General features: G+C 35.1%; 2 protein-coding genes across 2 annotated transcripts; one reads left to right on the top strand and one right to left on the bottom strand.

The window, feature by feature from the left end:
* Positions 1-33112: 33112 nt before the first annotated feature.
* Positions 33113-34217, bottom strand: LOC113782816 (acidic endochitinase-like). The gene has a single exon (XM_027328741.1). The coding sequence runs from the start codon at positions 34178-34180 to the stop codon at positions 33257-33259; it is 924 nt and encodes a 307-aa protein (XP_027184542.1). The 5' UTR covers positions 34181-34217; the 3' UTR covers positions 33113-33256.
* A 25623-nt stretch (positions 34218-59840) lies between these two features.
* Positions 59841-60959, top strand: LOC113783280 (putative late blight resistance protein homolog R1B-17). The gene has a single exon (XM_027329369.1). It carries the CDS (start codon positions 59841-59843, stop codon positions 60957-60959), a length of 1119 nt encoding a protein of 372 aa, XP_027185170.1.
* Positions 60960-72089: the final 11130 nt, after the last annotated feature.

Below are 72089 nucleotides of genomic sequence, written 5' to 3'. Positions count from 1 at the left end.
ACACACCATTGCATACATCAAGCTACCAACTACATTAGCATACGGGACTTTCGCCATGTATGCTCGTTCTTCATCCGTCTTTGGAGATAATAGGCTGCTAAATTTCAAATGAGGAGCAAGCGGAGTACTTACAGATTTTGAATTTTCATTCATGCCAAAACGTTGTAGTACCTTGTTCAAATACTGCTTCTGTGTCAGACAGAGCTTGCCTCTCGTTCTATCCCTGCTTATTTCCATGCCTAGAATCTTCTTGACTTCTCCCAAATCTTTCATCTCGAACTCTTTACTCAACTGAACCTTCATTTTGTCAATTCAACTTGGCTCTTTGATGCTATCAGCATATCATCAACGTACAAGAGTAAGTCGATGTAGGAATCATCTCATAACTTGCGCAAATACACACAGTGATCGTATTTGCTTCTTGTGTACTTCTGACCCATCATGAACTGGTCAAATCGTTTGTACCATTGCCTCGGTGATTGTTTCAATCCGTACAACGATTTGCTCAGTTTACAAATCCAATTCTCTTTACCAGCAACTTTAAATCCATCTGGTTGAGCCATATAGATTTCCTCTTTTAAGTCACCGTGAAGGAACGCGGTCTTCACATCAAGTTGAGTTAACTCCAAATTCAACTGCGCTACCAAGGCCAATAAAATTCTAATAGAGGAATATTTAACAACTGGAGAAAATACCTCATTATAATCAACTCCCTTCTTCTGAGCGTAGCCTTTAGCCACCAATCTTGCTTTATAACGAACATCATTCTTGTCAGAAAATCCTTCTTTCTTTGCAAATATCCATTTGCATCTAATTGCCTTCTTGCCCTTCGGTAGTTGTGTCAACTTTCACGTCTTATTCTTCTGAAGAGATTGTATTTCTTCTTCCATAGCATCTTTCCATCTATCATTTTCTGTACTTCGAATTGTTTCAGAAAATGTGGATGGAACATCATCAACAACTGGAAGTGCATACACTACAAGAAATTTGGTCATTAGTGACGACATTTCTCAGTGATGAAAAAAAGTCGTCACAGAATGGGGTCCTTTAACCACAATACGGCAAGTTGTCACAATTGAGTCAAGGAATCCAACACATCAGTGACGACCTTGCATTGTTGTCACAATTCGATTCCCGCCAAGAGTCACGGAGAGAGCGGGAACTGCAATAGTGACAACTTTCTAAAAGTCGTCAGTATTAATAGCACTTTCTTTGACAACTTTGCTCTTGTTATCACTGATAACATTATATAGCCGTTAGTGACAACCTAGTCTTATCACTGTTTGATTTAAAATATTTATTGCTTTTTGCAACTATTATTCCTAATTTTTTGTAATCATTATGTGTTCTCTAATGATTTTTAACTGTTGTATACTTATGAGCCTCCTTATTAGTTTAATTTTCTTGTATATGTAATAACTTCATTAGAATAAAAAATAATTAAAAAATAAAAAATTCATTAGTGTAAATAAACTTGTGACTACTTAACTTAGAATGATTATTAGTTAATTTGATATGAATATAAATAAGAGTTTTCAAATTGAACCGGTTATCGAAGTGGATAAATCCTAAACTCCTTAGTTAATTAACTAATACACTTTATGTATTAGTTGAATTGTGCATTTTTTTTTCTTATTTGAAGATAATGGATTAATAGTGAAGTTTTATAAATAGTAGTTATAATTGATATAAAGTTTTAGCACCTATAAGAACTAGTTAAATTTTATTAAAATGCTTTTCCATTTATATGAATTTAAAAAATTTTGCCTCTCATACTAGAATTTTTAATCATACTAAAATTTTAAAAATTGTGACACAAAAATAATGAATAAAAATGAAATCTATATTTCAAATACAATTATAAAAGACAAAATTGCACCAATTTTTCTTGTGTAAAAAGGGGGGAATTATGATGTCCAAATCTAGTTAAAATTCAAGACAAAAACAAAGTGGCACAATTTTAAAATTCAAGGCAAAAAAAGAGGCGCAAATTTGTCCAAGTCTCTTGTACTATGTAGATGCAAAACAATAACTTTTCTAAGTGTTGAACTCTCTCTCAGACTCTCACAAATCACCTCACTTTTACTCAGCCCGTCAGCCCACACTCACCTCTACATCCACGGCTCCACCTCCACTTCCACTTCCATTTTCACCTCCACCTCCACCTCTACCACACTCTCGATCTCTTCGACAATTGAAGACCAGTGAAGTACCGTGGCTCTTGGGCATTGAAGACCAAGTATTCTCCAAGTCTCTGCGGGCCGATGTTGAGTCAGATCTTAGTGGCTTAGTGAAAAAACGAGACCTGTAGCACCCGGCATCTTCCTCCGATAGGAGAATGAGTCTAAAGGATTACTCTTCCCAAGTCATCGCGGGCAGGAGACTTTGTTGAGCCCTGATCAGTACACGCTTTTATTTAAGTCAATGTCCTGGGAACAGAAGACCTGTGAATGTCACTGAACGGAAAGTCTTGGGGCAGTAATCAGGGACTCAACAAACCCAAGAACCAAATCAGCTAAGCTAAGGCCTAAGGCCAGTTGCCTTCCCTGGACTGATTGGCTCCGGTCAAAAGACGATTTTGTTGAATGAGATTCGGACTCTTTATCCAAAGGTTAGTTCTTTCCCTCTCTCCTTTGTCTCTAAGATAGTTTGCAAATATTTTGGCCCTACGCTTGTTTTTTTTTATTTTCTGAAAATTTCTACCTGCATTCTTGTTGAACCTGCATTGAGGGTGTAATTTTATGGTTATTTATATGATTAAACTTTTCATCCCCTGAAATTTTATTGCCCTAAATCTTAACTTAGGGAAAAAATTAGGGAAAATTTTTTGCCTAGTTATCGTGAATTCCCTAGATTAATTGTATCCTCTACTTTTTGGCCCACTTGGGAAGGACTTGCTGCTTCTCAACGATTTTTTGTACAAAATCAGCTACGGCTGGACTTGGTAGGGGGAGAATGAGTGAAACTGATTCAGAAGCCTTCCAAGCAGCAGTCTTTTCAAGGATTGGTGATCTGGTCAAATTAGACAGGTAATTTTGTGCAAACTCTGATGGTAATTTCTCAGTTACACTCTCACCCAGAGAGCCTTTTTCTTTATTTGAATACACTTGTTGAAGTTCACACAACTGGAAATCTCAAATTTTCTTGCTTAAGAAAATATGGTAGTTTACATTTTTTGAGTGGAAGGATGGAAAAGCATTAGTCAGATAGAATTAAGACGTTCCTTGAAGAATTGAATGATTTCCCAAAATTGCTCCGCAGTAAGCCAATTCAACTGATAGATGAAGTGACAGAACACTATCTTGAGGTGAGTATATCTTCAACTGTGGATGAAGTTCTTGAAAGGAGGGATGTATTATTAATCATGCGCGTGGCAAGCTGCTGTGATATATGCTCAATGGACTTGTATGTTTATTGTTGTGCCGGTGAACAAGCAAGCTCTGGTTTATCATGTTAACAACTTCTAATTTATTTTTCTCCCTTTAAAAGTTTATGGCTTAGTTAATCTTGTATATCTATGGTTTAGTTAGAGTTGTCACTATGTCATTTTGTCAAGCTGTAGAGTAGAGAACTGTTTACGCCTCTGTCAGGAATATGGAATTGTAGATGCAGCTTCCTTCTTGCTGGAAAGGGTTGGTGATGTTGGAAGTGCTCTTATGCTTATTCTTTCTGGCCTCAATGAAAAATTTATTGTGCTTGAAGCTTCTATTATCAGTTTAGTTTTTTAGTTATTATTCTAAAAACTAGAACAATTAAAAGGGTTGAGTTAAGCAGTTGGTATGGTTTTTAGTTAGGTTGTGGGCTGAAATGAAACCAGACCATGACTCCGTTTGTTGAATGGTCTGGGGTAATATTGGTACAGGTCATAAGTAACACAACCATACATAGAGGCATGCACCTGTTTCTATATCAACTCCTTAACTCTCTCTCTCTCTCTCACACACACACACACACACAGAGACACACACAGACACTAGAGTATATTGTCCATCACAGTCTTTTCGGAGTTTCTGTAGCATATTTTGTATTTACTGGGAAGGGGCAGCTTTATATATTCATGGTCCTCATATCAGAAATGACTACCCCAGAAATCAACATGAGATGGCATCTTGATATTTCTGGATTGAAGAGGTCCAATGCCTACCTAATTAACGGTCTCTTTATTTTTTTTGGTTGGCTGATGGCAAGGATTTTGTTGTTTGTTTACATGTTTCACCATGTTTACATTCATTATAGTCAGGTCATCCAGATGCATTCAGTTGGTTATTTTCTAGTATTTGTTGTGCCTTGCGCTCTTTCTATCATGAATTTGATGTGGTTTGGTAAAATTATTAAGGGGCTCATAAAAATGTTAGCAAAGAAGCAGTGAGGAACAGTAATGCTCTGATTTCTTCTATTACCACAGTCAAATTTTTCCCTTGCGTTCCTACTTGTACAAACCTATAGGAGAATGCCCACAGAAAATAGGGAAAGATTAGTTCAACTTTTGTATGTGATCTGTGCAATTCAACTTTGGTTACTTAAGTACGGTGAAGTAGTTTATACATATGTTATGCCATTGTGGATGGGTAATTCCTGTGCTTTTTGGTTCAAATTATCATCTATGTTCTTACCTTAATTATCTTTTATTTCTCCATGCAATTCAGTTTTGGTTACTTAAGTATGGCAAAGTAGTTTATACTTAGGAGTAGTTTGTGATTTGAAGTGTAATTTGAAATGGTTTTCAGAGTATTCTACCTTAGGGCATAAAATAAGATATGGTGAAGAGGACAGGGTGCTTGTTTTTCTTTCTTGAAAAATAAATGTACCTGATAAATCAATAGCCTATCTGATGCCACTGGCTATGAGGTAATTTTTTTTCTCAACAAACATATTATTTTTCATAGTTATGTTCAGCTTATTATTTACTTGAATTGATGACGAATATTTACTTTGTTAGATCTGAAGCAATACTGAATTCTTGAAGCTAGGAGGGAGTGTTAAAGATAGAGTGGCAATGAAGATTATCGAATAGGTGACTTAATTGTTTTCTTTAATTTGCTGCTTTTAAAGTTCTCTTATTTGACTTTGAAAGTTTTGAACTTTGGATCTTTCATTATAGAAATTTGTGCTCTCTAAGCTTAGCATATGTTGTTCTGAAATATTTAAGTGATTTGAGTTTTTGTACGATATGATGGTGTTATTGAGGTAATGTGTTTGAGCACAAGCTAGGATAGTGATGAGTTCTGACCTTGGATGGTAGCTATTAAGTCTTGCAATTTACAATATTTACTGCTTTAACAAGCATTTACATGGCAATGCCAATGCTTTTCAGTAGCTTTTAGTTGTTTTTGTGATTGGAGTAATTTGGGTATATGGATTTTGATAATGTTAATATTGTTTATGCAGTACCACTCCATGTATTCATCCTCTAGTGGTTTGGAGAAATGGGTTGTAAAGATTGAGCAACCCATAGACATCTTTCTCACGATACCCATTGCATCAGTTTCTCTTATATAAATGAGGTACACATTGCCTCAGTTTCTCCTATATGAATGGATAGCTCGACACCTTGTATCGTGATTGATATTACTTTGGTTATCATACTTGACACGTTGTATCCTCTGCTATTCATTACTTTGGATTGTTTTGGTTTAGTTCAGTTTAGTTTATTTGAATGTTTAGCTAAGCAAGCGAATCAAAGTTGCTTTTCCTTTAGTGTTGTGCTTGTAGTCTTATCAATTGGTTATATTGTTCATAGCAGTACTTATAGCAGTGCTTGTTGCATTATCAACTTGTTATATTATTCCTTTGAAGCTGAAGTTTAATAGCAGTACTTATTTCTTGAGCTGATTTTGAATGTACAGCTTTAATTATTGAGGTTCTTATTGGATTGCATATTTTAGCTAAACAACCTAAGTATTGTTACTTCTCCTTCAGTGTTTTAATCCTCCCCTTATCTACTTGTTTTACTACTTTGTTACAGATAAATGCTATTTAAACAAAATTTTGGGAGCTATCTATGGCAATGACTGAAGGATGTTGAAGACAAAGTCAATTTCTCATGCAAGGGTCCGCTTGGATGTTCTTTGGTTTCTTAAAATTAATTCCTTTTGTAAACGTACCTTATGAATATGTGATATTTGGGCACAATGTTACTTTTATAGACCTTTGTTGGGTAATGTGCACCTCAATATGACATTTGAGTACTTAATATGCTATATTGGCATGTAGCCTAATGCAACAACTACTTTTGATTATCGATTGTTTAGATTACTTCTTTCAATTTATTTTAGATAAATAATTTACCATGCTAAATTGTGAGTTTATTGAAATGGAGCTGACAGTGTTAAAGATCACTAATGACAAAAAAGAGCTGTTGCATAACAAGAATCAAAACTCTTTGTGACAACAAAGCTTGTCACTAACTCCAAACTTCAATTGTGACAACAAATATTGTCAATAAGTAGATCATATAAGTGACAACTTCTGACACTTTTCAGTGACAACCTTGATCAATACATCTCTGACAACATGCTAAGTCGTCAATAAAACTCTTTCATATTGTTGTCACTAATGACAACCATTCACTGACGACTTTTTGTGTTGTCACTATATACTTTTACCCACGGAGATATAGTGACGACTCTGTGACAACTCAAAAGTCGTCAATAAAAGTCATTAGTGACAACATTTCTATGTCTTGTGATGACATATTGTTGTCACTGATGACCAAATTTCTTGTAGTGATAGGCCAACATGTCAACAAAACGAGCAGGTTTATGAATTTCTCGTCTTGCCCTATTGACGGCAATTGACTCTTGCTGCTGTTGAGACCCTTGGGTTGAAACCTCTTCCTCATTTGACTCCTCTTCTGCCATGGGAGAGTCACTGATGGTGCTATTTGTTGGGCTCACCATTATTTGCTCAAACTCCACCTGTTTCGGCGTACACTTCACCTGTTGCGGAGTACCACTAATCCCATCTTGTGCTACCTCTAATGGAGTCTTGCCACCGATTGCAGATGATGGCAAGCGATTAACGAGATATTGAGCGTATGTCACAGTCTCAACCCAAAACTTTCTGCCTAACCCAGCATTAGACAGCATGCAACGTACTTTCTTCACTAGTATCTTATTCATACTTTCTGACACCCCATTCTGCTGCGGTGCTTTTCTAAATGTGAAGTGCCGAACTATGCCACATTCTTGGCATATTTTCTAGAAGGGATCACTCTTGTATTCTCCACCGTTGTCTGTTCGGAGGATCTTAATCTTCCTTCCCATCTGATTTTCAACCTGAGCTTTCCATTTAAGAAAAATCCCTAACACCTCATCCTTGCTCTTCATAGTAAACACCCAAACTCTTCTGGAAAAATCATCAATAAAAGTGACAAAATAATACCTGCCACCAAGGGATGGAGTCTTGGCAGGTCCCCACACATCTGAATGCAAAATACTCTTGGTATTATGGATACCAGTGCCAAATTTCACTCTTTTTTGTTTTTCCAGAACACAATACTCACAAAATTCTAATTTACAAACTTTCGTACCTTTCAATAATCCTTGTTTGGCAAGATTTTGCAAGGATTTTTTACCAGCATGTCCCAATCGCATGTGCCACAACTTTGTTGCCTCGGCATCCTTCTTGCTACTGGAAGATGTTGCTGCTGCTGCTGTCCCAACAACTGTACTACCTTGGTAGTAATACAGATTATTCTTCCTCACACCTTTTAACATCACAAGTGCTCCCGAAATTACTTTAATAATTCCATCTCGCATCTTCAATTCCAAGCCTTTGAACTCCAAGAGTCCCAAGGAGATGAGATTTCTCTTCAAATTCGGCACGTACCGAACATCCTTCAAGATTCTAGTGGATCCATCATGATTACGCAGTTTGATTGAACCCATCCCACCTGTTTTACATGGATTGTCATTTTTCATGTATACAACTCCACCATCAAGTTTTTCAAATTCAAAGAGCCACTCCCGTATGGGAGACATATGGTAGGTACAAGTTGAATCCAAAATCCACTCATCTGGATGGGATGTTAAAAGTGATACAACCAAAGAGAAATCTGATTCCGCATCACTTTTGCATTCTACAACATTTACGTCTTGCAGAACTTTCCCTTTCTTCTTTAACTTTGGACAGTCTTTCTTCCAATGCCCTTTCTCAAGACAGAAAACACACTCATCTTTGGCAACTCTGCTTTTCGATTTGGACCTTCCTCTTCTCCCCTTTGATTGGCTTTGTTGACGACCTCTTGTCACTAACGCTTCATCTGCTGTAGCTACTTTATTCTTCATTTTATCCTACTTTCTCAATTCATGACTATACAAAGCAAAATATACAGCATCTAAAGACACATTTTCCTTCCCATGAAATAACGTAGTTTCCAAATGTTCAAATTCATCAGGAAGGGACGACAACAACATCAAAATCAAATCTTCATCTTCAAAATTTACATCTAAATTTAACAGGTCTGCTACTAACTGATTAAATATAGTGATGTGTTCATTCATAGTAGTACCTGATTGGTAATCGAATCGGAACAATCTTTTCTTCATTAGGAGTTTATTCTGACCACTCTTCTTCAGAAATTTCTCCTCCAATGCCCTGCACAATTTTCATGCAGAAGTCTCGTTCTTGAAAGCATACTTTTGCTCTCTGGAAAAACACGATCGAATAGTTTCGCATGCCAATCAATTTATGGTACTCTACTCCTTCTCTTCTATGTCATCTGGTTTCTTTTCTTCAATGGCAATGTCAAGACCCTGTTGGAAAAGGGAATCCATGACCTCGCCTTGCCACATGCCGAAAAGGCCAGTACCGTCAAATGTCTCTACCGCCACTTTCAAACTTGACATCGGAATCATCGACCATGTGGACGAGGAAGCCGATGCCCCAGATATAATTCTTGACGTGGAATTGTCAGATGCCATTACAGACTCAAATGATAGTATTCAATATAACAAACTACAAACAAGCCAAAGGATGAACCTTCGGGTCTGATACCACTTGTTGGGGAAATCGGGTCATTTCCCACTCAAAAAATACAACTAATGATTAAACCGATTCAGTAATTCTCAGGAAAGATCGTCGAAATAATTTCTTTAGACAGAATTACCATTCCAAGTAAATTTTCAAGAAAGGCTAGAGGGGTCACAAGCGGTCCCACTTAAAACCCAGTCTCATAGACAGAATTTACGTACACAGTGTATTATCATAACTAGACCCGTGTATATATAAATATTACGTACACACGAATAAGAAAAAATACACCCAAATGACCGTATAAAACACTACAAATATACCCGACAAATATATATTGAATACTATACTACAATAGAAAAGAAACTAATAAATAAATGCGGAACAAATAAAGAGAGATAAGGAAAGAATACACCCGAAAAATTGATAACGGAGTTCGATCAATTTTGCCTAATCTTTGAGTACCGCTCAAGCGACCCGCTCTTATAAATTTTGGGAGAAGAAAGAATTACAAAATCCTTTTTGGTGTAATTCTTTTGTTTTCTTTTTCTTTGGTACATCTCAATTGGGAGGACTTGAGAGCTATTTATAGCTCTCAAGCCAAGCTTCTACCAATAATCCCACCGATATGGGATTAGAATTGTGCCAAAGAGAAGTCAACAATGTTAGATTCCAAATTCAAGAATTGAGACTGCCAACATTTGTTGAAATTCAACACAAGCAAGCTAACATAGAAGTAGCCAACAGAAGTGAATGAGGAATGTTGCAGCAAGTCCTCTCTATGTTGGCAACAAGTCGAGAACTAGGAACTCTAGTTTGGCCTTGAAAACTATAAATAATTTGCTACGAAAATGGGTAGGAAAATATCATGGGAAAATTACTAGCAACCCCTCATGCTTTTGAATATTAATACACGACTCTCCTAACATTTCAAAATATCCAGATAACTGTAATTTTATCTAAATTAGCAAAATAGACAAAAAAAAAATGCTTCTAGTTACAGCGATCAATCTACAAGTGCTCTAGAAAATGTGATGAAAAAATACTATCAATCCCCCTATGATTTTGCATATATCTACAGAATTGCTGTATCTCATTCCGTTTAATAATTAAGTAATGGCAATAAAGAAATTTCAAATGATGATGTTAAGGAAGCTACATGTTAACAAGTTTTTACTTTACATAAAACTATAAAAGTATAAAGGGTTCATATGGATATTTTGAAATATCAAGGAATTACGTAACATAAGAAGACGTTTTTAGGGATGGCAACGGGCACCCGCCCCATGGGGGTCTATAGGGGCGGGGGGAATTTTTTCCCCCCATTTAAAAATGGGGTGGGGGTGGGGGTATACTCTCCCGCCCCGCCACCCGTTTGGAAAAAAAAAGATATATATGTGCATAATTATATATATAATGATATTATCAATTATACTGCTAATTATACATGTCTATTAATAAAAATTATAAATTATTTATACTAAATTTATTAATACATTTATATTAAATTCCTAACTACACTTAATACAATTACATTTTTTTCTAAAAAAACACAATAATAATTTAGTGATTGTATTTGTATCAAAAGTAAAAACTTGATTATTTTAGTTATATTTGTTTTATCATATTAGATTGTATTCAAATAACTTTTGTTTAATTATTTTTATGAGTTTCAATTGTGAAGTTACAATGAATAATAATTTGATGATATGTTGATATCTTAGTACTTGATTATTTGCTCAAATTTAATTATAATGAAATTATATAATAATTTTTTTTAACCCCCCGGGTGCCCCCGCAGGGGAAATGGGAGGGGGGCGGGGGGTGAGGGAGGGATCCCCCGCCCCATTGCCACCCTAGACGTTTTATATATATGTTTCAAGGTTGCATGAGCATCTTCGTTAATATTACTCCTCTCTTTTGTATAGATGTGTTCACCTGATTTAGCAATCTGAATATCCAAAACCAGCCCCACTGCGTTAGGCATCCATTGACATACCCAACCCCTCGAGCTGAAATCTCCATCAAACATTTCATAACAGGGCTTCTTTCATTGTAAATACTTCCATTAGCATTATTCCAAAACATAAACATCGCGTTTGGTCGACACTAATCCTTCTGTTCCATATTCTATGATAAAAGTTATCACATCATCAGATCCGGTCTCAAAATTAAGAAACTAGAAAAGAATTAATGTGGATAGTCGACTAATTAATACTAAAATTCAACGTATTGTTTGAAAACAATAACTCATAAACTTTACCTGGTGCCATGTAAGTATGTAACCCATTGTAGCTAGCTAGTGTTTTCGTGCATCACAAGAAGAGGAAGACATGGACTTTTTTTTTTTTTTCAAGATTAAGTGAGGGTCAGAAATTACGTGATCCTTCAAGTTTGTGCTTTAATTATGGTTGAATATAGTTGATTATTGCTATACCATATACTTGCTAGTTCACTTATTCTTGCTTTTACATTTGTGAATGCTTGATCACCATTTTGCAAGGCACGATAGTTTTAATCTATGAAAGTAGTTGTTAATGATGGAAATGAAATAAGTGGAACCTAAGGAGTAGACACGCGAAAGTAGTAATGCACTTAGTTGGATGATTTTGACACTTCCCATGCTTGATTAAATTTTCACTTGTGATTTCACCATGGAAGTAGAGAAACTATAGTATTGGCTAAATTCGGTTCATTGGTGAGAGCGAGTTCTGATGACTTAAATGAAATGCATCATTAGCAAGACAAATGCATTAGTGATAATTGACTATTTCATCCATAATTAGGTACATCTAGTTGATTCTATACTTTAGGACATTTGTGTTTAGTTGACTTTTTTCAATATGTTAATTTTTCTTGCATTGTTTTATGGTTGTTGTTATTTACTTGGTTAAAATTCTTGATTAGTATGGATAGTTGAGTGAGCTAAAAGCCTTAGTAGTTGGAAATAATTCTCGTAAAATTGCTCCTAACTCCCTAGTACTGTGAGCCACAATGAATAAGAGAATTGGCATGCGATAAAATTTAAAGCATAAATTAGAATCTCATCACTTGCAGTATGAAATTTTGAGTTATGTTTAAAACTTGGATGCAATTAAGGTTCAAACTCCCCATGCAATCACTAACTATAATTTTTTAGCAAGTATGCTATTTAGGGATTGGTGATTTATTGGGTAATTTCTTTCATTCGTCGTTTCTTTGTTCATCAAGTCTGATTGGTTATAAATAGTGTGTTATATAAAGTGCTTTTTAAAGAGAGTAATGAGAGTCTCCAACGAACTTATCAGGGGATTATCAAGTGTTTATTGTGGTGTGACTATTTTCATTAGTTTGAGATATTAATAAAGTTGCTATTTTGAATAGAGTTATTTGTTCTCTTCTCTCTCTCTCTCTCTCTCTCTCTCTCTCTCTCAACACACACCGATATATATATTGTGTAATTTTTTTATGCCTTCAATTATATATTTCTGTGCATTATTATTAGTAGAACTGATAAAATTTTGGAATTCTCCAAATTAACTGGGTGTTGTTAGACCTTATATTCCAAGCACATGAAGTCATGCCTTCAACTAATCAGCTAAACAAAATACAAAAGTAAGTAAATAAATTTATCAAATGAGGTCATAATAGCAACCGAACGCCAGCCCAGGTCAAATTACATAAATTAGGTTTTAATAGCATGAAAATGAAAACGTGGCTGCCAGTGTTGCTATCCTTCATAAGGAATAAATAAATAAGTAAATAAAGCAAGTCATTTTAACAGTCCAAAAAATGCTCCAAACAATCTATCTTTACTCAATATGGTTGAAAATAACGTTAGCACCTGTAATCTAAAAATCTTTAACAACTAAATGCAAAAATTGCCCCCAATACAAAGTTAATTATCATTTTTGCATTATTCTTATGGAGATGTCTACACTGTGTTACTACAAAGTCTTGAAAATTATCCCCAGAACAAAAGGGAAAAGAACAACTCTAACGATGTTGTAATAAACTCCATCTAAATAATGATTAATAAACCCAAAAATAATAAATAACTCCAAATGTGGTGTTTGGCATATCTTAAGAATATTCTTTGGATTTAAGTTTTGATTCGGTAATATTCGAAATATTTCGACTTTTTATTTGCTTTTTTTTTTCTTTAAAATGTAACATTGGAGAGACCAATTCAGTGGTAAAAGGAGGGAAAGTTTCCTTCTCTAATTTTTTGTCCTTTGTACAATTGGTACACTTCGGTAGAGGTGGCAATTTGTCCCAAGTCCCAATGGGTTACCCATGCCCATGGGGACTTTGGGCGGGATGGGTATTGGATTTTGATATTGGGTTTAAAATGGGACAAATCCCAATTGTACCCATTAATTGATGGGAATACTTGGGAAATACTTGGGTACCCATTGGGCTCAAATAACAAGGGCTCTGTTTGGTTTAACTATTTTTGGGGGGTATTTTTGAAATATTTTATTATAGCAGTGTATATGAAAAATTTTTACTATAAAATTTTTTTGAAATATTTGATATACTAATATGGATGGGATGTTTTTTGAGTTATTGTATATTACTGTAACATTGTATTTGAAAAACTTATTTTTTGAAAAAATAGCCAATCCAAACGGAGTCTTAGATTCAAAAATTATCTTTAACAATTTTTATAGTCATACTAGAGAATATAATCTAGTAGTTTTCCTAGTCATTATCCACAAGAATTTTCAACATTTCAGTCAATTTAGACCTGTCATCTTTGGACAATGATGAGAATAAATATTCAATACCTTAAGTACCTTGGCCATCTTGATATATGTTGGAATATGACTGTATATCTATTTTTTCCTTTATTTGTTAATCCAATTTTTGATGGGAATCCTGAGTATAAAGCACTTGCATGTTTATTTAATAAAATTAAAAAAAATTTAATAAATCAAAAATATTAAAATTATATAAAAAATAAAAATGAATTAAAGGAAAAAAATATGTAGAAAATAGATTTGGGTATTGGGCGGGATCAATCTAAACCCATCCCAAAGTGATCCCGCCCAACTTAGTCCCAAAATACATATGGGTAAGATTGGGCCCAAACCCATATGACCCGGTTCCATCACAAACCCAAGCAAATCCCGCCCATCCCGCCCATTTTGCCACCTCTACACTTAGGGCAATTCATGCATGTTCTTTACTTTCATCAGTTTTGGTTAACACTATTTAAAATTAGACTCAAATGGAACAAATATGAGAACATAGGGTTCAAAGTGTTCAGTATGAGTTTAGAGTGCAAAGTGAGATCATATACAATTTAAAGGGTGCAAATTAAAATCAAATAGAAATTAAAGGGTGTAAAATGGAACTAGATGACAGGTGCCGAACCTGTGCAATAATAGTAATAATAATAAATATAGAACCTAACTACCACTAAGAGCAGTCAATAATTAATCCTAGGTACTGGAGCAGGGACTCTAGGTGTGCAATGGGTTACTTGATTCACCCTGTTCCCGAAGAGTTTGCTTAATCCGATATACCAGAATTAATTAATTGACAAAATTACTGAATAGTAGACAGTGGCAAGTAGGGTCGTCTCCTCAGGGACTGGAGATATCTGTCTCTTTCAAAGTCCAATTGATAAAGGGGGATTTCACCGGAATGTAACTAAAAACAATTAAACAATTTAATTAAAAATGAATAAATCACTAGCACAAATACAGCAGGAATTAAATCAAGAATGAATAAATTCTAGCCAAGGATGCAACTACTCAGGCACAGTCCATTTATCCGATCATTGATGCAGGAGAGGTTCACTTAATTTATTAATAGGCTAGTTATAGTCTGACGACCAATTTTTCCTTAAATTATTGATAACCAAGGTACGACCATTGATCATCCCTAACCAGAAAATACTCCTAGGTACGATCGTAGGAATTAATTTCCCAATTGCATTAATATTAGAAAAACCTAGCCCTAACCAACAACACGCTACGAGGGTTATTTAAATTAGATTGCACGTTCCCCTAATGGGTAAACACACCAGTTGCCACTAATATTAATCAATCAAACAATTACGGATTTAATTGACTAAATTGGCACGAGATTAATAAATCACATTGAACATCGGGCCCTTGACATCCAATTAATAAAATAATCCCATGAAAATACAAGCAGGCAACGTGCAAATATTAATAAATAAAGGAACACGTGAAAACTAATTAGATCTCACAGATTTTCGGGACTGCGCCGTCGAGTTGACCCTTGACTAGATGGAAGATTTAGCCACGCCGCATAATTAAATCACCACACGAATTAATGAATTGCGAAGGCATTGTTTTTTCTATTAAGAAGCAAAGAATAAAAGGTGTTTTTCCCGTTGGGGAATTTTGTCGAACACCTGGCGTGTGTCAGAGGCCAGTCAAAAGAAGGAAAAACTAAAGCTACACTAAAAGACTAAAACTAGAGATCAAAATAAAAGCCAGCCGTCTTCTGTACGTTCTTGCCCCCTTTTAAAAGTCAAAAGAAAGTGACACTAATGTGCGGTCCCCACCAATTGGCACAAGTCTCCCAATTTCTTCTTAGTCCCTTTTTGCTCTCCACGTTGCTTTCCTTTTCTTCAGCACAAAAGGACCAAAGCCCTTTTTCTTTCCTCCGTGGTCCCTACCGAAGTCAAAGGCCCAAGCCTTGAAGTTCTCTCTCTGTAATCTTCTTGGTCAACAACAATAAAGGAATGGGAGTCCAATTCTTTTCAGCATTGTGGCCCTGGCCTGCGACTTGCTTGAAGTCCCAATTTGTCTCCAAAAAGACCCTCATGTTTGGTAATTTTCCGCTTCATTCCTGAAATTGGGTCCAGATACCAAATATGAGTAAATATCAGCAATTAACACAATATTTGTCCGGAATAGAAGGGGAAATTACTAATAAAATTAATAACAAAATATACCCTATCACTAGACTTTTTATTATTGTGTACACACTCCTATTAGTTTTGCTTACGATTTTAACTATTGGCCTCAAATGGGAAAAATGTGAGAGTTTAGTGTCCAAATTGTTAAAAATTGAAATTGAAAATTGAAACGCAAAGTGAAAGCTAGCTACAAGTTAGCAATCCAAATTAAAGTGAAATTAATCCAGTTTTTCTGTGTCCACTAAGGATACTTTGAGTACATGGAATTCGATCGATAGGCCACATTATAGCAGTTTGCGCAATTTGAGGTACAATATCGAAACTTTTTTAGTTTGAAGAGCTAAAATAAATGCAACCCATCAATTTGCGAGTTGGATACTTCACTTCGCACAATAAATAAAAACTAAATTGAATCCTTTCTTCAATTTTGCACATAAAATACACAAAAATGCTGTTCTCGTGATTCCTAAAGAGAAATATATTTTGCCCCCCAATGTTTGGCAACTATACAATTTCAGTCTCTAAAATTTTGAAAAAAAAAAGGTCCCCAATATTTGGTACATAATGCAAATTTTGTCCCTAAAGTTATAACAAAATTTGGTCCTCGGTATTTCCAATTTGAAGCAGATTTAAGACAATTGTCTGATTTTTCAAATTATTAACAAGATCATGTGTTTTGTAAAGTTTTACTTATTATAAAATCGAATCAAAACAGCAACTAACTTTGAAGAATAAAGATAAGCCACGTGATAGCATGTAAGTAATTAATTAATCAAGAAACAAAATAAAAAATTAAAACTATACATAAAAATTGAGAGCAAAGATTTTTTGCTTGAGGCAATGGGGATAGCTAATGAAAATGAGTTTTGGGTCAATGAATTGGGTGCTCTAACTGGTTTGAATTTTGTAGTTTAACGAAAAAAAATCGCTTTTATAGGTTAATTGATTAGCACGTGAGTTATTAGTCCTTAATCTTGCTGTTTAAAATTAGGTGCTACTTTATTTTTTGCTTTTTAAATTTAATCTAACAGACATATAACCGTATGTGACTCAATTTTATCAATAATTAAACAAATTCTTCAGATATCTTAAATTTGCTTTGAATTAGATACAACAGGGACTAGATTTGTTTTTACCAAAATATCAAGGACTAAAATTGCACAAGTACTAAATATTGGTTGCCAAAACTACATTTTTCCCCAAATCCTAGTACTTGTAATAAACAATAAACTCCTATCATTTAACGGCCACTCACGCCCAACACTAAAACAAATTTTATATTTTTACTATTATAATCTAAAGAGATTCAGGGCTTTCAATTTTAAATTTGCTCTTGGAGAAAATGGAACAAGAAATGGTTACAATCTCTAATTTTGTTTCTGAAAATTTTAGCAATGGCAACAAATTATCGTCCAGAAAAGCCCATATTAGTAGCTTTGTGTATTAAACATCCAGTACAGATAAAGATATGTTCTTGCAAATTGGCAATCTCATCAAAATATTAAAAATAAAAAAAAAGAGCATAATCCTCAATGATCGGAAACCATTTTTATCAATAAAAAAAATCCCAGCAACCAAAAAAGGAAACTTTCCTAAACATTACTTCCACAAACTAACACAACGGTAATATGACCTTCCCGAATCCGAACACAATTCAGAAACCAACGTCAAATATACAACCCAACTAGCTATATAAATTATCCCATAATCTTAAGAAGTTTCCGGGTTACAGTTTTAAATTTGCTCTTGGAGAAAATGGAATGAAAAATGGTTACATTTTCTAAATATAGTTCTCAAAATATTAATACAGGCAACAAATTACCTTTAGGCATTGAACATCAAGTACTATTACTTAAACAATTTCAACATAAATACAGAAAAAGATATGTTCTTGCAAATTTTCATTCTCTTCTAATTATTCAGAAATAGAAAACATTAATCCTCAAGGGTCAATCTAAAACCATTTTTATTAATAAATCCGAAAACCCAGAAACCATTTTGACAAAAACTAAAATCCCAGAATCCCACAACCAGAAAGCAAAAAAGGAAACTTCCAAAACTATTACTCCCACAAACTAACATAACGGTAATATGCCCCACCTGAGTCCTAATAGGATTCAGATACCAACTTAAACTATCCAACACAAATAGCTGTATAAATTCTGAATCCTCACATTGCCGCACAATTTCTTCGTAGGAATCCTTAAACCTAGTTTTCTTTTCAACATCAGCAGCAGTTGTTCTTGAGAAGAAGACGAGAGACAGAGATTTTTTATCACTGGGCTTCATCATTCCAGTTCCGTTTTAGGTTTTCTTCAATTATTTCTTTTCATTGTTAGTTTTAAGTAATCATTAATAGGAAGAAATCATAGTTCTAGCATCTAAGTTGGTGGAAGGGAAGATCAAGAATGGCGGTTCTGAATTTCCGCCGACGCCCTCGAAAGAGCAAGTATCCTCAAAGATCAAAGTTCGATTCTGCTCAAGATGAGCAGATACTTTGTCCCGTGATTGAAAAAACAGTACCTTTCAAGAAATCCATTGTGAATAAGGGTAAAAAGGAAGTTCTTTTGGCAAGAACTACTGGAATCAGTTCCCAGAATCACAATAATCTACGCAGAACCAGGAAAAGTTCCGCTGATGATCTTTCGGGATTTCGCACATTGACTGAAAAAACAGGGAAAATTTGGGAGAATAGAGGTAAAAGAATGGTTCAATTGGCAAGAGATACCAAAATCAGTTTGCCCATTCTTGATGATCATCAGCTTCTTGATCAAGAACCATTCTTGAACGAAAAATCAGCGGCCACACAGGAATCTACTGGGCAAAGCAAGACGAAGATTACTTTTAAGAAGAAACTAGTTGTAATGATAGATATTCCTGATCGAGTGACGAAGCAGCAAACAGGCGATATTTGTTCTCCTCCGTCAGAACAGAACCAGCGGGAACAACTTCCACTGGAGTTGAAGAAGTACATGGAGGAACTGGGGGCAACAGGGGACCCTGTTTTGGTGATTGAAAAGAAACTGTCTTCTTCAGACGTGAACACTGGGCTTCAAAGATTGTCGATTCCGGTGAAACAGGTTCTGAATCACGGGTTCTTGACAGAAGAAGAGAGGAGGAGATTCAACATTGATAACAAACAGCAAGAAATTAATGCCCTCTTAATTGAGCCATCACTTGCTCAATCAGGAATCAAGTTCAAAAAGTGGTATATGGGGAACTCTGAAGTGTACGTGTTGGTGAGTGGGTGGAATGAGGTTGTTAAGAGGAATGGATTGAAACCAGAAACACCAGTGCAGCTATGGTCATTCAAGAAGGATTCACAATTGTACTTTGTTTTGGTTCGGTTGTTATAGGGCTGCTCTGCATTGCGATGCTTAATTTGTAAATTACATTCTTGAAATTTGACGTAATTAACTGCAGTTTAATCATGTTAATGTAGGATGAAAATCATTTTCTTTGGCTGTTTCGAAAGTGATGGATATGTACATATATATAGCTAAATCTAGACCGATCATTCATATATGTTTGTACTTATAGAAGATTAGTAATATTTCATGTGTGCTTTGTCCGTGTATATATTTTCCATAACATAGTTTTCTAAGGTACTAAATTTCTAAGATGTAATTTCTTTTAATGGTTTCTACGTACTACAGTGATGTCTTCGTGTATTCCTTTTGCTTGTGTGGATGTTTCGTTTGATGTCATTTGAGTTAAAATTTTTCAGTTTTTTATTAATTAATTGTTCTCCTTCATCTGATTTCATGATTTTATTTTCAGTTTTAGTCGATTTTTTTTTTAAATTTTTTTGGGTGTTCAATTTTTTTTTTTCCGAATTTTTTGGGTGTTAATGTTTGATAGTGCTATTTCAGTTAAGCGTTAATGATTAATCGTGCTATTCGCAGCTAATTCATAGCTAATCAGCTACTGCTTACAAAATCATCAAGAGGCTTCAGAGCCAGTATTCTATACAAGAACTAGCAAGATTTAACTCTGCACAAAGGTTGACAGCCTCCTGAGATGCCTTCAACCCTATCCATCCAGCCACCTTTTTCATAATGCAATCAACCACAACATTAGTTATGATGCTATACAAGGTTTTTAAAGATGCTAAAGCTCACTGTAATGCCACAATCTATACACCCTGGCTGCAAAAGTTACCCTTTGAACAGCAATAATAAGCGAATTATGAGAACATTTCTGAATCATCCATTGCGTTTGCAGATTCCCACACACCAAGCAACACTTCTGCACCAACTCCCAAACATCAGGTAAGAGAGTTTCAAGAGCATAGCAACATATTCTTTTTACACAAGGGACCAACCTCCATTTCCCAGGATAGTAACCTGTCTATGGTCAATAAACGTTCTCTAAAAACAAGGCTTTATGCTTACCTTACCCCAAACATCTTTAAACCAGGGGACTTTAGAATAAATTTGCACAAGTTTACTTATGGCACAATCGACTGTGTAACCTGCATTTAAGCTGGGCAAGCAGTAATGAATCTTCAAGACCAGAATTTGGCAGTACATGAGGCCCCTTAGGATGCCATACCACAAGAAAGTGGTTTTGCCATTACAAACAATCAAACTGGATACATTCCTTTGCAACAGGCCGTTTATGTCTTTCAATCAGGATGCCGTTTATGTGCCATAAATTTTCCCCCTAAAACACTAGTTTTTTTCTTATGAGCACGATATATATATGACTTTTCGAGTGTGCCAATGATATATACAAATATAAAAAATTTTAAAATTTTTGAGGTGGATTACCTTTTAGTTTGTATTCGAGATATAAAACTTCAAACCTTACAACAGAACAAAAAAGAAAAAGAAAAAAAAGAAGAAGAAAAGGGAGGGTTTGAGAGTGAAACCAGTAGCCCTACGATTACTTGATTGATATTCAAACCTATAACTTGGTATTTTACAAGTAGTCTCTTTCTTATCAGTGCAGAAGTGCTCCACAAAGACCAATTTTTTTTTTCTCCGAAGCAAAAGAAACATATTCATTTATATTAAACCTGCAAGAGCAACTTCAGTTACTTTTTTGGGGAAGTTCACAATCCATAAACTACTTCTCTCAAGAGACAAAGCTAATTTCGGCATAATATGGATAGGTACGTTGTTTGATTTTTTTCACATGTGTAACTTTAACGAAACCAAAATGATGCAACATGGATCAGATGCCATGGATAAGGTTACCAATTAAGTCAAGAACTAAACTTCTGGACAACATTTGAAGCATTTCCTTCCACTAAACTTCTCTCTTCTTCCTCCTTTGATACCACAACTACTGTAAATTTCCTCTTAAGTTTGTCTCGTTTTCGTCTTGCCTTGTTCATTCATTTTATAAATCAGCTGGCCACTGATTGGTCTCCACTTGTATCCGGAAGATTTTGTTAATCTACTTCACCAGTAGTAATTCTGGTTAGTACAATATTACCGCCATTTGGATGAAGAAAGGAGAAATATTTTAAGAGGCAGGTAAAGTAGTTAGTCAGTTGTTGTTCTATCCTTACAGTTACTGCCGCCATTCTAGCAATTACTACTTCAATCTGGAGCTTGCTAACACCATTTCTTTTTTTCTTTTTTTTTGTGCAAAGTCCAAACTTGGTGTGCTCAAAATTTGCCAATTCAGCCTTGCGTTTTTTTCAAACTCTGACCTTTTTTTGTCTTAGTTTTGTATTTCTCTGTCCATTTTTTCCATTTGCAGAACTACAACTATGGTGGGTTTCATTTGTAAGAGACATGGAGGGCAAAATTGAAATGAAAACTAGTTTCTTCTAGTCACAAGTGACCATTAGATCGCGTCAATATCACTCACTAGCTTCCCAGCCGATCAGCAGGTAAAATCCTAAGAAGTCCAAAGCACAGGGAGGTTAAGTGGGCGTTTCTAAATAATGAGAAAGTTTCGTGTCGATTTCCTTAACCACAGGGGGGTTTTATGTATGTTACCCCAAATTATTAGGTAACCACGTGGCAACAAGGGAGGCAAAGAACCAAACCTCTCTTCCTTCTAATACTAGATTGAAATGTGTCCTACCTAGTATTATCAGTGACACTCAAAATGCCATTGTCAAGGGCAGGCATATCATTGATAATGTCCTGGTAATTCATGAACTGGTGAGAGGATATCAAAGGAGTAGGGGTAAGCCCAGATATGTTTTGAAAATAGATGTTATGAAATCATACAGCTCTCTATGTTGGGAGTATTTCTTTCTATGCTAGAAATGCTAAGATTACCTGATCAAGATGGGTGGTTTTATGTGTCACTACTGGAAGATTCTCGCTCAATATCAATAGATGACTTATTGGATGTTTCCCCAATGAAAGAGGTTTGAGGCAGGGGATCCCATTTCACCTCAACTCTTTGTGATTGCAATGGAAGGATTCAGTGTTCTGTTTAATTTGTTTGATTTTTATCCCCACTGCCAGAAGATTGGCTAACACATTTGACTTTTGCTGATGATCTCTTTATAATTTCTGGTGCTAGAAAGAGATCCTTTACGCTTATTGCTACTGCTATGGAGGAATTTGGGAAAATGTCAGGGTTGGAACCAGATCTTCAGAAATGTTACATATTCTTTGCTGGCGTCACATCAGTTACTGATAAGTTGTATTTTTGCGATTAATTCTATGATTATTTTCCTCTTTTATTATACCAAATATTGCGTTAATTGATGGATTTTACTTATATTTGGTTAATGGTGCTAAATTGTAGGAAAAAGAGCAAAACGTGACAAAAAGGGGCAATCTTCCAATTAATTTGATGGTGGCACGTTCGGGATCGATTTCCAAGTTCGATTCAAACTCTGGGCAGCTTTAGAGGAAGATTTGGAAGACTTGAATTCTAATTACTAGTCTTATTGTTGAATTAGGAAACTTGAAATACTTTCTTTTGTGGTTTATTTTGCTATTTAGGAAACTAGTTCTATTAGGTAGTATTTTTCCATTAGGAAACTAAAGAAGAGAAAGAGCCGGATCCCGCGTGATAAAGACTTCAGCTAGCAACAAATTCGGATCTTTTTTTGACGGCAGAAATAAAAGAGGACAATTGCTTTGTTCTTATGACTTTTTCTTTGGCTAGTTGGCCGATTTGGCCAGGAACAATTTTGTAAGGTTCGAATAGCTCTTTCGCATGGTTGTTCTCCATTAATGGAGGACTAACCTCTTAATTCTAGTGAAGGGGACAACTGAAGACTTGGTTCAATAATTACTGTGAGATCTAATTTATTTTAATTGTTTCCTCCATTTATTGGTATTCATATGTTTCCTGCTTTTAACTGTTATAGCTCTTGTGTATGATTGATTAGTGCGCAATAATTAATTATTCATACAGGCTATTTTGCTAAATAGAGGTAATTGAATCCGTAATTGTTCGTTATCTCTATCCCAGTAGCAACTGGCGTAATTGGGTTTATGTCAGGGAAACATACGATCTAATTTAAACAAACCCTCGTAGCGTGTTTGTTAATTAGGATTGGGCCTTTCTAATTATTAATGCAAACTAGAAATTAAATCCTACGGTCGTACCTAGGGTTGTTTTTGGGTTAGGGAAATAGTTAACGGTCGTACCTTAGCTATCGATAAATTAAGGAAGGGTTGGTTGTTTAGCGCGTGCGAGACAACTATAACCACTCTATTAATAAATGTTGGAATTACCTTTGAATCAATGATCAGTTGCATGAACCATTTCTGAAGTATACCCTTGGCTAGAGTTTCTCTTAGTTATTTCTTTTAATTAATTATTTTCTGCATTTAATTTATTTAGTTGTCGTTTAATCCCAAAACCCCCTATTAATCTTGACTTGAAAAGAAATAAATTTCTCGCCAGTCCCTGAGGAGACGACCCTGCTTACCACTGTCTACTAAGTTAGTAAATTCAGTTAAATAATTAATTCAAGTATATCGGATTAAGCAAACTCTTCGGGAACAGGGTGAATCAAGTAACCTATTGCACACCTAGAGTCCCTGCTCCAGTACTCGAATTGATTATTGACTGCTTTATGTGGTAGTTAGGTTTTATTTATTATTATTGCACAGGTTCGGCACCTGTCAGTTACTCAAAATGCCTAGAGGAGAACCACTAGTGATGTATCTTGGACTGCCATTGATTACATCCAGATTATCCTAGAAGGATTGTGAACTAATTTTCACTAAGCTACATCAGAAAGTACAAGGGTGGGCTACTAAAAAGTTGAGTTATGGTGGTAAAATACAGGTTATACAGTCTGTCTTGAATAGTATACATTTTTATTGGTCATCAAGTGTGTTTATTCTTCTAAAAGTTGCTGTTAAAAGGATTAATTGTATCATTGCATCATTCCTATGGGCAGGTGAAGTTAGAACTAGATACAGAGCCAGAGTACGTTGGAAGGATCCTTATGTTTGCCAAAAAAAGAGGGTGGAATTGATTCTATGGATTTGTCCTTGTGGAATCAAAGTCTTGAAATGAAACTCATTTGGAATATATGCAACAAGAAAGATTCTTAATAGGTGAAATAGGTGCATGAAGTCATGTTGAAAAGGAGGTCCTTTGGGGTATTAAGATCCCAAGGAATTGTTCTTGGATAAGGAGAACATTGTTGAAACAAAGGCCGGTAGCTCGCTCTTTTGTTCAGAATGTAATAGGGAATGGTCTTCAAACAAATTTTTGTTATGATGCATGGCATCTTGTGCGACTGTTGTTCTTGTAGTTTTCAGAAAATCTACTATCCTGCTTTGGGTGCAACTCTTAGGCCAAGTGTATTGAAGATGGAAAATGAAAGTGGCCTCAAAGTAGGAAAATGTCAAAGGAAGTGAAATGGCTGGAGCAATTAACACTTGAAAGTTTTGTTCCTATGCCAGACAACGAAACGAAGATCAAGCTAGATGGACTGCAAGTGATATTGGTATTTTTTTCCTGTTAAATTAGCTTTGAAGGTAATCAAAGGTAGCAAACCAACTGTGGAATGGTACAAACTGGTTTGGGGTAAGAATCATATATCAAGATGCTCCTTTATCTTATCGCTACCTTGTAAAAGAAAATTGACAACAGTAGATTGAGGAAGTGGGGTTCGAAGGTGGAATCAGCAACTTGTGTTTGCTGTGCAATGGCTGTGGAAAGTATGGATCATCTATTCTTTGATTGTCTAGTTACAGAAAGAATTCAGCGAAAACTGCAAATGTGTAGTGTATTTAGAAGTAAACTCTCTTGAGACTGTGAAATCGCTTGGCTTGCTCATCACCAGTCGGGAGAATCATTCTGCAATCAATTCAAGAGGATGACTTTAGCAATGACAGTGTATACCATTTGGAGAGCTCGGAATGAAATTAGATTCCAATCAAAGCAGGGATCAGATGTGTGTATTCTTGACGCCATTACTAGCATGGTCCATTGTGCAACTGTTTCTTGGAAAAAATTCCAACGACTGAGGAGAGTTGGAGGATGTTGGTAGAGTCGGGTATCCCTACCAAATTTTCATATAGCATGTATTTGTGGAGTTCTAGGGATGTATTTGCAAATAAAATAACTCGAAGTATATTCTCTCCATATGTACATTTCCGTATAATAAAAGAAATGGCCTCCAAGTATATGTTACATGGGTTCTCAATCTAAAAAATTAAATTACATACTTGTACACTGCACCATGCAAACACACGTAATTACATCAATCTATCCATGCAATTGGAAATATCACCATTGAGAATGCTTAATATTTTATTTTGTGGAAGTACAGTACTGCTAGATCCCATCGAAATATAATTGAAATGCTTCCATATAAAAACTACCTAATTGAAATGTTTAATCTAATTGAATTACTTTCAAATATGTTGTCCACTCATGTTTACATGTTCGTTGACTACCTAATTGATGGATGTTTCTATTAATAAGCATTTTGTGGTATTTCAGTTTGCGCTTCTATAACCTATATATATATATATATACACATATATATAAATGGGGCACTACACATTTACAGATAAAGATTAAGGTGATTACTGATTATTGTATAACACTAAAGTTGACCAAAATGCAACAATTAATTCGATATTATTCATACTTATTACTCCTCTCAATGAAAACTGTAACAAAAGTACTTTTTTTTTAACCACGTACTCAATAATGATGGCATGGCTAAATCTTTACCACAACAATTGATTAACTGTACCATGGATAAATAATTAACTGTACCACAGTTAATTATGGTATGGCTAAATATTTACCACAACAATTGATTAACTGTAGTAAATACCTGCATAACTGCCATGGTACTTTCTCTTATCGCTGCTGAGTTATGGTAGCTCTTTCGTCATTGGCTTTTCTGTAGGGTTCAGTGATTGTTCTGCTCTCAGATTCTTTGTAAAAGTATCATGCCGCTATTGCTAACTTATCTTGCTTTATGAATAATAATAGCTAAGAGTTTTACATTGGACCAAAAAAGAATTCACGTTGATACAGAATCGGGAAAAGCAACAAGTTTTGATCTACTGATCATTTTTTTCCTTTTCTTGAAAGTCTCTTCTGATCATTTCAACTATACTACTGTTATCTTTCTAGATTTTGTTAAAGAAGGACTTACAAGTGCCCTAATATATTCTTCTTTTTTTTTTTTTTTGAATACAAAGGAGAGGCAATTGCCTATTAATAAGGTACTAAGCGTGGGGTTGTGACCCCAATTATTTCAGCTCCTAGTAACTCCTTTAGTCCATCCGGTGGCTCTTCCATAAGTCCGCCTGGTAACTGTAACTGGATTGCTTCTTTTGCCAGCCAATCAGCACACTTGTTTCCTTCCCTCCATCTATGTTGCAGCCTGCACGACCATTCTCTGCTCTTCATGTTTCTAATCTGCTTCACTAAATTGTGGTAAGGCGAGGTAGCCACTGCATCTTCTATCAACTCCAGCCCCACTTTCGAATCCGACTCTATGATGACATCTTTGTATCCTTTGTCCCAAGCCAACTGCATTCCTTTAAGAATTCCCATAGCTCAGCTGCTATGTTACTTGCTTCCCCTATACTTTCTGCAAAACCTCCTAACCATATCCCTGCCGCATCCCTAATGAGCCCTCCTACTCCAGCTCTGCCAGGATTTCTTTCCGAGGCACCATCCACATTAACTTTGACCACTCCTTCAATTGGTGGAATCCATCTTATGAAGCACTCTTGCCTAGGGAATCTGCCTCTCCCATTGAATAGGAGCTGCTTTGCTTGTTCTGCCGTTTGCCTCAGAACTGCTGGGGAGATCTTAAGGAAGTAGTTCTCGCCTTCAATAGCAAATTTGTTTCTGGCTCTCCATGCTTGGTACACCGTTAGTTGGAACATTAGCTGCCACATCACTCTCCCCCCAGCTCCTATGCCCTCTTGCGTTGGGTTCCAGTCTACCCAATCTACTGTGTTCTTGCTGAAAAACTCCTCCCAAGCATGTGGGAACACCAAACTTTTCCAAATGGGTTTGTTCCAGGTACAGTCCCTGAGTGCATGGAGTGTAGTTTCATCATGCTCTCTGCATATCGGGCATTTATCATCCAGAGCCAAGTGCCTTCGTTTCTTCTCTCTTTGTATGAGTTATTTGCCATGTCTAACCAACCACAACAAGAACTGCCACCTTTCTGGGCCTTTCTGTTTCCAGATCCTCTCCCACCCTATATCTCTCGGCCCCAAGTCCTCCTCTTCTAATAGGATTTCATAAGCTGAAGCTGACGTGAATTCCCCTCTTGCTTCTGGGCACCAACTCATTACATCTGGATTATCCTCACCTTGTACCACACAGTATCCTTTAAGTTTAGCTAGTGTTTCTTGTGTCAAAACTCCTTCCAGTTCTTCCCATTTCCATCCTTCTCCTTCCCTCCAGTACTCCCCTACCTTCCTTTCCAGAACCTCTGGGTTTAAGTCCACTTCAGCTTCTTCAATTAGTGGTATTTCTGACATCCATCTTTCTATCCAGAAAAGAGCAAGATTGCCGTTTCCAATCCTCCACTTCTTTCCTCTAGCTATAACTTTACTGCCTTCGCATGTACTGTTCCAAGTGTGAGATTCGCCTGCTTTTTTTTGCGAATAGGTCTCCCTGTCCTCCGCAATATTTCTCTCTCAACACTTCCTTCCACAGTGCCTCCTCTCTATCCGTAAACCTCCAACTCACTTTGGCTAGTAACGCCCTATTCACTCTCCTCAGCCTTCGGATCCCTAGTTCTCCTCTACCTTTGGGTTGTGTCACCTTTCCCCACGCTACATGGTGAATTTTCCTTTGATTTGGGTTGTCCCCTCAGAGAAAACCTCTTGCTATTTTCTCTATCTCCTCTACCGCAATATATTCTATTTTGGATAACATGGTTCATTAATAGATTGTTGGAAATCATCCAGCACAATTTGATTTACATCATATAAATCTACACAAATGGTAAGTAAAACATGCATTGAAAATAATAGATTTGCTGGTCCATTTAGATTGTGTGTGTCGCACCCCATTTTTTTTTTGAAAATAATAAAATAAACTGTGTATCTAATGGTTTTAGGTGTTAGAAAAATGAATTTTTTGATTTGGAAAATGAGTTTTTTATTTTAGAAAATAAACAAAAGAAAAGGGCCTAAAATGAGACTTAAAAAAAGTGCGACGATTTGGGCCTAAAATAATAGTCTAAAAAGGGTCTTTAAGAAAAAATAGGAGTCGCCACTTGGTATTGAGTTAAAGTGTACCAAGTCACCCAAAAATATGTTTTTTAATAAAAAAAATAAACAAAACCCTTTTTAGATGACTCCAGGTCTTCAAAAAAACAAAAGAAAAGAGTTCAGGAGTCACGGTTGAAGAAAGGGAAGACAAAGATTTGATCTAAGGCACCCTTTCAATCTAGCCAAAGTTGGTTGCGTGATTGAGTCGAAAATTTTCTTAATATAACCTATAAAACTTATCACATTTGGACGTTTTTACATGGATGCAAATCTAGACCTAATAGATATCGTGAGGGTTGAAATATCTTTCCAAAGTTTAATTGGTGCAAATCACATTAATTGTGATGTCCAAAATGATTCTTAAAAGAGGTCACGAATATGCGAAGATGAGACTTGAAGAAAAGAAGAATTAAAATAAATATACGTGACCTAAAGAAGAGGAATGCAACATAACGGGTACGGGGACTAAGATTCGTGATTTCGATTTTCCTTTTTATAGAGGAGATACGAGCGTGCTAAGATTAAGAAACCATACTCGTCCATTTTTCATATTTAAAAGGTGACTCTTCTAATGTAGTCAAGCAAATGAACTAACCTATTTCTAATTTTCTAAATAGAATGCAAGTCTAAATGTCATATATTGCACACATAGGGGTAAAGGGGATAATATATAGAGAAAATATCATGCAAGATGTGAAAAGATCCTAAAAATGAAAAACGTGCGTGAAATATGATGAATGTCACGCAAAGAATGTGGATCTAGCGTGAAAACAGTCTAAATGGTCTAGCATTGAACTAGCCCACTTCTACAAGTCTTCACTAGCATTGGACTAGTGAGAAATCGGGAGAAAAGGCCACAACTAGCGTTGGACTAGTGTGGTGAGTCATACATTTATTATAACTAAATAAATCATATAAAGTATAATTAAAACAAGCAAACACATAAAACACATAGATCACATAACACATAAGCATAATTTATAGATGCAAAACCCTAATGAAAGCAGTAAATACATAAGCACATAAGCATGCAAGCACCCAAGCAAATAAATGCAAATAAGAGCCTAACTATTTACATTCGGGCCCTAACTACAATCTAAAGGAGGGAATTCTAAAAAAAAATAATAACCTAACTATTACATTTATCTAACTAAATACACTTTTAGCAAAAATTAAAACCCATCTATTACATAGGCTAGCTAAATACATGTCTTGAGCACATATCTATTACAACTTGACATTTTAATGCCTCTCAAATAATCATCAAAATTAAACAAAATAAATGAAACTTAAAATGAATAAGAACAACTAATTAAAGAAAAAAGCACTCAAAACATGCAATTACACATAAAAACACATTGGAGCACATAAAAGTGTTTAAAATAATAAAAGAGGTTACCTTCCTTGAAGTGGTGATTAAATAGGCTGAAATTTGTCCTACTTATGCTCCAAAATGAACAAAATGATCAATTCACCAATTTAATTATAAAGAAATGAAAATAATCATGAAATCTATCAATTAAATCACTTAAATGAAACATAATTAACAATTAAAGTAGAAAAGTGACCTATATTTAAGAAATCAAAACTGCTAGGGACCTATTTGCAAAAAATTGGGAAAGTTTTTAGGGTACAATTACAATTATTACAAAATTTAGGGGTAAAAATGAAAGAAAAATAAAGTTTAAGGACCTATTTACAATTAAATTAGGAACCTGATTGAAAGAACTCATAGTAAAAATATTCAAAAGTACAGGGACTGAAATGCAATTTTTTTTTCTGATTTCTTGAGAAAATAGGCTTTGGGGCCATCTTATTATTTCTTTGGGCCAGAACTCCCACTGGCCCAACCAAAGTCCAAAGCAAAAGAACGGGCCAGTCCAACATTTTTGACCCAAATAAATCCAACAAAAAGGATGTGTTTTAACCCTCCAAACCCATATCAAACACAATCAAATTAAATCAAAACCCACTTCCAAAACCCAATCAAACAAAACCAAGTCCAAACCCTAAACTATTTTACCAAAATCCAACAAGATGATAAATCAACTAAAAAATCATTAACCCTAATTATTCCCTAAATCCCAGAAATAATTTGCTTTAAAGATATATTAAAACACCCAAAAGATGATTAAAATTTAAAAGGACTCGAAATGGTTCATTGGCGGAATTTTTGGGCCATAGTGGAATTATTTAAAAAATAAGGGGTCTAAGTAGAATTTCAGAAACTTTGATGCATCTCCTTCGAAGCTTTCCTCTGCAGTTTCTAGGTTTGCTATGGAATTTCATTTAATCAGCCAACATTCACACGCATATTGCATCATGAAAAGGAAGGCAATCAAAACCTTACTCTATGGAACAAATCAAACCAGAATCCTTTCCAAAAACTCCTAGCAGCATCATCCAAAAACATCAACATTGCTCCACAAAGAGTTGAAGAAAGCAGCTTCTTGGGCAAACAAATGAATAGGAAGAAAGGAAATGGGGGCAACAAAGACAACAAACATGCACAACTAACGGAAACTTAAATCTTGTCAAATTTCTCATGCATTCTTCTTCCCTTTTGATAACAGAAACAAATAATAATAATAAAAAAAAAAAAAAACAAGATTCAACGCTCAAAGCTTCCCCCTAGATTCATAAAAAGAAAAACAAACAACTTTCATCTATAGGCTTCGAATAAAGTCCAGAATATGGCTCTGATGGTGAACTTACAAAGATAAAGAAGCCTGACGAATCGATGGAAGCTGCGTGGATTTTTGGAGTGAAGTCAGGAGCCCTATTTGCTGCAGAAATTTCAACAGTGACGAGAAATTTCAACAGTGGCATCGTACTGAGGGGCTTAACGGGAAAGAAAAATGAGAGAAAATGGGTGGAAATGGGATCCAAATTGCCGTTGCAAAATCTTGTACTGTTTCTGCTTCTTCTTCTTCGTACGAAGAAGAAGAAACCAGCACGCGTGCGTGGACTCCATTCTTTTATTTTTTTTTTTTTTTTTTTTTTTTTTGTTTTACTTTGTCTTTCTTTTCTTCTTCTTCTTCTTTTTTTTCGATTTTTCTAAAAATGATGATTTTTATCAAGAAAATAAAAATAAAAAAAAATTTAACGAAAAATAAATAAACAAAATGGTAAAATTTTGGTGCCTACGTGTGTTTTTTGGGAGTTTGCCTGAAATTCTACTATAGCCTACTGTAGACTTTTTATAAAACCTTTTAGGTATTTGAGTGTTTGGAAAAATTTTTTGGAGTGTTTATTTTTAAAATTTTTGGCGTTTCCATAGACAAAGTTGTTAAAAATTTGTCTATTAAAACACCCATAAAAATAAGATGCCAAACAAAGCCCGCAATTTAACAGATACAATAAAATCTGAAAAATTATGAATAAATCTGAAAAATACAAAGAAATTCAGGATTGTTTTCTAATAAGATAATTCTCTGCAACTCCTTTCTGTATATGTTGCAATTGCCAAATCTATTAATTAATTACTTTAATCTCCAATAATAATTATGAAATCTATTGAAATAGACCTAAGATTTTTAAAAAAATAAAGATTGATATCCATATCTGAAATAAATTCAGATATACCAACAAAATAAGAAAAAGAAACTGAACAAAAATTTCACTAGTGATGACAGAAAATTTTCACTAGAAATCCAAAGGAGAAATAGAAATTTCTCAATAGGAAACCTAAGAGAAACGGAGATCTCTCACTAAAAAAATTTGAGAAGAGACTTTATTAGAAAACCAAAGTAAAAATTGTATACATGTATTTGGAAGGCCTTTTGAGAAGAAGAGAAGAAGTAGAGAGAAGCTGGAGAAGAGCAAAGGTTGTGAGAGTACAAGTACCCTAATAAAATCAAATGGGTTTGGAAAACTTTTAACTTGGCAAGCCTTATTTCTAGAACCGCTCCATTGAGCAAATGCATTCTTTGATTTTTCTAAATATTTATTTCTTAACAAATGCATTTAGTAAATGCGTGTTGTAAAGATTGTATTAATTGAATGCATTTTCTTAAAAACTTTTACTATTTGGAAAATCTTTTAGGAAAACGCCATCATTTTCGGAATTTCCTCCTCATTCACGTGGTCTTTACTCAGGACAATTATCCCTCACCCCTGCCTTCCCCTCCCCCCGTCCTCCCTCCCTCAAAAAAACCCCCCCAAACTTCCCATTCCTCCTCCCTCCCCGCTCCTGAAGCTTGATAATAGAATTTTATTTAGGCTTCCAAGTTTTAAAAAGCTCTCAATTTTGCACCTAAATTTTGTAAACGTACTCCAGGAGAAGTGAGCTATAGTAACTCCATTTTTTTATACAAGTTGTCCCGAAAGGCCGAAACACATAAAGGTTCTTATGGGAATATATTTATATTGGAGAACAAATATATATCTAAAGATACATAGGACACAGAAAGCAAAATATAGGTATGATTTTTTTCCTTTTTAGTTTTTTGAGCACGTAGGTTATGTTCAACAATCAATATTGAAACAGGCTTTCATCTACTACTTTTTGCATGTTCTTTTCTTCTCCAGCTCCTTTTTTTGCTGAAGAACAAGGAAAAATTAGAACCAACCATAATTTTCGCATTATGTTTTACTGAAGAATAGACACAAATTCGAAATCAAACATGATCCCGCTTCATTCAGCAATTTATTTAAATTTGGGGATTGATAACCCATTTTTTATTTATCATTTTTGCCTCTGGCATGAAGAGCCAGGACTACATTTCATCTGCCAATAGATAACGACAGGAACTGATTAGATAGCAGCATAGGACTGCACCCTGAATTTCTCACTGTAATGTGGGTGTGGGTGATGATGACGGTAGGGCCAAAGCATGATCCCTCCAAAGTTGACATAGGTCTCCACAAAGGGAAGAACCACGCTAACTAGCACCTCATATGGGATGTAACCGCCGTCAGGTGCGACCTCTGGGGATACAGGAATTCCCAGGAATAGTGCATTAACGCCTGGATACGAAGCCCACTCGTTCCAACTCTGGAAGAGGGCAATGAGATTGTCTGGGGTATACTGACAAGTTGGATTGTCGAAAAATTCCACCCACACGTAATCAAAAAGGCCAGTTCTGATAGAAGCGTCAAGCCAACGGTCAGGCAGAAGACATTCGGGTCCAGCAGCTAAGTACACCTGCTTATTTTCTGGTGTGTTGTATCCCGACAGTGCCCGAGCAAGATCATCCAAGAAATCTGGCTTTCCAGAGTGGATATGATAGTCTACACCATTTAAAACAGCTTCGCCTAATGGACGAGAGCTTGAACTGCCACCTAAGAAATTGTCCCAGATATAGGATGCCACTTCGTAAGCTTCAGCGGTGGAAGAAAGGTTCGGAGCTCCAGCAAGAGAAATTAACACTTGGATGCCTAGGCTCTGGCAAAGTTCTATCTCCGAACTTAGTAAGGGGCAAGTGGTCGAATTACAATGCCTTAAACTCAATTCAGGTGTTCGGCCACCACCAATATTTCTCAGAAAGGCAATATTCACGTACTGAACAGGAGCTTTCACGTAGCGAACAGTACCTTCAGTGCATAACTCCTTCAGGCTTCCTTCGGTAGCGTCTTGGCCCCAATAGGTGGAAATTCGAACAGCTTCGGAGGACCCGATCAGAGATGCCATCAACAGGAACGTTATTGCTAAGAAGAGCGGTTGCAAGGAGAGAGCCATTTTTTGTCTTTTCAGTGATTTCTTGTGGTTTTGCTTTGATGAGTTTAGTCGCACAGTGATGGACCATTTTATAGATGAGTTTATGTCAAGTGGATGTTCAGCATCCAGAAAATCCAAACATCCGTACATGAAAACGTGAATAGTACGATTTCTGTGAAAAAAAACGTGAATGGCATGGCATCACTGTCGTGTTTAATTTTGCTGGGGAATGCTATTATTGTACCTGTTGTTTCGGTAGAACAAAAATACAAAAAGTCGAATACAAAAATTACCAGTAGTTATAACAATAATTATAACAATTATAAAATTAAATATAATAAAATAGTTAAAATAATAATATAATAATATACAAATGTGGAGAGTTGAGGTATTGCCATAAATCAATTAATACTACTTCCATATACGATCAAGAATTTATTAGGATCTCAAGGTTCATTTATAATTAAGTACACGGATTAGGTCTACCTTACATGTAAGTTCTTGGACTACTACCCATTTTCAATTAATTTTGAGATGGAAACTCATATTATTTATTGATAAGCATTATCCATTTTAGATTCTTAGATCAACATATTAAAAGATAATATTCTTTTAAGAATAGTTTGACATTCAATTTATATGAAATATTTGAACGGTGAAAACGGAGTCAAAATTGTAATTTTTAAAATTGTAATAAAGTTTGTAATGATTAATAAGAGGGAAAAACTTAATCAATTTCACATGAATGTAATCTTATGTATAACTTGCACAAATGATGAACATATTGTGAACGGTGTTGACTTGCAAAAAAATTTAAATTAATTTTATTAGGATATAATGAAGAGTAAGTTCTATTCAATACAATAGAGAGCAGTCTGGTCCTACTTTTAAAGGCCTGATAACGGTTAACAATGTCGGGTTGAATATGTAATTGGGTAAGAAAGTAACAGTCATGCATAACATGTAAGTCGAAAAATTGATGTCTAGGTCTAATTAATACACCTTTGCAGAAGTCAAAATTTTCTCCACGTCATTAAAAAGAATAAGGGTAAATTATATATAACCTCCCAAAATATGTGCATATTAATATATATGATCCTCCCAAAGCTTTAGAACATTCACATCGCCACTGTGGTTTTATAAAAAGTGAAAAGTAGATGGAAAGTATCATCGGTTATAGCGATTGAATAATCAATCGTAGCACTTAATTGACCTACGATGTGTATGAATATTCACTCGTCCCCTGTAGTTTTTGCATTTATCCATATAATTCGCTTGTGATTTTTTGCTTGGTGGTTAGGCTGTGGTTTGATTTAGTACTTAAGTAAGAACAATACTCACATTTCAACTAACGATATTACAGAGGCTATTTTTTGTCAAGTTTCTAGTTTGCATGAAAAAACAGTGGATTGACGTAGATTTTTTAAATTGTTAGGTGGCCATGTGAGAAGGTATGAAACTAAAAGGGGTTATGTATAATTTACCCTTGAAAAAATTTAAGAGCACTTAATAGGAGAGAAACTTTGCAACTCCAAGTTTACATGGGTTTTCTTGCATGCTCATCTACAAGTTAAATCATTTCAATGGCCAGTTCGTTACATCATATACCGTTATGTGCATCCACATAATCAATCATTGCTAACATATTTTACCCCATAGCTTTATATCCACTGGGACAACTGAAGTGTCTTGCATACCATGATATCAATGATTTAACTCCATACAATTTATCAATTTTTTTTAGTACACATAGTAAATGAGGTTCTGAACCCAAACTCATTATAAGGGTACGAGCATTCTTCCTACAACTAGAAAAAAGCACATCAAGTCCTTGGGGATGTTGCTTGGAGGATTAACGTGTCTCGTCATTATCAGAAATCGATTGTTTAACTTATTTTGCTTTTCTTTTCTTATTTTCTCCCCTTAGAAAGGGCGGCCCAGCCGGCCCAGTCGCATTAGGATTAGAGTGGTTTGCAATGAAAAACAAAAAGGAAAAAAGTTGATCCATTTGAAAAAGTCCTTCTGTATATAGCTCGAATCCCAACCTAAATTTTGGGTTATATTTTTTGCCCCGTTTGGAATCTGAATTTTTTGGAAGTTTGTCTAAAATTTTACTGTAGATCACTGTAGAATTTGTTAAAAAACTTGTAAGATAAAAAACTTTTTTTCCTTTTCATTTTCTTTCTTTTTTTTCCTTTTTCTTTTTTCTTTTTTCTTTTTTTTTTCTTTTTTTTCTTTTCTTTCCTCCTTTCCCGCTTCTTCTCCTTCCCCTTCCCCTTCCCCCTTCCCTCCCTGTTCCCTCTCTCGAAACTGCATCAAGCAGTCTGCAGTAGAAATATTTTTTTTTTTTTTGCATTTTCTCTCCCCATCTCCTACCCGCCACCCCTCTCCTCCCTTTCCCCCTCTCCTCCCCTCTGCCCTTCCCCCTCCCTCTTCCCTCGCCCAGCAGTCAAGGCGCAGTCAATGCCCAGCAGAAACTTTTTTTTTTTTTTTGCAATTTTCAGCCTTTCCCTTTCCTCCCCCTCCCCGCAATCTGGTGCAAAGAAATGACCCCGGTGTGATCTAGTCCTAGCTACCAAATCGGCCAGAGGGGAAGGGGAAGGGTGGTCGGGGGAGGAGTGGGGGAAGGGAGAGGGATGAAAAAAAGAGGTCATACAAACTGGGTAAAGGAGGAGGATGGCGGGGAGTGGGAGCAAGGGAAAAAAAAAAAAAAGGAAACGGCGCCGGAGGTGGTGGTGGGTTGGGATGGGGGAGGAAGAAGAAGAAAAAGGGAAGGGAATTTTTTTTTTTTTTTGTAAGTTTTGGGTATTTTGAAGTGTGTAAGTTAAAAATTTTGATAAGTTTTTTGGGTTCCTGTAGCAAAAGTTGTTAAAAAACTAGTAGCATACAAACTTGTGAAAAATCTGAGCTTCCAAACAGGCCCTTTGTTTGCAAGTAGCAAGATCTACAGATTTTGTATTTTAGACCTCAAATGAAACAGATTTTATATTTTAAAGACTAATTTGGGACCATAGTGTCTCATTTTGAAATTTAGGAATCAAGGGAAAGCATTCAAGTAATTTGTTCATCAGATGTACATTTTCATTGAAGATCTCATTGATGTATGTTTCAATTAACAAGTAATCTCTGGAACTTCCATCAGTGTCAAGCTAATCCGCATCTAACGACGCTTGAGAATTAGTCTTTGTGGGTAATTGCACAGCAAATCTAAATATTTGCGCACAAAAGCCTGAAATTTTTAGCACTTATTGTACAACTAGATTAAACCCTGTGCATTTGCACAATCCATTATCGTTGATTGGAAGCGATATCAAAAAAATGAAATATGTCATTCTTATATATTTTCTTTCCACATATATAACTTTTGCATCTTTACCTTATAGTATTTGATACCAATCATCACTCAATCAAAAGGTGAATAGTCATGTAAGATTCAGTGAAACTAAAAGTAAACAGCTTAATGAGGAAATAAAAATAAAAAACTTAAATCAGGAAGTTGCTTCAGTGTTTTGCTCTAATCTAGTAATGACAATTGACAACCTATTGTAGTAACATGAAATTTATGACATAAAATCATTTGGACTTATTTGCTAAGAATTTCGTGACCAATCCCCTTGATGTAGGATATAGGAATAAACAATATTTGTTTGTAACTATTTTACTTCTTCATGCTAGCTTTGTGATAACTAAAAGGCAAAAATAATTTAGCTAAATCCAAAACAAAAGGCCAAAATAAATAGCCTCACCATGAAAATTTTGAAAATGTTTTCTAAAAATATGAATATATTATATATGTAAGCAAAATGATTTTCAACCATATTAAAGTATATTTTTTTATGTTAAAAGAGCTTTGTATAATTTCTCTATACCACATAATTACTACAAACTCCTAACTTTAAAACACCTCCAATGGAATGAAAAATTCCCTTTAATCCCAAATATAATTATTTAAAACTATAATACTTGAATAAGACTAGTTTTGGATTTGGGGTTTGTGCACCATGCATCCAACCATGTTGTAGACAATGAACTTGTTTTTGCTATTTTTTTTGGGTTGAGGAAGAGGGATAAGTTGGGTAGTACAGGAAAAGGGAATATACGTCAAAGGTCCCGAATTCGAAACTTCCCACCTACAGTAAAAAATTAAAGAAAAAAAAATTTGCCTTCTCAAACTCTAGAAATTCTCTGAGCATGAAAAGTCTAAAATTGCATATGAACTACTTCCTTGGTACTCCTTCAAAGATTATGTATTTTGGCCTGAAAACAAAAAAAAAAGCACTTATGAAAAAATCATAATTAATCTTGAAATTGGCATGAAAATTAAAAAAAAAAGGAAAAAAAACACTTATGAAAAAATCACAATTAATCTTGAAAAAGTGCTCATGGGAAACCCCTAATAATTTGATAAAACACACAACACCAAAGAATTAATAAAGTCATATGTGGTACGGGGGAGGGAGTGTAAGTAAGAGGTTTCGGGTTCGAATCCTCCCGCTTACACTAAAAAAAAAAAAAGTCATATGTGGTAAAAAAAAATACAATTGCTAAGAATTCATAGTAAAAGTTGTGCAGAGAATTATAAATGAAACTTTTTTTTCAGGTAAGTGGAAGGTCTCGAACCCGAAATCTCTCGCTTATACTCCCTCTCTCATACCATCGATTCCTCAAAATTTAATTTGAAAAAAATCTAATAGGGTCCATTAAAAATGAACCATCAAGAGTGAGATAGACATTTGTTAGAAAAAGCATATCGAGAATTCAACATGACAACACATGTGATAAGGATAATAATAAATTTTAAGTTAAAGATATTTGTGGAAACATTATCCAAAGGGAAAAAAAGAATACAGACAAAGAAGATTGAGAGAAAAAAATAGCTAGTCAAAGAGCACGTAGACATTGAGAAAGAAAGTGTGGAAAACTCACTGTGTCAAATAGCTATATGAGAAAAAGGTAAAAAACAACGGATAAGTATTAGAATACAACTCTATTTTATATATATATACTAGGGGGAAGTGCCCGCGCATCGCGCGGGTGTTTAGTGCCTGTGGGGAAGGAGGTTTTTTTGTTGAACAAACAATAGTACATTGTGAGAAGAAATAAAACTTAGTATAAAAAGATAAACAATATAATCAATCAATTCACACAGCATTACAATAAAACTGTGTCAAATTGAAGGTCGTTGATAATGCAGAAAGGCAGAGCAACACAAAAAGCTAACCTTATTCCAGAATCTCCACCGAGAGCTCTTTCTTGCTGTTGCTCCAAACCTATAAGATTATAACCAACTCAGACCAATTGGGGTTAGGTAATGCGAAAAATGCTATCTTGCAGCTAGGCAACGCGATAAGAGTCGCTAATTGTAGGTACTAAGAACACACCGACAAAATTAAGGGAGGAACTAAAAAATTGGGGGGGGTGAAATCTAACCTCACACTGAACCACCAGGAGTAGATGGGACTGAAGAGCACTCTGAGCTGATTAGTATGAAACCAGGTAGAATTATCTCAATCCTAGAATGTGAACAGGGAGAAACTGATAATCAACCGTTTAGGCATTAAGATACCAACGGTTCGGGAATTGAATTGGGTGTAATTAATGACGAAATAATAGGTAATTTCAGAGTTGAGTTCGGATGGAAAAGAAAACGATGAGGCAAATCGTTGTAGACAAAAGCAAAAAGGGAAACCTTAACTCCTGAAGCTGAAAGGGGATAAAATGACCAACATTTGTGGCTCATAAATGCAGATTATAAATGATAGAGAAATGGGTTCCTACCATTGATAGAGAAATTGTTGGCTTATTTCCTAAACTCGATTGCCATTCAAATGTTTCAGACAAAGCAACATCTCAAACGGTTATTTGCGGCTGAAAAGGGGAATTATTGGTAGCTAAGGGATATTCCAGTAATTACACCAACACACAAGCATATATGAGTTGTACAAAATGCAAAAACGGTTGCACACTAATTACACATTCCATCAATACCCAGATGCATCATCAATGACAACTTTAAATGTATTAAAATGGGGTCATTTCAGTAAACATACCCAAATACATGCTTCCTTAACTTATACCTAAATTTTTTAAACTAATACACAACATTTCACATTCCCAGAAAGCCCCCACCTATGCGGTTGAAATTCAACCTATTCTTTAATCAAAACTCAATTTTATATAGTATAAGGATATATATACACACACATTAGAGTAGGAGTAGGAGTAGAGTAGATAATTAACGAGTGACAAAAAGAAAAGCTCAAATAATTGGGCATTCTCTCTTATATATAAGAAAATTTTGATTCAAAAAAGTAAACATCACATCATGATGAATTTTGAAAAAAAAGCTGGATGGCCCAAGACAATTGAGACACAAAGTCTTCCAGGACCATGCCGGTTAGGTAGACAAAGATGGGTTTAAGTAAAGTAAAAATGTGGAAACCGTAAACTACACTATTCCAATCCCTACCAACACCTAATTTGTGTCTCCCTGAGCCAGTAATTCAGGACTTAGTGTGTTTGGATCGGAAATTATTACACATTATTTACACCTTATGTACATACACTGACTTGCTTACATCATCAATACATTTTTCAATCACCTTTTTTTTCTCACATACATCATATCAAAAAAGTGCTATAGTACTTTTTTCACAAAATTATCTCAAATAATTTACAATCCAAACACACTTGAAAACCGAACCAGATCCGGTTCTATACTGGGGTTGACTTTATCAAAATCGGTCAAACCCGTTAAAATCGATGAACCGGTGGTTTCCAGTTTTCAACTTTTCCCCCTTTTTTTTTTAAGTTTTGCAAAAATACAATTACCAAGGTTCAAACCCAAGACCTTTGTGATAGAAAACCAATGTATTAACGATTATACCATTCCATTTTATTAGCCTTTTTTTGATAACTTATTTATATAAAACAAACATCCATCTTTCTTTTCTCAATTTTTCTTACAAAATCTCATCATCTCATGACTCTTTTTTTTTTAATCTTCAACTCTATCTCTCTCTCCCTCTTCTTTTCTTTTGTTACTCCCTTTTTAATCAAACCTCTTTAGTTTTAATTTATTGATGTTTTCTTCCATTTTTAATTTGTTTTTGTCCATTAAATTGAAAAAAATTAAAAAAGAATTATTTTTCTTTAACTGTAAAGACTAATTATTAAATGCCACAACCATTCACTTTTATCTCATTTTTTGTTTCTTATGAAGTTTATATTTCTATTTTCGATTCTCTTAACTTCCTTCGAACTCCAAATTTCCTTTTTTTTAGTTGCAATCTCTAAATCCCAAAAAAACGTAAATTAAAATTTAAACTCAGAATGTCTAAATTCTCATAGACATGAATTTTGTATAATTTCAAAATATTGTGGTATTTTTGGGTTAGATTTAAGATTATTTTTTGGTAGATATAATTGATATTGAGATGAAATTTATTTGTTTCAACTTATAATTTCAAAAATTTATTTTTTAAAATTCAAGTTATTCAAAAATAGTAAACTTTTCATCATATAAAGTTTTAAATTAGTCCATTGCATGTCTTATTTTGTGCATATATATATATTTATATAAATTATTTTTAAAAAAATTCATTGAACCAGGGTTGAACCGGTCCGACCGATTGAACCTTGATCCGAACACTTCACCAGTTCAATTAACGGTCCGAGTTTTAAAACATTGCCTACCCTTTATGCTGTAGCTAGGCCTATCAACGGGCGGGGTCTGGTTCGAAATTCATTATTTCGAACCTGGACCTGGCATACTACATCGGACTCGAATTCGGCCCATTTACCCGGCAGGTCTTCTACTCTATGTTTCGGATTTGGATCCGACGGGTCTCGGATTCGAATCTGACTCGGAAAAAAACCTGTCAAAGCTTGTTTTGTAACAATTTAAAAACGAAACCTATTTTGCCAAGAATTTAAAATGAAACATGTTTTGCAGCAAATTACAAAGACGTTCAAAGCCAATCACAAATCTAAGCCACAAATTACAAAGTTAAATCACAAATCACTCACAATAATCATTTTAAAGTGTACCACAAATCTATTTACAAAAGTCATTGCAAAACGACAAAATCAATATGAAATCCAACAAATTACAACAAATTACAACTTCTAAATGGTCCATTCAAATATTAAATATCAAATACATCATTTCAAGTTTCACAATTTTCTGCAAAAAAAATGAGAAAAAAATCATTGGTAAACTAATTTCTAACTAATACAAAAAAAAAAATCAAACAAGAAAAGAAATCAAATTAACCTTACTCAAATACATCACCCAAATTAAATTATATTGATAAATATATATATATATTTTTAAATTATTAATCTATTTATATCCGGATCCGAGTTGGATACGGATCGAAATACTATATTCTGTATCCGATATTTTTTTGTTTGACAAAACGGATCCGGGTTCGAGTTCGGGTAACGAAATTAAATTCCTACCTGAATCCGGAATAATTTGACGGATCTGATCCGAATTTGAATTTAGATCCAAACTGTTGATAGGCCTAGTCCACTTACATTTCCATCCATTCTTATCCATTTTCATCCATTCTTATCCATAACAACGGAATATTCTTATCCATTCTTATTCATTTCCATCCACTTACATTTCCATCCATTCTTATCCAAAGAATCCACTGTTATCCATTTCCATCCACTCTTATCTATTCCATCCATTCAAGGAAGCAAAATAAATGCAAACTTCTCCTCCCAACAATCACGTGGCCGCACGGAAAGCAGCTACACTAAGAAGTACTCGTTCTTATGTTATATAAAATAAATATACTAGGATGGAATAAGTTGAGACGTGTCTCAACTTGCCTCTCACGACAAAAAGGAAAAACAAAAAATAAACGTGACTCTCATGGTTACGTGATAAGTTTGTATTCCAGTTTGGCCTTACAAAGTACCCGCTAAAATATCTCTATCGTTTCTGACAAAATAAAAGAGTACCCGCTAAAATAATTTGTTTCTCTGTTTGTTTGTGGTTCCTAATCGCCAATTTAGACCAATCCCATTTATACGCTTTTCAATATTTATCCTACTTTTTTTTCTTTTAATTAAAAACATCATCATTTTTATTAAATCTGCTATCTGCATTAATGATAGAATTACATTAGTCATATGTCAAATGGATAAGCCATTCAGGGTCAGCTCAGCTGGTGAATCCATGGGGTATTCCTCGTGGTGGCACAAGTTCGAGTTTGGCTTCCCAAATCGCCTGGATGCTCTTGGGGGCAGGGTACACAGGTACAGAGGGATTAGTCGGGCCCCTTACGGATTGACCCGGACACCCTCTGTATTGACAAATATATATATATATATATATATATATATATATATATATATACCAAATGGATAAAAATGCTGGATACTCCATATCTAACTTAAGTAATTTAGACTGTGAAACTCTAGGACCCGTTTTCTCGATCCACTCCACGATCCTCGTATAAGAACAAAATTATATTGAAATTGAAATTAGGTCCGAATGTGGTATACTCGAGTAGGAGACTTTTTTAAAATAACTATGATAGTATTTTTTGATTAGTTGTTTTGGGAGATATTTTTGAAAAATTTTACTATGGTAGTCTATATGAAAAACTTTTACTATAAATATTTTTAAAATATTTGATATATTGTATGAAAAATATTTTAATTAAATGTGTCTATAACATTATTTCAGTAATTATACCAACAAAAGTTTTAAATGTACCAAAATGAAGATATTTCGATAAATATATCTAAACACATGCTACCCTCAGTTGTATCAAAAATTTTTAAAAAATTACCCGACATTCCGCATTCCCAAAAAATTTCTATCCATATGGTTGAAATTCAAACCCCTTTGTTTGGTGCATGTGGTTAGAGAGGATTTTTCATTGAACAAATAATAGTATACTGTGGAAAGAAATGGTCATCAACTATGACAAAGGTATAATAGTACATTCTAATTGTAATACACACTTGCATATTTTGTTTTATCAATGCTATTACAATTTTATCATTCTCGAAAGACCCCTACAAGTGTCAGTTGAAAATCATCAAAGAGCAGACAAAAGTTGTTTCAAATAGAGGAATATTCTCCAATGACTAGTGATGGCAACGTGTTAATTGCACAACATGTTAATTTGTTTTTGTGTTAATTGCACAACAAAAGCTGCACTTAAATTAAATGTGTCTGTAACACCATTTTAATAATTATACCAACACATAAACTTATATGAGATGTACTCGATGCAAAAACGGTTGCAAAATAATTCCATATTCTAGAAATACCCAAATGTCTCCATAAATAAAAAATTTAAATGTATCAAAATGAGGGCATTTTGGTAAATATACCTAAACACATGCTGTTCTCAATTGTACCAAAAAATTTTAAAAATACTATGCAACATTTCATATTCTAAAAAAAACCCTATCCATACGGTTGAAATTCAAACCTCTTTTAATCACAACTCATTCTTATATAATATAAGGATATAATTCTTAGCTGATATTAATGTTGTATATATGTACTTCACCTTTGCCACCTCCAAGCCTTTAAGAAAGATAAGTCATGGACAAAATAATGTTAAAAGATCCAAAAATTAAGATTGATGTCTCACTACTCTATTTCAACGTAATGTTTCATGCGTACTTAAATTAATAGTCATTTAATCCGTGGTTTTAATCACCGTTATTCTCCATATTCCATGACACGAACTTCATGCCGAAGAACAAGTGAATTGGTGTCAATCATTTGCTGCAAATATCTGTAACCTTGTTTTAGCAGCGGCTTTCCATTTTTATCAAAATTAAGGCATGTCTGTCATATTATTTTCATCAAAGCAACAAGAAAATAACAATAGCTCTTTAGTCTTCAATTATGATACCAAATGCTTTTCGACTGTAGTTTTCCAATTATGAAGTGAGAGTGACGGTACTGATAAAGAAAAAATGTACTGCATTTTTAAAAAAAAAAATTACAAATTTTTCACTGGTAAAAGAAAACGTGCCTTCCAGGAGGCCAGATATTTTTTGAATTCACAAGAAAAAAAATTACCATCACCTTAAATGAAAGGGACTACTCTAATTTTTTTCCATGGGCTAACATAGTAATTTTTAAAAATTATTTTGTTAATATCTTTTGCTAGTTAGGGAAAAGTTTCACTTCCTAATTGAATTTTTAAAAAAATTAGAATAGTTCTGACACAATAAATATATGCATGTGCACCTTTATTGTCCTTCATTTTATTGTTTAGAATAGCTATGGTATGGTGGATATTGGAATCAAGCAAATCTACACAAGTCTTAATTCATTACATAGTAAGAGTACATGAGTCACAACTTAATTCTTGAAAAGAGAACATTTAAGTATATGAGACATTGGGAATCCAACCGGAGAGGTTATTTTGTAATGGGACAGTTTTTTAGGCCCAAATTCAAAGGTACTAAATCAAAGTTTGTTCGGAATTGATCCTTGCAAGCTATTGTTTGCTAAAGAAAGGTGATCCAAACTCTCTAAACTCCAAATTTACGTGAAAATTGATCGTTTGACAAGTCTAACTTTGTCAAATTCTTTAATTCTCCCATCTCTGGAGCCAAAGGTCTTCTCAAGAAATTCAATGACAAGTTGACCTCCAAGAGATCTTTAAGATTATTGAAACATCCTGGAATTGAACCGCTAATCTGATTTTGACTTAGGTATAAATACTCCAAACTCTGTAAACCACACATCGTATTTGGAATTGAGCCAGTCAAGCAATTGTCACATAGATCTAAATCTGCTAAATTGCTCTAGTTTCCAATGCTGTCTAGAATGTTTCCCTTGAACCCACAGCTCCCTGCATTCAACGTTTCAACAGAAATAGAAAGATTCCCAATAGATCTCGAAAGAACCCCATTTAATGGATTGTTTGCCGCACAGATCTCCCTTAAAGAGATGCAACCTATAAGGGGAGTGAAGAGACTCATTTCTAAAGATGAAGATTCACTTGTCAAATCACTATGAGATATATAACTTCGAGGTGTCTCAAATTTCCAATGGAATTGGGAATTCGACCGTTGAATTTGTTAACACCAAGATATATTTCGGTTAATTTCGAACAGTTTGAAATAGAGGCAAGTATGGCTCCACTGAAGTTATTCCTACCAAGATAAATATCTTCCAATTTGTGTAGGCCATGGCACATATTTGATGGAAGAACGCCAAATAAATTATTGTCAAAAAGGTCAAGTACCCTCAGTTGAGATGTTGAAGATCCCAACTGGGATTGAACCACTTAACCTATTGTATCCCAAGTCAAGACTCTCCAATTTGAACAAGTTGCCAATCTCGTTTGGAATCAGAGCTATCAATTCATGAAGAAAATCAATCTCATTTAAATATACTTCAAAAGTTACACCAAATTTAGGACTACAGCTCATTGAAAATCAGCATACCTATCAAATTAGCTATCATCTAGATACAGCTTCTTAAGCATAGATTAAATTTCCAGTCCCCATGGCATTTACCCATTGAATTTATTGATCCCTATGTAAAGAATTTAAATCGGGGAATTTTTTGGAAAAGCTTTCTAGTATTTGACCATCCAAATTGTTTATCTGTAGATATGAGCTTCCAAGTTCAAGAAGCAGGTCACGTGAACTTTGCCCGAGAGATCCAGACAAGCTATTATGTTATAGCATAAGCCAATTAATGCCTCCTAACAGTTAACATCGACATGTCATATACTTCCACCGAAATATATTGGCAACAACCAAGAGATTGTAGCACAAGAAATATGATTCTACAGTGAACAAATTTAAATATGGCATCCAGTAAAGGAATAAATTAACCAAGAAATATTACCTTCTAAAATGTTAACCGCAAGATGTAGCACCTCAGGCATTTTTAGCCTCCCAAGTTCTTTAGGTATGGACCCCCTGAACTGGTTGTATGACAAAGATAACGACTCCAATCTGGAGCAATTTGATAAATCTGATAGTAGTATTTCACCGCTTAACTGATTGGAAGACATATCAACCTCTTTTAGATTTGAAAGATTGTTGCATATGTTGGCAGGAAGATCACCAAGAAAAGAATTTTTTCTCAAGGATAGGTATTGAAGTCTATCCAAGGCACCCAACCATGATGGAATTTCTCCGGCAAGATTATTGTTGCTCAAAGCCATGAAACTTAGTTGACGCAAGTGAGACATCCCTTTTGGCAGATAACCATGAAAACTATTGTTGCTTATGTCGAGAGAAACAAGAAATGAGAGGTTTCCTAGTTGTGAAGGAATTGTGCCTTCAAAACCCATGTTAGAAATATTTAAGGCCACCACTCTTTGACGATTAGAGTCACAAGAAATTTCAAAAGGATGAATTGGACCAATTTTTGGCCAAGATTAAGTAAGGATAAGAAATTATGTGGTTTTTTAAAGCCACAAGGGCAGATTTATCAGTAATAATATTGGTTGTTGCCATGACTGCCAGAGAACTGGCTAATAAAATTCCCAGAGGAATGTAACTGAACGCTCTCTCCATTTCTTTTGACTAAGCTTACAAATAGAACTGACGATAGGGAAGTATATATATACTATTATGGGACTGAGGTATGCTATTTTAACTTCAATTCAGATCCAAATATACAATTCTTAGATATTTCGATCAAGAAGTTCATTTTTTAAAGTTATTAAGGGCAGATTCTTAGTTTAACTACCTAAATACTAATTGTTAAAATTACTGCTCATTTTGCTTTTCAACATAATCAACCTTAAGAATTATAACTACTAATTTAAAAATTATAATGTGAAATTTTGTTTTGTTTACATTAACAATAAAAAACTTATACAAAATTCATTTATCATTGGAGCCTGTCAACTGGCGTGTCAAAACAAAATGCTCATTTGTTTTGTTCACATCAAATATTTCTTCTTTGCCGTGAGAATTTAGACATGGGCCTGCCTTCGCTGAGAATTCTTCCATGATGTGCTATCAATAGATCTTTGCGTCGCGCGTTCCTCCGGTAGGAAGGAACATCCGTACCTTCCTACCATAGGTGACTCCTATTGGTTCTCCATATTTGACACGCGAGTTGACGTGGAAATTTTGGCAAAGACTTGTGGAAACTAAAACATTCTTATTAATCAGTTGATTTGAGAGAAATTTAATATTCAACTTTGATGACGAGCAAGCAAAATGGTGAAATTTCATTGGAAATTTTGACAGTACGCCGTCTCCTTCTGGGCATTTGGGGGGTCTGCATGATGGCATGACTAGCAAAATGGTCAAATTTCATGACTTTCTTGCGGAAAGCCAACGATTTCATCATTCAATTAATGACTGTGTGATACAAATTTAAGTATGTTTTCTTACAAGATGAAAATCCAAATAAAGAGGAAGGTAAGTGTATGTCTCTACATTGGAAATTAAGGGGGAAAAGTCGTGGAAAAATCAAGAAGAAAAATGTTAGAAAACAAGAAAAGAGTTGATTAGAAAAAAATCTAATGTGAGTAGAAGTTTTAGAGAAATAAATGAAAGATGAAAAGCTAGGCTTGTCACACAAGAAGAATGGAAACAAAAAGATTGATTTGATTAAACAATATGAAAGACTTTAACATCTATATGTCTTCCAAAATTAATGCAAGGTGGAAAAATGTTGTCTTTCTTTTTTTCCTTTGACTAGGATTCCTTAATTGTGGAAAAAAAGATCATCGCCATAGTTGACACGCCAGTTGACGTGGAAATTTTGGCAAAGACTCGTGAGAACTATAGATTTTTATTGATTAGTTGATGTTATATGAGTGGTAGAAACTTAATATCCAACTTTGATGACGACTTAAACAACAGGAAGATTTGGCTTGTTTAATCCTTCAAAAGACGAAGTGCGTATCATGTTATTGAACCGTCAAAGTTGGAATTACTGTTAGATGTTATGAACAAACTTTATGATTTTATTCAAATCCATCAATCATATCCAGTTTTAGTCCCACCATATAATATAGGATAAATTACTTATAACCCCCTTGTGAATTTACATAATGCCAGATGTCCACTACCCTACTGTTTTAAATTAGCCATATGACCCATTTATAGTTTTATATAAAACGGCAAATGGACAGAATGTATAATTAGTTATGGCATTTATACCAGACACGTTCTAAAAGCGCGTGTTGTAAAATTTTAATCTCTATGTAACCTCCTTATGATTTGTATAAATATTCACTTTATCCGCCTATGATTTTTGCATTTATCGACGTAATCCTCCTATACTTTTATACAAGGTAGTTAAGCCATTAATTGATTTAACATTTAAATAAGTATTTCAATTAATGACATTACATAGGTCATTTTTCGACAAATTTTCACTTTATATAAAATCACAGAGGGTGAAGTGAACATTTTAAAATATTAGGAGGATCATGTGGCAACAAACGAAATCACAGGGGATTTATATGTAATTTACCCTATAATATATGTATGAGCACAATAGATATAGCCATTCCAGCAGAAGTCAAGTCAGTCATTTGATGGGAATTTGCAATAACATCTGCACTTGCATTTATGGGATACTTCTTTGCATCTCCCCCAGGATATCGCATAGTTTTATAAACATTCCCCAGATATTGAAATTTGCATTTTTAAACAAAACAAACCCAAAATTAATGATGGCATCATCAAATTGTACTCTAATTTTGCAATACCCTTATGTGGTTTAAAAAAAAATTATTTCAATCATCATTGATCTTAATTATTATTTTCTCGCTCTTTTTTTTTTATTTTTTGATTTTTGCAAATTTGGGTATAAGTATTCTTTTCAAGGTTATCATAGCGATTGCCTTTCAAGAGAGCAAGTGTAAATTTCTTATACCTAACTAAGCAAGGCTAAACCTCAAGGGAGAAATATAAAATTATTCCCGAATTTAAACCACTTTTAAGATATTTTATCACCTATACAAAAACCATTGTGATTTCTCTAATTATAATTAATTTTCCTCAAAATTCATACCCCAGTATCAGCTGCACTTTCAACAATCAGATTGAATAAAATATAATTTTCCCTACATAATACGTGGTGAAATGCCTACCTCTAATTTTAACAAACATTCTCCTATCCATAATCTTAAAAAAAAAAAAGAGGAGAGAATAAGAGAGAAAAGGTTATCATTCAATGACAAGAATACAGAGAAAGAAAAGAGGGATGGCCTTCAAATTCAATCTTCTAAAATAGATGTGCTTAGGGCCAAAAAAAAAAAAGACAAAGAATGTAAAATCTTTTGATGGAATGCAAAAACTTGGGTAGAATTGGTCATTTGGTTTTGTATAGGATGAAAATCCAAATAAAATGGAAGGTAAGTATATCTTTCTACAATGGAAATGAAGGGGGGAAAAGTCATGGAAAAATCAAGAAGAAAAATGTTAGAAACCAAGAAAAAATTTGACTAGAAATATCACATATCGGTGGAAGTTTTAGAGAACTAAATAAGGTGTAGACAAATCAAAGATGAAAACCTAGACTTGTTTGATAATTGGAATGGAAACAAAAGGATTGATTTGATCAAACAATATGAAAGACTCTAACATATATATCTTCCAAATTAATGGAAGGTGGAAAAAGGTTGTCTTTCCTTTTTCTTTGACTATGATGCCTTAATTGTAATAAGTTTTAAATTACAAGAATTCTAAAAAAATGACGTAGAATATATATGACTTCACTTATAAAAAAAGAAAGAAAAATTTAAAAACAGAGAATCCCAGTGATATATACAAATATAAAATTTTTTTAAAAATTGTGAAGTAAATAATCTTTTTATTTGTATTCATCAGATAAAACTTCAAATCTTACAACGAAAAAACGGTTTGGAGGTGAAATCTAGGCTTGATCCAGTAAGTACACTGTTTTTGGGCCTAAGACATAAGTGTCTCCAACGTCAGCCACTAGTACACCAGGAAATAAATTGCTTAAAATTGGGCCAGATTCATTTCAACAAATAAATGAGCAACATTACAAGACTGCAGAAAACGAAGAATTGATAAAACAAGTCAAAGGAATGAATTAATGATTATATCATAAGGATTAAGAAACACTTACTGGCTTCTCTAGTTGTCGACTTTTTGTTTCCGTAATACAAAAAGCGATGACAGCAAAACCACAAGTTGAAAATTTCAGTTTTCATGTAATCGTTTAATCATATCAAACCAACTGACCAACAAAATGCTATCTTATCAATTCTTCAATTGGTGATTCGATAAAAAATAATATGCTGGTTAGATTGGTGTGTAATTTCACTCAACGATAACATTAGAAAAAATCCATACAAATGTTACATTTGTAGGTCAACTAAAATCCAAGCACATCCAAAAGATGCAAAATCATAGATGAGTTAAACAAATCTGTACGACCAATAATGTTATATAGATCAACTCACTTCTTAAAAGGGAAAAAAAAAAGCGTACATTCCCAGATGTACGGATGAAGATTATCCTTGACAACTCCCAAGCGATTACTCAAGTGATAATCACCAAGATAAGAGTGCTTCAATTACATGATGTCCAATTTTCTATTCCCATCATCAGGAAATTATTGGGGTCACCTAATTGGACTAGAAATTATTGCATAAGTCTTATGCGGTTTTTCGTGCATTTAGAAATTATTTGTTAATATACTCCTTCAATATATAAAATTGTCAACAGATATTGGTTTTGTGTATATGCACTTTACTTTTGTACTATATAATCCTCAGCTGATATTAATTTTGTATATATGTACTTCACTTTTGCCACCTCCAAGCCTTTAAGAAAGACGCAAAAGTCATGGACAAAATAATGTTAAAAGGACCAAAAACAAATATTGATGGCTCACTTACTAGTTTTCAACTTTTTTGTTTCACGCATACCTAAATTAATAGACATTTAGTCCGTTGTTTTTAATCGGTGTTATTATCAGCAATTAAGATGTTTATATGGTTCTAAGCACGATTAATGATCTTTTCTTGTTTTAATATTTTGGATGAATAGGAGGTACAGTTAAGTAAAGAACACGGTGAGATTCTGAATGTGTTTTTTTGCGCATACGACTACAATATCAATGGGAACCGCCTGAAAGATTGTGAACTAGAATAAACATTGTTAAAGAGCTTCTGGTTGAATATAGTTTCCCTAGAATGAGTTCATGGCTATATCTGCAACATGCTTTTCATTGCCTGAGGCTTGTACAAGTTAGTTTGGGTGTTTTTCCAATTCCCATGATGTTTCTAAAAAGGATTAATGATATGAAATGCTTCAGGCCTTCCTTGATTGTCTTTATTGTTCACACAGAAATCAGAATAGACTTCTTATAACTCTAACAAGTCTAATGAGACCATGGTTCAAAGTCGTGGTCGCGGTTACGGTCGCGGCCCAAATCGTTCTACATCGGTCTCGGCATACCGGTCGTGATTTCGGCGAGACGCAAATTTTTAAAATATTTAATATTCTAAAAATTGTAAAAAAAAAATATGATAAAAAATTAGCAAAAATAATAAAAATTCGACTTGACTCGAGATGACTCGGGGCAATTCGGCCGTTTCTATCCGTCTCGGCCAAGTTCTATCCGTCTCAGCTAAGTTCTCGGCGATTCATTATCTCGGAATCATCTCATCCCGGTATCGAATCGGGAAGCTCCGTTCCAGTGACGACTCGACCGAGTCATCTCGGTCTCGACGGAGTCTTTGAACCATGAATGAGACAGAGAAGACCCTTTTGAAGCTCACGCGTTCGTAAATAAGATGAAATAGTGTTCCTGCTCTCAAATAGACTAGCCATTTTAAGAAGCTAAGCCTCCAGAATACATAAGAGTTGCAGTCTTTGGATTCAATCTCTAAAAGGTTGGAGTCTAGGGGTTAAAGTTCACATTTTCAATTTGTTTATACGTTGTTCTTGTACACATTTTCATTTTGTTTGTACCTTGTTCTTATGCTTTTATCTTTTCGATATCATTATTATTTGGCTTTCAACTGCATTGCATAAGATTTTCTCTAGAGGCAATCACTTAGCAGAGGTAAATTTCTCATTTGCTCCAGAGTCAAGTGATGTTTTCACAAGTTGTTATGCAATTCTGGAACTCTTATTGGTGAAGTTTTTGCTATTTTCGTAGTGGTTATCATCTTGTAGTTTAAGCTAATTGTCAAACAGGAAGCTAGGAGGCACTTTTTCTGTTAAATAGCATACAGGGTTACAAATAGTAAAAGTAATTTGAGGAATGTAATTTTGATCTATGCCACTATCCAAAAGCTTATGCCTCCAGACTCCACATTCATTTTTACAACTTTTATCTTAATTACTGTCAGGATTCTACTAGACATGTATTAGTTTCCACTTCCTAGATTAGATTCCATTCCGTGCCCTTTTTTCCAGTTTCCCAATATCCGAGTAGTTAGCACTAGGTTCTTTGTTTGCAAATCCCGGATTGTTGATTGTTGATTTATTTTGCTCTTGTGACTTCAAAATTTCAAGATTTGGTTAATTTTGATCATTTTCCTGACATCCACAAGTAATAAAGTGATGAGGTGGTGGAAGCGTGTAATAAGAATTTGTTTCATGAACGAAATCTATATAAAAAGAATAAAGAACAGTTATAACTCGAAACACAAATCAAAGATTCTGAGAATAACAGGAGAGAACTCTCAATAATTGGAATAACTAATTAGGAATCTCATTGATAATTGACAATGGAAGAATAATTATAAACACCCTAAATATACCTATTTATAGAGATACTTGACCTAACTGTAATATTAAGAGGAAACCTATAAGATAAGGTATTTATCTAAAATAAACTCCTAAAGCATCTAATTAGACTAGAAAACATGCTGGACATAGAGGACCAATCATAGGGCTCGCCATGATCTAGAATCGTGTGAGTGCAGCTTTCTCTTACTTTCCTTTTTTTTTTTTTGGTTGCCCGTCGGGTATCCGAAACTTTGCCTCGATTAATCCGGACCCGACCCGCGTCGCGCACTTGGCTATGGTGGGTGAGTCTCCTAACAGGGGTGTCTGCGTACACTAGGACTCAAACACGAGACCTGTTTAAGCGAATCCGAACCGCTTACCACTCGGACCAACCCCTGTTGGTTCTCTTACTTTACTTTGCATGCCCCTTTGACGCCGATAATCAGAATAATAATCCTATCAAAACTAATTAAAAAATAATAATAATACCATAAAATAATCCTAAATTCAAACCTAAATAATTTATTCAGATGGGACGAGGGGTCCTTGGACCTAGAGAGCAACTTGTTACACATCATAAAGAAAATAAGAAACAGGTAAGAATTGTCTCATATGTATTGCTATGTTTAATAATATATATTGAACAAGCTATAACAAATAAAATAAAATAAAGTGGTGCTCTAACATATTAATTCTACACAAGATCTTATGAAAATTCTTTTGATACATTTACCCTTAGTAAAGAATAAAGATGCTATGCTATGATACGATATGCTTTCGTTTTCTTTTTGCTTACTTTAATTCAGGAGTGCATTCAGGAAATAAAATAAAGGGTAAAATATCAAAAAAAATTCCTGTGGATCGACAAATGTTCAATTTAACTCTATCTGATTTGGAAACCTACATTATAACTCTCTATGATTTCAACTCAATTGAAAATTGGACAGAAAACATTCAATTTTACGGTTGTATGTGAAATGTCAACATTGCTCCTACTATACGTGAGATGTTTTCAATTCAATTTTTAATTTAGTTGAAATAGTAGGGAGTTATAGTGTAGTTTTTCAAACTAGTGAGAGTTAAATTGAACATTCGACAAATCATAGAGAGTTCATTTATATAAGGGCAATATTGACATTTTATGTATAACCATTAGATTGGATGTTTTCCATCTAATTTTTAATTTAGTTGAAATTACAAGGAGATATATTATAAATTTTTAAATAAGAGGGAGTTAAATTCAACATTTAGCAAATCATAAGGAGTATTTTTCGTATTTTGCCCTTGTGGGGTGACACTTACAGGGTCCGGTGTGGGTGCGGCAGCCGGTCCTGAGCTCTAGACATTCTCGTTTCTTTTAGGATGCTGTCCAAAGAAGAAAACAGAAAAAAAAAAAGGCTATTGACACCGACAGCTGACTTTCTCTCCATTGTAATAGTGAATGTGATAACTGACAGGTGCCGAACCTGTGCAATAATAAATACCTATTTAAATAAAATATAATTTCTGTAGATAGTGATAAGCAGGGTCGAATCCACAGGGATTGGGGATAATTTATTTCTTTTAGAGTCCGAAGTATAGGGGGGTTTTTGGAGAATATAAAATAACTAATTAACTAACTAATAAAACAACTAATAGAAATTAATCAATAACCAATATGACTCTAGCCGAAGGTACAACTTTTCAGACACGGTCCATGCAACTGATCATCGACGCAAAGATAATTCAATTACTCATTAATAGATTGGTTATAGTTGCCATACACGCGATGAACAACCAGCCTTTCCTTAATTTCTCGATAGTTAAGGTATGACCGTTAACTATTTCTCTAACCAAGAAATAACCCTAGGTACGACCATAGGATTTAATTACTTGACTGCATTAATAATTAGAAAAGCCCAACCCTAACCAACAAATACGCTACGAGGGTTTGTTTAAGTTAGATCATACGTTTCCCTAACATGAAACCAATCACGCTAGTCGCCACTGGTATTAATCGATAGAACAATTACGGATTCAATCAATTAATATGACAGTAGATTATTAGGTTAATCCGAATATCGGGCCCTTGACATTCAAATAACAAAACAATCATAAACAATTAAATCAGGAAACGTACAAATACCAATAAATAAAAGAAATAAATAAAATAATTAGATCTCACAGATGTTCGGAACCGAGTCCTCAAATTGATCTTCGACTAGAAAAAATGAATTAGTTCATCTTCATGAAGAAAATCCCGCTCAAAATTGCAGAAGTAATTATTCTAAAACAAAGCTATGTCTTCGTCGTCTCCCGAAGAAACGGAAAAAGGGCAAATAAATAAACGAAAGAATTGGAGAAACCAAAAGAACGAAGTTCCCTATTCTAAAACAATTGCCTCACTTTTCTTGGTGGTCCCCACAAATGAGTAACAAGGCTGCCGAATTACTCCTTGTTTTAAGCCTATGTACGTTTCTTTCTCCTTAAAAGCCCAACATGACTAATGCTTCATACTCCGTGGTCCCCGCCGAATTGAGTGAAAGGTTACCAGAAGTCAAATTCTGCCCAATTCCCTTATTGTTTCCTATTGACCTTTGTACTCCAATCTCCTAATCAGCAAAGGACATGCAATCCCTTTGTTGCACCACGTAGGTCCGATTGTTTGAAGTCTCCATTATTTTCGAAAGTCCCACCTATTTTGTACTTTTCTGTTTCACTTCCTGAAATTGAGTCCAATATCAAATATAACTAAATATTAATAATTAAAATAATATTTGACAAGAATAAAAGAAGAAATTAATAATAAAATAACCAACAATTAACACCCTGTCAAATAACTGATGCCATTTAACTTGAGGATATAATACGTAAAAGCCATTGTTTTGATATGTGCGGCATGCATACAAGCATAAAAAGATTTACCGATTGTTTAATCTCCCCATTCGACGTAAAGATGAGGAACAAAAATAAAACAGGAAATAAGAAAGGGTATAAAGAAAGAAAAAGAGATGGGAAAAGAAGACCTGCAGATAGCTAGCTGACTGATGCAAGAAACTTTTTATCACTTAGCTTGGCTTCTTCAGAAAACACAGAGAAATCTGGTTAGGGAGAGAAGTGCTTTTGATTAGGTGAAAATGCCAGGGAAACTTGCGGATGACGAGATGGTCACTGACATTTGCAGGTCGCTGAGAGAGAAGCAGAGACTAATGGCCAATCCGGATGCAGTTCTGATGGAGAGCATGGATCGGTTTGTACAAGAATTCAGGTTTTTGTTCATCTTTCTTAGTTATACTCGAGCATGGAGTGATGCCCACAAGGTTGTCCCAAATCTGGATCAGCTGGTCCCCAGAATTGCAGCTGCAATAAAAGAATTCAGGAAAATCCTTCATTATGCATTTGCAGATAATTACAGAGGAGAAGATTATTTATTTTATGAATCCACATGTGGTTGGAAGGACTGTTGGAGAGGCGTTGGAGATTGCCTTCGTATGGACTATTGCCCGAGGGAGCCTTGCTCACTGCTAGATGCATTTGCCAGTTTGAACGAGCAGATTGAGATGTTGAAGCAGGAAATCAGGAATGCATACTATGAACATTTGTCTTCCCATGCTTTTCATTGTCAACCAGCTTCATCCTGGACGGGTGACCACTGCTGGGATGACTTTTGCTCATCCATAAGATGGAGTCTGCATTTACTCTCAGAAAAACTTGATTTGGTTGTTAATACTCTGAGGAAGCAGATGAAAGCCTTAACTAGGAGTCTATACTCTTTGAAATCTTTTATCCAGCACCCATGTAATGATTGGTATCATGGGAAGGTAAACATGATGGCTCGTTTTGGACAAGTGGCTGTCCGCACAGCACATGTTTGTTGTCTGTGCTGGTCTGTTGCAGAAATGGATTTAAACATGGAAAAAGATGTGGCAAGTTTGCTGTCCGATCTGCAACAGAAGATCGATCTTGCTTCTCCAGAGTTCCTAGGGTTGATTCTAGAGTTCCTAGAAGTGGAAGAATGTCGAGTTACTTTTCTAGATCACATGCTTGATGTACAAAAAGGACGTCGTCTTCATGATGATTTGTTACCCTTGATAAATTGTGTTGTCAAAATACCAAAGATGGATAACATGGATGTCCAAAAGTTTTCAATAAGTATTAAGGCTGTGATTGTGGAAATCTCAAATCTCAGGCACAAGTGCAACATAATCTCTATAATTGATTTTGTGAGTTTGTTTGCCAGGGTTTGGATTTTAAAGGCTGAAATATTCCTCACGGAGCAACAAATTGCAGTAACTCTCCTCGCTCTTTCTCTAGAGGATTATATCACAGCTCTTCAGAAAGGGTTGAGCCTTCTGTTGAAATCCTTCACTCAAACAAGGAAGAAGACAGAAGAACAGATCTTTGCGCTCGTGGACGACATGCCTAGGCAGATCGAAGCTCTCTATCGATCCTCTTCTGCTGAGGAATTCATAGGAAACAAGGTAAAAGATTCACTTTATAAGTTTCTTGTGAATGCTATGCTTTTCAAGGCAAAGGCACTTGTGCTGAATCTGTTGGACAGTGATGCAAGTTTGATAGTCCCCATGAAGCGCCAGATTGGAACACTTCACGAGGCACTAGTATTTGTGATAGAATCAACCCTTAGTCAGCCAAAGGAAAATGAGGAGGATGAGAAGCAGATCTTGACATATATTGAAGCAGTTGCTGCTAGAGTCATCTCTCTCTGTAATTCATTTTCAGCTGATCAAACCACAGAAGAAGCAGTTACGAAAATGGACTTTTGGCTTTCTGATTCGCTAGAAATAATTCAGCTTTTGACTCCGAAGTTCAAAGAGCTTTATCTTCAAATTCCCAGGTTACATTTCCCCAAGACTCCTCAACTTGGCTTCGTTGAATTTCTTTTGCAAAAGCTAAGACAGCTGCTAAGGCAAAAGCTTGATTCAGTTCAGCATGTAATCCATCAAATTGAATCCATCCATGAGGATTTGGAGATGTTGATGTCTTTCTTTAGGCACTCTTTGAAGCAGGGAATCGGTAATCAGGAACATGAAGATCTTCGTACACATCTTATTGTTCTGGCATATGAGGCAGAATGTGTCATTGACTCAATTGTGATTGGGGGTTCTGCTGAATGGAACCATTTACCGTGGCTTTATCATGTTTCACAAGAGATTAGACATGTGAAGATGCAGGCCATAGATCTTCATGAGAAGGAGAGCTGTGATATTGGTAATTGCAATGCTCCCCAGACATTATGGCCTTCATTACCACAGGCTAGTACCACAAACATTGATGAAGAGGTGGTGGTTCTAAATGACCAGCAACAAGTTCTAATCGATAAACTTACCAGAGGATCATCGCAGAGAGATGTTGTGTCCATAGTTGGAATGCCAGGAATTGGCAAGACGACTTTGGCTTTCAAAGTATACAATGATCCTGAAGTTGTTTGCTACTTCCATATTCGTGCATGGTGTCGTGTTTCACAAGCATACAGTAGAAGAAGTTTGTTGCTCGATATTCTAAGACACATTATTGAGCTTAATGATACCATCCTTGCCATGAGCAATGAAGATTTGGACTTGGTGCTGTATAAACATTTGAAGAAAAATCGTTATCTCATCTTTATGGATGATATGTGGAGCATTAGGGCGTGGGATGACTTCAAGATCTCATTTCCAGATGATGGAAATGGAAGTAGGATTCTGATGACAAGTCGTCTTTGCGATGTGGTCTCAAAAGTAACACCTGAATGCAATCTTCTTAATCTTCGTCTACTCTCTGATGATGAAAGCTGGGAGTTACTAAAGTTGAAGATATTTCATCAGGAAAGCTATCCTGAAGAACTATTTGAAGTTGGAAAAGAAATTGCTAGAAATTGCAAGGGACTCCTCTTTCTGTTGTTGCAATAGCTGGTATTCTTAACAGTACAAGCAAGGAATATGAATCGTGGAAACAAATTGCAGAAAGCTTGGACTCATTGATAGTTGGTGATCAACAATCTCGCTGCATGGACATCTTAGAACTGAGTTACAAGAATTTGCCAGATGATTTGAAAGCATGTTTCCTTTACTTTGCAGCGTTGGAAGAGGACAAGGAGATTTCTGTTTCTAAATTGATAAGGCTATGGATGGCCGAAGGGTTTATACAGAAAGAAGCTTCGAACAGCTTAGAGGGTCTTGCCGAGAATTACCTGATGGATTTGATTGGTAGAAGCTTGATAATTGTTACCAAAAGAAGATCAACGGGTGGGGTCAAAGCATGTCGGGTTCATGACATTGTGCGTTGCTTGTGCTTGTTAAAATCTAAAGAGGAAAACTTCTTGGAGCTGGTAACTAGTAAGGATGAACCTTATGCTTCTTTTGATGGTAGTATGGATATTGATGATTTTGATCCTTCAGATTCCATGACATATGAGAAATATCGATTATGTGTTCATGCAAGTCGAAAGCACTTTTTTATGTCAAGGCCTTCTGGTCCATATGTTCGTTCTCTGCTGTTTTATGCTACCACTGATACATACCCAAGATGCCCTTATGATACTTTGTTCATTTCTAAAAACTTTAAGCTTCTTAAGGTGCTGGATTTGGAATGTGCCAACATGGGTAATTCCTTTGCCAATGGAATAGAGTTACTTGTTCAGTTGCATTATCTGGCAGTTGGTGGTGATATAGACTCTATTCCCTCATCATTAGCCAACTTGCAGAATCTAGAAACGTTTCTTGTGAAGGGACTGAAAGGTAAGGTCACTATACCGGATAGCATTTGGACCATGACTAGCTTGAGGCATCTTCATGTAGAAAATCATGCTACCTTCGCATTGCAAGATGGAAAGATTGGAAGTTCCTGTGAATTAAGTAACTTGGTTTCCCTTTCCTCGCCATCTCTTTCTTATAGGGAACATGCAGAGGAAATATTAAGGGGGTTGCCCAATCTTCAAAAATTAAGTTGTATTTTTTCAAAATCATGGGATAATTCCAAGAAGTGCAACCAATTTCCAAGGTTGGAGGATATGACTCATTTGGAGTCACTCAAGATATCCTACATCGGTAGGAGTGTTAGTAGTGGCGAATTTAGCTTCCCCTTGAGTCTTAGAAAGTTGACTTTATCAACTTTCTTCTTGCGGTGAGATCACATTTCGACAATTGGCTGTCTGGAAAATCTCGAGGTTCTAAAGTTACTTTCTATAACTTTTGAGAGCACGCAATGGGAGATGCAAGATGGAGAATTCCCTGAACTCAAATTCTTGAAATTACATAACTTAAACAGTGTTGACTGGAATGCCTCCTGTGATCATTTGCCTAATCTTCAGCAGTTAGTGCTGCAAAATTGTGATAATCTCAGGGAGGTTCCTATTGATTTTGTGGACATAACTACCTTGCAAGTAATTGAAGTGCAGCGGTGTGGAGATTCTGTTGAAGAATCGATCAGAAGACTTAAGGTGGAGGAGCAAATACGATATGGAACTGAGCATTTGAAGGTCCTTATCCAACATTAAAAGGGGGTTTCAGATCATTAAGAGGTCCTTGTCCATCATTATTAGTGGATATGGAGCTTTATATCCATCTGGTGCTATGCATCCTATTATCATGTAAGTAATTCCAATTTTACTGACTGCACTCCTATTATTTCACATCCTGGGAGGAGATTGCATAATCTAGATGTTACCATTTATTGAGTGCTTCATTTTGTCAACTTCTATTTTCACATTTGCAATAAAAAAGTCCTCTTGCTTGGTTGTGGATTCATGTAGTCATGTGGCGGTTTCCTTCAAAGTTCAAACTGTAAATCCTTTGGAGGAGCCTTTCTTTCTCATTGTTACTGATTCCTTTTCCTGTAGGCTTCTAGATAAAATCATGCAAGACTGATTAATACAAGGAAAATTTGGAGAAGATTTAGTGCTATTGTTCAAGTTTAACAAAAGAACTCGTGCATTTTGATTCATTTTATGGCTCACCAAAATTAAGGATACAGTTGATTGGAGAAGTTCATGGTTATTGAAAATTTTCGGTTTCACAAAGGCAGCCTTTGGCTTTGTAAGACCCTTTGTTATTTCAGTATATTTTATCAATCCTTCGGCTTCCTGTTGAACTCTATTGCTGCAAACCATAATCTATTAAGACAAATTAGTCTGATGTTAAGCGATAGTGTCGGTATTAATCTGAGATATTTGGAACCATGAAGATTATCACAGACCTGTATCCTGATTCTGCATCTTGTGTACCCTCATAAGGCAATGACTGATTTCTGATTTTCTAGGAAAAAATCCGAAAGCAAGTAGGATTTCTAAAAATGAAACAACACAAGAACATTAGCTCTGAAGTAGGAAGTTGGAATAAAAGAATTTCATTTTGCTGTCTTGAGAAACTCTGGCCAGATTAATTTAAAGGTTCCCTCTGGTTCTGCAGTATTCCTGTGTTACTGAGGGGCAGCTGTGCATGAACTGCTGAAGTACCGCTAAAGACTCCACATGACTTGAAGTGGATGGAAGGACTTGCTATAGAATTGAGAAGCTGGAAGTTCCCTGTCAATATTTTTTGTTGCAGTTCCAGATCACCTTCTAATCATGGCACAGCACGAGTATGCTCTTCTCTGATGTTTTGGAAACTGAAATTTCTAGTTAAATCATTGCATTGATCTTGTGACTAGAAGAAACATTCATGCCTAATACTTGTGCTTTTATTTGTGAATGCTAAGAAATTTGTGGTAGTCCATTAAAACACTTATAACTTGAATGCGAAATACTTCTCAGTCATTTCAGTTTTTGGAGCTTCACTTTCTATTTTATGAACTAAAACATGCAAAAAAAATTTCCAGATGATGAACCTCTAAAGATAGACATTAGATAGAAGTTATGACATTCCAAATTGCAGTGATCTTAATGGGGATTGCGGACCAGCCGACAAGCATAAGCTTCAAAATTCCTTGTACCTTAATGAACGAAGTAAAACATACAGAGCATTGATTTAGTAAAGAGCAGTACAAAGAGAGTTACAGGGAAGAAACGGGAACAATTGGAAATACACTTTACCCCCCTGTGATTTAGCATTTGTCACATAACCCCCTTATGATTTCAAAAGCTATATATAACCACCTCCCTCATAATTTGGATTAAAGTGTCAAAAGCACTTTTTGTACATAGTCTAACTTTTCAAATCTGGCTCCAAAAGCACTTCTTTTTGAACATGGTCAAAAGCCATTTCTGAACTACCTGAGAATTTGATAGCTGCAATGAAATAGTTGTATAAGGAAGCAGTTGTTACAACATATGACTTTGGTTTTAAATCTAAAATGCATCGAAGTCAATGGTTGGTTAGTTGCTTCTTTGATCCCTCCCTGTTTATGTACGACTGTAAAAGTATCGATCAATGTCAAGTTTATGCAGCTCCCTTGATTGTGTGTATCACTAGTCAGAAATTTTGGCCGATTTGAGAATGTTCTTCTTTGGAATCACAAATGGTGACCAATGTTTATTTTATTTGAAGGTGAAAAACAACGTACAATGGCCTTAGAAGATCTTGGAAAAGAATGGGCAAAACTTGGATGACAACTTACAGTTCTGGTGTTGTTGATTCTCTTGCACTTGGATGACAATTTCTCCCATATTTGGGTATGCTGTATTTCAGTTTCCCTTGTAGCTTGAGACATATCTACATTATAAGACATTTCAGTTAAATTTTTCTTGTCTGATCTTTGGATCAGACTCTTTATCTTCATTGTCATTGTTGCCTAAGTGATTGCGATGTGAAGTCAATACAGCCGCAAGACTTTCTGTTTTTTGTTTCATTTGCAGTTGTAGTCTGCGGGTTTCCTGCTTTCAAGTACTTTGATAGGATCTGATGATATTTTTCTCAGAAAGTATTCTGCAGAAAATAATGTATTAATGATCCTTTTACCAAATGGTAGAATTCTATTGGTACCCTATTCAAACAAGAAGGCAATTAGAATGTGATGAGAATGCTATTAGAACTGATTTTTTTGGGGCAAAGGTCATTTCGCTCTGGTTTGATCCCTAGTCATTACTGTCTGAAATTTTTGGTACGAGGCTTTTACACTTGCCAAAGAAACCTTTTCCGGTAGCTACAGCTGCAAAAACTAAAAACAATATTTAATGATAATAGTGTATACACTGATAATTTTAGGAAGAAATGTAATTTTAATCCCCAATGTTTCGACCAAAACAAATCTAGTCCCGAAAGTTTTTGATATTAGGTAGATTTAGAATAACTAATGGAAATGGAACAATGACTAATAGTCGTATACAGAACTAGTTGTTACAACCATGACTTTAGTTTAATGTTGTAATTCATTGTGGTCGATGGTTAGTTAGTTGTTTCTTTAATCCCTCTCTGTTTATGTATGTACGTCTTCAAAAGTATTGATTGATGTCAAATTTATGCAATTTCCATGATTGCATAGATCTCTTAGCAAAAGTTTTGGTCCATTTGAAAATATTCTGCTTTGGAATTATAAATGATAACCAATGTTTGTTTTACTTGAAGGTGAAGAACAATTTACAATGGTCTCCCAACATCCGGGAAAGGGATGGGCAAACTTGTATCAGGCAGTTCTGACAATTTCTCTCACATTTCGATATTCTGCATTTCAGTTTCCCTTGTTGCTTGAAACATATCTACATTATAACACATTTCGGTTAAATTTTTCTTGTCTGATGTTTGGATGAGACTCTTTATATGCACTGCCAACGTTACCTATGTGTTTTCAACATGAAGTCGATACAGGCTTGAATGTCAGAATGATGGTATTATTGTGAAACAGCTGCAAAATTTTCTTGTTATCCACTCCTTTTGCAATTGCAGTCTGTAGGTTTCCTGCTTTGAAGTCCTTTGGTAGGGTCTGATGATGTTTGCACTAAGAGTAAATAGTGCCTAACACTACCAGTTACCATGACTCACCATACTAATTGCTAGCAATCAAGTTACTTCTTGTGAAGTTGAACTTGACTTAAATTTCAAATTACTCTTGGGGAACCTTATTTGTGGTCAAAGTACTCTAGCATCGTCACTAGTATTTTTTTTTTTTTTTGTTTCTCATGAGTTGGCAGTTGCAGAATTTAGTAGTGAAAGTTGGTCTAGTTACCAGGAAACAAATAACTTGTAATTCAACATTTTGCAAGTTGTTTGATATTTTTTCTTTTAGCAGGGAAGGGGTGGGATTTAAGGAGCGGGAAGGAGACGGGAGGATTACAACCCAAAACTTCTTCATTCTGGACAAGTTACTAAGTGATAAGTTGGAAATAACTAGTAATTTTATAGTTTCTCTATTTGATAATGCAATTCAATATTCAAACTTAATGTATTCAGATGTTAATATATTTAGACGCGTTTGATAACCAAAAGTTGAATATCTGAATTAATTAAGTGCCACCGAATTTTCTAGACAAAATTCACTCCCAACAATAAGTGATAAGATACGCACTTATCATTGAATATGATATACACTCAAATGTATTTGATTTAATACTTAACAATTCAATAACTTTTTCGATTCAAATTTCATTTTTCAGATTTTCGATTTTAGTTTTCAGATTTCAATTTTGTCAAACGCACCCAAAGTGGCATTTTTTGGGGTTATAAGTAATCCACCAATTTGGTCGCACTTTTTACGAGTCACAACCAAGTGACTTGATTAATAATTTGATTTTGTTAATAAGACTAGTACGTTAAATTATTACATAATAAAGATAAGTAAAATCTAAAGTAGCAATTTTCAATTGTTTTGCACCAAGCCAAGCCAAGCCAAACCACTCGGAGTCATATCCGTGGGCTTTATTCTACCCAAAATGGCAAGATAATAAGGGCTTTGACCCCCAAAAAAAAAAAAGGTCTGAGATGAGATAACTGGTGAGCATAATGGGTCAAAGTCAACAAATTTGCCGGCTAAGTCGTCGTTTTGAAGACAAGCCCCCAACAAACCAGTCCCACTCCCATTAATCGCTGCCAAAGCGAAAACGCAACGCAACGCAACGCTTAATTTGACCAAATCACCACATTTTTCTTTGCTATAGGGCTGACACTATGCCACTTTGCTATTTATTTCCTCCGAGTGTAAACGGTGTAAAATTCTTTTATGAAAAGAAAAAGTTAAAAACTAACCTATACATACATACATATATATATATATATATATATATATTTGTTTTAGAAGACTCAATAATGATTTCTCACTTACCCTCAATTAATTTACATTGACAGTATACATATCCTCTACCGGATTTAGGTACAATTTTCATATACCGCAAATATACATATTGTGAGTGAAAAATTTTAGATCGAACTGTTCTTCTATTGTTTATCCTTAGGGGGATTTTTTTTTTTATATATAGTTCTTCAGCTCAAAAAAAAAAAAGAAAAAGAAAAAGAGCTTGCATGGATCAAGTTGTGAGCCCCACTCTTAGCGTTGTTGGAAAAATGATGGCGTCAGGTTTCTGAATAGCACTTGCAAGGACAAGCTTCTTCCTCACATAAACATTGTGTGTACAAATCTCGCTGTCGATGTAAGGACTGTTTTGGTGGACGATTTGTAAATATCTCTGTAAGTGACCTATGGTTCCGAAAACCTGTCCTGACTCATGATAGTGATCGTAGCCAAAACCACCCAAACTTTTTAAGTACAAAAAAAAAGGCACTTGCAAACATTTTTTTTTTGCATTATCCTCGTCATCGTATTGGAGATATTGCACTAGGGTAAATCTGGATAATCACTTATTTCTTTTTGTTTTTGTTTCAGGGTTAAATGTGGGGGCGCAGCTGCAGCCCAAAGTACTGAGCATGCACAAATGGGGAGGTAATTGACAGTCTTATTCTATGATATCATTCTCCTTCCACCCTACCCCCTTCCCTTTTTTTTAAAAAAAATATTTTTCATCGAGCTTCTTCGAATTTGAGTTGGAACCAATTGTGCAAAATAGTCTGCTTTTCCCAGAATTACTTTCATTTTCCTTGCGACTTGAATTTTTTATGATGGTTGTGCTTGCATTTGAAATTATGAGAAAAAAGAAGTGGAAAAGAGAAGCATAATTGCGATAAGAAGGAATGTTGGTGGCATATATGATCTGCATGATCTTTAGCTTCAAGGATTGTTTCGCTTGTTAAAGTGAAATATCAGTACCAAGGCCTAAAGGTTGTTCACGTATAGTTTGTCAACGACCTTAATGTCCGTGCACCACCAGTTTGATTCAATGCTCAATTAAAGTATATGACTCTCGTGTTCATGTAAAGTATAGACCATGTGTCATGGGACAAGGGGCACAAACGGTTGTAGGTGCAACTGTTTGTGCAAGTTGTGTGCATTTTGCACTGTGAGTAACATCAATTGTACATTGTGTAACTTTCTTTGCACACGACGTAACTTTAGAATAAATTTTTGTGGGCCCCACACTTGGCGTGAAAATCGAGTTACAAGACGTGATGTGAGCCGCACAAAATTTTGAGACCAAATCATGGCCGTCCACTGGCAGGAACGGTTGTCATGACAGAAAATGTCCCAACAGTATAATGTATTGGAAAATGCAAAAACCAGCCACACATTTCCATTGCGTTTACAGTTTGTACTGTTTTAATACTAATGGTAGAAGTCATTAATGAATGAATGAAATGGGTAAACTTATGATGAAAAACTATGAATTTGGATTCACCTATGATGAAAATTTTGGATTCACCTATATAGTCACACTCACACTAGTACTAGTAGCTACTTGAGATAGAGTGACAAGAAAGCATTGAACTTTGACTCAATGGCCATAAAAAAAGGACTAAAGTCTATCTTTGAACTGTAAGTCAGGGGTTCGAACCTTACCTGCAGTGAAAAAAATTTAAAAGAGGTGTTAGAGTATCCCTTTGGTTTAATAGATTCTTATACCTATTAGCCCTTTATACGTAGTTTCGATTTTTATACCTATTAACCCTTTATAGTTTCTTTAGGCTTTTCCCCTAGATTAGGTTATAAAAATGTTAACGTTGTCGTAAAGAGAGAGAGAGATATAGGGTGACAAGGCAGTTGACTGACTCAGCTTAGCGGTCATCACTCTCTCTTCCAATTCCATAACCAATACGGCTACACTCCCACAAGCACGTAACCACTTCAGCAATATTCCAATTCCCTATTTAGCAGTCAAAATTTGCATCCCATTCATATCCAACATAAGAATCCCCTCCCCCCCCAAAAAGATTCAAACGCAAACTCAGAGCAACTAGTAGTATACTTTAGACTCCTATGCTAAATTAAGCTTATGCAAAGTATATATTCTGCTGTAGTCCTCAAGATACATCTCATAGGTACCACCAAGAAGGAGAGAAGCTGATTTAATATCCTGTAATCATCAATCAAGAAAGACCATGGCTGAGAGAACTTGGATGTCTGGAATAAGTGTGAGAGCATTTTTCAGTGAAGAAGCTGTATTAACAATGAGAAGAAAGATGAGGGCCGTTTCATTGCTTGCAGGCCTCCCAATTGTGTGCATACTCGACAACTTCCAGAATTCAAATTCACGTGAAGGGTCTCAACCTGCAAACAACAGTGGTAGCAGTTCTAGCACTACTGATTCATCCACTGATAATGGCGATAATTTAAGAACAATGACAGCGACATCGGGCAAAGGGGAGCATATGAAAACAGAAGAAGATGGGGATCAGAATCATGAAGGCATGCAGTGTGTGATTTGTCTGTACAACATCTGCAAGGGTGAAAAATACAGGGTTCTTGAAGAATGCAGCCATGGATTCCACGTTGACTGCATTGATGCTTGGCTGTTGCAGAACTCCACTTGCCCGCTCTGTCGCTGTTTGGTTGCTTATACTCCTGCTGGAGAAAAGCAGCAGCAGCAGCTGAGCGGTAGAATTAGAAATGATGTTCAAGAAGCTTATTATGAGGTTGCAATTGCTTCTATCCTGTGTTTCCTGGATCACTTGTGGACATGGTTCCTCAATCCTCTTGGACTCGACCAATCTTGTCAGGATTACCATGCTTATCTTTGAATTAGCGGTCTCCTTTTCAAGACTTAAATATATTATTTTCATTTTCATTCTTTCTTGTAGTAGGATTACTTGTATATTGTAGCATGTACTGATTAAGCTGTGACATGTTTGATGTAAATTTAGATAAGCGATACCATTTGAGCTTTGTAGTGGAGAATTTGCGCTCGGAGATTTCATTGTAGAATGACGCGTTTCTGTAAGCCTTATTCATGAGAAACTGAAGAAAATTTTCAGCAGGCAAAAACGTTAAGCAACACTAAAGCGTAAGCTACCTAAAAGAGGACAGAAGATTGTTAAAGAACTAAAGTTAATCATGATTTGATTAAGTTCCCGGATTAGATATCTACGAGTTTCCTTCCTACTCTAGTGAATGTAGTACAACACAAAGCCAGAGGGCTTCTACTATATAGGTTTAGATGCGAAGTGACGAGGTGATTTCTGGACAGACGAACCAAGTCGACAGCACAAGCACACCTATCAAAATAGAGACACAGCCAGGGTCTTGTCCCCCGATCTAGCTCTGATGCTAAAGTCAGTTGTGTAAGAAATCAAGAGTAAAAGCAAGACTAATTGGACTGGAGTTATGAGCAAGGGCTAGACTAAACTGAGTTGGAGTCTCTCTCCCTCGTGCCCACAAAAAGGGAGGAGAGTATTTATAGTAGAGAGACCTACAGGAGGAATGATGGAACCTACTTCCTATCACATGTAGGGCGTCAGTCAAGGGCGACGGTGTCAGAGGTAGGTCTGGGCAAGACGAAGGCGGTGGTCATGTCAACCTACCAGACATTAATAAGCTATGTCTGTAGGTGTCAGACATCGAGTGACCAGGCTTGGGGATACAGCCGAGGCAGGATCACCTCGAGAAGGTGGAGATGAGTTATGAAGATGAGGAGTCGAGGTAATCACCTCGGCCTTTGAGCATCATGAAGAAGTGAACCACCTCGGCATTGTTGAGAGGTGAGCGCCTACACTAAGCATTATATATTTTCATCCAAAGAGTCAGTTTAAATTTTCTAATGCAAGTCGGCAGATTATGTATGCTTGCTGTGTGGCATTTCTTGTAATGTTGCAGAAACAAAACTAAGGTCAAGAAATTACAATTCCTTTGTGCAATAAACAGAACCCTTCAATGACATCTCTGTGGCATTAACTTTAAGGTTATTTTTGGGATTTTAAGCATCAGTTGGACTTTTGCAACTTTTTTGGGATGTGATTAGGGAGGCAGGATTTCTCAAGGTTAGGTTATGCAGAGCATGTAAAGAAGAAGTTCACAAATTGGGAGGATATCACAAAATAAAACTCTGCTGAGCTTGTGGGATATACACAACCGGTCTCGTCCTTTTGTTTGCAAAGATCTGGTTTCCCAGGGAAGACATTTTTCTCATGGAGCAAGTGAACAGCATAAGTCTCCTCAAGCTCTCTCTGAAGGATCAACTCAAATCTATTTGTGAGACGTTTATATATACCTGAGGATATCTTTTTTAGGTCGATCAAAGGAGAAGACAGAAAATGGAAAGTCTAGAGTCTTTCTACCACTCTGATGCAAATGAAAGATAGGGAACAAGACAGGAGACGTTCTTAATGAGTTTCTTCTAAAGAAACAGCTCTTTCAAGGCAAGGCTCTTTTATAAGAGTTACTAAACGTTAAAGCAAGTTTGCTGGACCCTCTGAAGCGCCAAATTTCAATTCTTCATGAGGGGATCATATTCTTGATAGTATCAGATATGATTATGAATCAGCCAATGGAGAAAACTGAAGGATGAGAAAATGATCTTCACAATGACTGAAGCAGTTGCTGAAGGCATAGTATCTCTTTAGTAATTACTTACAGGCTTCCAGCCAACCCAGTCACAGAAGAAATGGTCAGGGAAACTGAGCGTTTACTTCCTGATTTGCCTGTAAAGCTCCAAGTTCTGAAGACGCAGCTCAAAGAGCTTTATTTTCACCATTTAACATTGAAATTGCCCTTTGCAAATGGACTGGGCTTCATTGAATGTCTAACACTAGGAACTGTAATTACTTTTTGGAAAAAAAAATGTCATTTCCATTTTGAGTCTTTAAATTATATCCGGATTTCCACTTTAGTCCCTAAACTTCAAAATGGAATATTTTAGTCCCTAAAGTATAAATTTAGTCTACTTAATGGTTGTTCTTTCATGTTCTTTTTACTTTTTCTCCCTTCTGATGTTGCGCACCTGCAATTCTCACAGACCTGAATTAAAAAGATGTTCAAGCCAGTTTAGGTTCTAAACTGCTGCTAAAGAGCTTTTGCCTTTTCAACTTGAGTGGAATCTGTCAAACTAATGATCAAAGTGTCTTTCCAATTAGCCGCGCTTGATTAATACAGATCAATGTTACTATTTATATCCAACAATTCTGGCTAATTTCTTAGAATATTTGCATTTTAAAAAAACAACCGCCAAATACACCTCTGACATGGGGTGTTTCTCATTCTATAGAATCAGCACGACCGCATAATTAAAAATTCCACCGAAAACTTGTCTGCTGCAAAAAAGTTAGGGGAGCAGCAGGTGTCATCGCGGACGTGCTGACTAGGCACGTCCACGGCTGACCAAACTGACTTCCGTCTGATGCGGAAGTGCTGACTGGGCACGTCCGCGGGAGACACAAATCAGTGGCAGTCTGTTGTGTCAATAGCTAATGATTGAAACTATGCCTGGGTCTTGTAATTTAAAGCGGTGGATTTTGGAGCTGAGTTGTTGGAGGAAGTCAATAGCTTTTAGTATTATTCTTGTCCGAGTCCGCACAGCCCAACTCCAAATATTAATGTATATTATATATATTAAATATTTATATATTTATTTATACATATTCTAAATATTTTATTTTATTTAAAAAATATTTTTATATATTTATATAAATATTATATACTATATAAATTATATATAATATAATATATAATATATATAATATATATTATACATTTATATAAATGTACATTTATACATAATATATATATTAATGTATATTTATAATATACATTTATATTATTGTATTATATATAATATAATACATTTATATATTTATATTAATATACATAATATTAATTTAACATTTATACATAATATTAATACATTTATATATTTATATTAATTATATTAATACATTTATACATAATATTAATATATATTTATGATATATTAATTTATACATTTATATAATATTCATTTATAATTTATACACTTATACATTTATAAATATATTTATATTATGTATTATATATATAATAATACATTTATATA

The sequence above is a fragment of the Coffea eugenioides genome, chromosome 9 (assembly GCF_003713205.1).
Source record: "Coffea eugenioides isolate CCC68of chromosome 9, Ceug_1.0, whole genome shotgun sequence".
NCBI lineage: Eukaryota > Viridiplantae > Streptophyta > Magnoliopsida > Gentianales > Rubiaceae > Coffea > Coffea eugenioides.
This window is presented reverse-complemented; position numbering and strand designations above follow the sequence as displayed.

Excerpts from the sequence above, each read along its gene's own strand:
- LOC113783280 (XM_027329369.1), top strand. The coding sequence starts at position 59,841 with ATGGACATCTTAGAACTGAGTTACAAGAATTTGCCAGATGATTTGAAA.
- LOC113782816 (XM_027328741.1), bottom strand. The coding sequence starts at position 34,180 with ATGGCTCTCTCCTTGCAACCGCTCTTCTTAGCAATAACGTTCCTGTTG.